General features: G+C 35.1%; 9 protein-coding genes across 10 annotated transcripts in view; 6 read left to right on the top strand and 3 right to left on the bottom strand.

Annotated features, from left to right (window-relative positions):
- The window catches only part of LOC131650008 (uncharacterized mitochondrial protein AtMg00860-like), a 5,291-nt gene extending 4,041 nt beyond the window's left edge, over positions 1-1,250 (top strand). The window contains exons 3-4 of the mRNA XM_058919749.1: positions 1,054-1,130; positions 1,214-1,250. Of these exons, the coding sequence (XP_058775732.1) occupies positions 1,054-1,130; positions 1,214-1,250 (114 nt within the window). The remainder of the gene's footprint in view (positions 1-1,053; positions 1,131-1,213) is intronic.
- Positions 1,251-5,311: 4,061 nt separating this feature from the next.
- On the bottom strand, positions 5,312-6,922 carry LOC131650007 (uncharacterized). Its single transcript, XM_058919748.1, has 2 exons — positions 6,084-6,922; positions 5,312-5,963 (listed from the first exon to the last, which is right to left on the bottom strand). Exons 1-2 carry the CDS (start codon positions 6,920-6,922, stop codon positions 5,312-5,314), a joined length of 1,491 nt encoding a protein of 496 aa, XP_058775731.1.
- A 10,969-nt stretch (positions 6,923-17,891) lies between these two features.
- LOC131646792 (uncharacterized) lies at positions 17,892-24,697 on the top strand. Its single transcript, XM_058916756.1, has 4 exons — positions 17,892-18,625; positions 24,082-24,171; positions 24,314-24,381; positions 24,501-24,697. The coding sequence occupies exons 1-4, from the start codon at positions 18,008-18,010 to the stop codon at positions 24,631-24,633; spliced, it is 909 nt and encodes a 302-aa protein (XP_058772739.1). The 5' UTR covers positions 17,892-18,007; the 3' UTR covers positions 24,634-24,697.
- Positions 22,513-23,849, top strand: LOC131646793 (uncharacterized). The gene has a single exon (XM_058916757.1). The coding sequence runs from the start codon at positions 23,011-23,013 to the stop codon at positions 23,710-23,712; it is 702 nt and encodes a 233-aa protein (XP_058772740.1). The 5' UTR covers positions 22,513-23,010; the 3' UTR covers positions 23,713-23,849.
- A 10,944-nt stretch (positions 24,698-35,641) lies between the features above and the next one.
- On the top strand, positions 35,642-37,175 carry LOC131646791 (uncharacterized). Its single transcript, XM_058916755.1, has 4 exons — positions 35,642-36,462; positions 36,591-36,680; positions 36,776-36,843; positions 36,963-37,175. Exons 1-4 carry the CDS (start codon positions 35,845-35,847, stop codon positions 37,093-37,095), a joined length of 909 nt encoding a protein of 302 aa, XP_058772738.1. The 5' UTR covers positions 35,642-35,844; the 3' UTR covers positions 37,096-37,175.
- Positions 37,176-37,178: 3 nt separating this feature from the next.
- LOC131646790 (sugar transporter ERD6-like 4) lies at positions 37,179-40,299 on the bottom strand. 2 transcript variants are annotated; one of them, XM_058916754.1, is made up of 17 exons: positions 40,035-40,299; positions 39,886-39,948; positions 39,701-39,790; positions 39,501-39,560; positions 39,284-39,349; positions 39,059-39,200; positions 38,903-38,967; positions 38,706-38,798; positions 38,513-38,593; positions 38,331-38,415; positions 38,161-38,207; positions 38,018-38,080; positions 37,886-37,945; positions 37,730-37,795; positions 37,586-37,645; positions 37,397-37,511; positions 37,179-37,314 (listed from the first exon to the last, which is right to left on the bottom strand). In XM_058916754.1, exons 1-17 carry the CDS (start codon positions 40,233-40,235, stop codon positions 37,202-37,204), a joined length of 1,470 nt encoding a protein of 489 aa, XP_058772737.1. In that variant the 5' UTR covers positions 40,236-40,299; the 3' UTR covers positions 37,179-37,201. The 2 variants fall into 2 exon arrangements, with proteins under 2 accessions (XP_058772737.1, XP_058772736.1); XM_058916753.1 differs by having other exon boundaries at positions 37,886-38,080.
- An 8,209-nt stretch (positions 40,300-48,508) lies between these two features.
- Positions 48,509-49,592, top strand: LOC131650006 (uncharacterized). The gene is made up of 5 exons (XM_058919747.1): positions 48,509-48,530; positions 48,637-48,833; positions 48,995-49,084; positions 49,205-49,272; positions 49,359-49,592. The coding sequence occupies exons 1-5, from the start codon at positions 48,509-48,511 to the stop codon at positions 49,489-49,491; spliced, it is 510 nt and encodes a 169-aa protein (XP_058775730.1). The 3' UTR covers positions 49,492-49,592.
- Positions 49,593-50,834: 1,242 nt separating this feature from the next.
- LOC131646789 (small ribosomal subunit protein eS21y) lies at positions 50,835-52,199 on the bottom strand. The gene is made up of 3 exons (XM_058916752.1): positions 52,042-52,199; positions 51,829-51,961; positions 50,835-51,061 (listed from the first exon to the last, which is right to left on the bottom strand). Exons 1-3 carry the CDS (start codon positions 52,089-52,091, stop codon positions 50,999-51,001), a joined length of 246 nt encoding a protein of 81 aa, XP_058772735.1. The 5' UTR covers positions 52,092-52,199; the 3' UTR covers positions 50,835-50,998.
- A 1,922-nt stretch (positions 52,200-54,121) lies between these two features.
- LOC131646788 (alkylbase DNA glycosidase-like protein mag2) lies at positions 54,122-55,291 on the top strand. The gene has a single exon (XM_058916751.1). The coding sequence runs from the start codon at positions 54,228-54,230 to the stop codon at positions 55,071-55,073; it is 846 nt and encodes a 281-aa protein (XP_058772734.1). The 5' UTR covers positions 54,122-54,227; the 3' UTR covers positions 55,074-55,291.
- The last annotated feature ends 15,307 nt before the right edge of the window (positions 55,292-70,598 follow it).

The raw sequence follows: 70,598 nt of genomic DNA, 5'->3' as shown, positions 1-70,598 counted from the left end.
GGATGGAGGCCCATTGGTGTTGGGAGGTGTATATTGACACACAAATGATTGGTGAGGTAAAGAAGCATTTGGGCCATAAAAAAAAACACTCGGCCCAGGAGGAAGAAGAAAAACAAAATGGAGAAACCCTAGGAACTAGTATGAGGCGCCGCTGCACCTCCTTGTTTCTCTCAACATTTTAACCCTCCTCTTTTTTCAATTGGAAAATTAAATTAAATGAAATCAGAGGAAAAAAAAAACAAGACTCTCTCTTCTCTGCTCTCACGACTTCGCTCATCTCTCACATGATATCCTTGTTTCTCTCTCGCGATTGATGTTCATGGATTTCCAGAAAGAACAAAAAAAGTTCTATTCTATTCATCGATCTCTCTCACGCTCTCTCCCTCTATCGCTCACGAGGAACTCTCAATCTCTCGTGTTTGAATCTCTCTCAGTCTTACGGTTTCGGTTCTATCGGAACAAAAACAAAAACATTCAATCAAATACCCGATTCCCACATGAACCCTAAATGCCCCAAAGTACATGCTCAGAGATTTACATGGTGATTACAAGTTATAGTTACAAGTATAAATTAGCAAGTGAATAAAGGAAAAGAAAACAGGGCGAATTCGAATCAAGGTCTACCTCAAGGTAAACACGTTCTTCCTTTCTCTTCTCTGATTCCGCTCCGTCTCTTTCTGCTTCCGCTACTTCGGTTTTGTTTTGAGTGAAGGTTACCGTGAGCAGTGGAGATTTGGGGTTGGGTGACTCGGTTTCACGGTGATGATTATTGTGGTTCAATAAGTGTTTTGAGGGGAGTGAGTTGATGTTGTTGAGGGATATTGCAGGATTCTGTGTATTGTTTTTGTGTATGGGTTTTTGGAGAGTGATTCGGGTAGAACTTTGGCAGAGGTTTTGTATGTTATTGTTCTTGGTGGCTGCCGATTCCTCTGTTGCTGAAGAATGAGGCCGTTTATATAGGGAGGCGATTAGGGTTTTTGATGAGACTTTGAGGGGGAAAACTTGGTGAATTTGAACACTTTTGATGTACTGATCTTTTGCTTTTCGCTGCAGGTTTTTTGTATGGACAAATTAGTGCAAGGTTTGGACATATGTGCTGCAGGTTTTTTGTATGGACAAATTAGTGCAAGGTTTGGACATATGTGCTGCAGAGTGGTGTTTTGGCTATTCTTGTGCAAGTTTTGGCTTGTTTTTTTTTTGACTGTGTGTGCAGGGACAGCAAGGAAGTGGAGCAGCAACAAGGTTGGTGATAGAGCAGTAACACGATGGGGACATCCCATTTTTGTCTGTAGTGCAAACTTGTTCTCTAAATTATTTTTGTTTGTATTTTGAATTCTTTTGGGATTGATGTAAACTTCAAGTGTAAGAAAATATGATATTTAAACGAAATGACTATTCTCTTTAATTTCTATTCAATTATTTAATTACGAAAATGTTTTTTTTAATAGTTAAAATATGAGATTTTAATTATCAAATAAAACAATCATTTAACCAAATAAAAGGATAGAAAATTAAGAGATGTAAAATGGATTAGAAACAAAGATGGACTATGATGTGCTTAATAAGAATCAATCCACATGATTTAAAAATTAAAAATTAAAAAAACAAAAATATAATAAATAAAAAAATGGAGCCTAAATATCGTGTACTATCCCTTAGTCTTTTGATGAATGTCCATGAGATCAGCCGTGAAAGTCATGCTATGCTTAAAAGTCAAGGTCAAAATTTGGGGTATGACAGATGCCCCTATTTAATTATCTTTAGCCAGATAGCATGAATGACTTTGGTGTTCGTGATATCGGTGGCAGAAGGTAATTAAATACAAAAAATGCCCAAATTTTGCCCCTTGATGCAATGTGATGCTATGAATGCGTGGATTCTCGTTGGGATACGAAAACAGAAAGTAAATCTCTGTGGGGATTGATAAAATGATTGTGTGAAGGAGTTATAGTGGGAAGACTTGCTGGGGGAAAGCAGAGGTGCCAAGAAGTCGTTTTCAACCAGAGGATTGAGTTTGGTTAACGAAGAGTTGATTCTCAACCAGTGGACTGAGCCTAAACAAAAGAGAAAACTGACATCAACCCGTGAATCGATAAAATATCAACTAATGAGTTGAGTCCAAAAAAGAAATTATTATCAGCCAGTGGACGGGTGAAAAGTAGACGCGTTATCCTCAACCAGTGGATTGAGTTTGAGATGAATAGGAAAAGCCATTATCAACCAGTGGATTGGTGAAGGTAAGTCAACTAGTGAATTGATTTCAAAAGACAAGATAAAACTAACATCAACCAGTGAATTGACGAAAGGTGACTCGATGTCCTCAATCAGTGGATTGAGTTCGAACAATTAAGAAAGAAGAAACACATCAACCAGTGGATTGATGGAAGTAAACAAGACATGACTAACATTAACCAGTGGATTAATGAAGGTGAAACAAATTTGTTGTCAACTAGTGAATTGACTCTATCAACCAGCGGATTGACAAAGAAAAACTGCTTTCAACCAGTGGGTTGCTTTGATCTAAGCGGAACGTAAATGATTGACTGTAACCAGCGGGTTAGCAAGATGAATGATAAATTTCAACCAGTGGGTTGGCAAAACAAGTGAGGTTCAATCAGTGGATTGACACGAAAAATGATTAATTTCAATCTGTGGGTCGACAAAACAAGTGATATCCAATCAGTGGATTGACACGAAAAAGATAAACTTCAACCAGTGAGTTGACAAAACAAGTAATATTCAATCAGTGGATTGACACGAAAAAGATAAACTTCAACCAGTGGGTTGACAAAACAAGTGATGTTCAATCGGTGTATTGACACAAAAAGGATAAACTTCAACCAGTGGGTTGACATAACAAGTGATGTTCAATCAGTGGATTGAAACGAAAAAGATAAATTTCAACCAGTGGGTTAACAAATCATGATAATAACTTTCAACCGGTGGGCTGACAGGAAGTGGGAAAACTTTCCTCAACCAATGGGTTGATAGGAAGTGAAAGATTAATCTTCTACTAATGAATTGATTCAAATGATGATAAAATGTTTGGTCCCCACTAGAGGGTTGACAAAACAAATGACTTTCAATCAGCGGACTGACAACAATTGAAAAATGCGATTCATGATTAAATTCAACCAGTGGGCTGACAAAAATGAACAGAACGGTTCTCAACCAGTAGGCTGATTCAAAAGACCAGAAGGTAAATGATTAATTTCAACCAGTGGGTTGGAAAAGATTAACAAGCATGCTCAATCATGGGATTAGCAAGAAAATAATGATTGCGGTGACATCATTAGGGATTATGAATCCATGCATGCTTTTTGCTTATGTATGAGACATCTTGGTTTTTTCTTTTGTGCAAATTGATGCACGTGTAATGATGTATGATGGTTGATCAATGCAGGTAATGAGTTTACCGGATGTGTGCCAATGGGCAATGCATTTTTTGGATGTCCATGGTGGACTGGGCTTGATTCTCAATGGAAAAGCCTGAGCAAGATTGAAATTTTGATTTGATGTTGTGGGAGGTTGCCCCGTGAATGATATGCATGATAAATGAATGCATGCAATGAATGAAATTTTCTATTTGTAATGTTTTGACATATGCCCCAGTGGAGGGTCATGATTTTTTTTGTGAAGTGAAAAGAGTCCCTTGGTAGGAGTTTTGTGCAAGCATAATTCCCGACACCAATTTTGAGTTTGTGGACTTCTTGATATGGTATAGTCTGCTTGGGCCGCTTGGAGGAAAGGTCTTGGCCTTGATTTGCCCCAGAATGCTGAGTCTATGGAGAAATTTGCTTCAACAAAGTTTTGGATTCAAACTGATGATTCTGAGATGACATGCCCCAGTCCTTGGGAACTTTGAAATGAAATGCCCCTGAATGATGGACTTCTGAAGTGATGCGACCTTGATGGTTCCACTTTAGGCTCTTCAATTGATTTCCATTGTTGGAACTTCCTTGATGTAAAGTGCTTACTTACAAATGAAACTATTCAATTCAAAATGGTAATTTTAATGCGACGTGCATGCAAGTTTTGAGAACAATCATTTATTGAAATGAAACTGTGGTATACGATGAATAAATCCCAATGAGGATGCCATGGAAGTTTGAAATTCAAGGTGTGAAAGATGATGTGATAGCATGGTATCGAAACAAATGATTAGAAAATATCCAGGAGTCAGGTTAACGCAACCTTGCTTTAGTATGCTTTCAAAAGAAACCTTGCTTCAATTAGGACTTTTGAAGGTTGTAACGTGGTCAGGTTCACGGTTTGAGAAACAAAGGATATAGGCTCAAATTTTTATTTTTATCCACCCATTCTTCGTGATGTTCTCCAGTCCTAAGTTCAGTTACATGTATTCAACTTCCAAGAGAATTTACAGATGATGTTTGAGAACCAATGAGTTCTAAGGTGGAAGTCACCTTATTCTTCTTTGCAATTCACACAAGTTTGTTCTTGCTTTTCTTCTTTCGATAATGATCTTCTGATCTCTTTTATTTTGACTTTTGTATCCCTAAATTTTTTTTTGCCTAAGTCTCCTTTTTAGGTCTTGACTTAGCGGGCTTTTCTTTTGAATGATTTTTTTTTTTGAACAACTTGTGTGACAATTGTTCAATGATTAGAGAGGAGTATGACTGCCCCACCGATGGTTCAGGAAAGACAACCGTTATGAGTTTTGAATATTCATTACTTCTTCGACATAGTGTACGAAGAGAGGATACGGTTGAACCTTTGGTCGAGAATGGTTCCCATGAAATGATTCTCTTGGAAATCATATGCATTAGTCATTTTAACTGAACAACTACCCTGCCCCAGGTTTTGATTAAGGGTTTCAATTGCGTGCAGAAAGAAAACACCTGCTTCTAAGGCTCAAAGGGGTTAACGAGGGATTATCATCCTTATATCTCCAGTGTTTGGGGATTTGAAAGAATGCCTGTACATCATCAACAAAGTTTTATTTGAAAGCACACTGATGCAAATTGGGTATTTTGTTTATCGTCATCCTCCAATACTTGCTTAAACAAAAGTATGGTAGAGAAAAGGAAATAGGAGAAACATAAACATAATTTTTTTCATTTTTTTTTTAGGAAACAAAATAAAATAAAAGGAAGAAAGAGTGAATACGAATGGACCAATTCAAAACTTGCATGCTCATTTCATTAATATTACCATTAAAGTTAACAATGTTCAAAAGCAAATAAACACTTAGCAAACAAGCGAAGAAACGTAAATGCAAGTGATAAAAAGTGGCTCAATGATCTGCTTTGACCCATTGGTTTTAGGAATGTTCTTGGTGTCTCAGCACTGATCATGGCATAGGACCAATATCCTTGAAAGAGAGTATCTTTTTGTCAACCAGATCTTGAACTTTTTCCTTCAGGACATTGCAATCTTCAATGGAGTGACCTGATATCCCATCGTGAAAATCACACTTGACATTTGGATTGTATTCCTTGGGAAATGGAAACTTTGCAGGTCGGGTTGGTCTGGGAGCTATTGCTTTACTCTCGATTAGATATGGCCATAGCTGAGCGTAGGTCATTGGAATTGGGTCAATGCGGCGATCCTCCTTCTGATGGTTCCTTTGAGGTTTATTCTGATTCCGTTGACGATTTTGATTCTGAGCTGCATTCTGAGGAGCATTTTGTGAAGAATTATGAGGAGGAGATGCCCAAGGCTGTCGGTATGGTTGCTTGAATTGTGCGGCCGCAACATATGGATACTGATCGTACGGTATGAATGGTGCTTGTTGATAAGCTAAGGGTTGGCGGGAATGTGAGTTCTGAGGCTCGCCATCAATTGCAAAAGCAATAGTTTCATCTTCCCACTTCTTCTGAAAGTTGTTTCCATATCTCTTGGTTCCAATCGACGATCCAGATTCCATAATCAATCGTCCTTCTCGTACGCCTTCCTCTAGTCGCATTCCCATATTCACCATTTCAGTGAAGTCGGTTGGAGCACTTGCAACCATCTTTTCATAGTAAAATGAGCTTAGGGTCTTTAAAAACATTTTGGTCATCTCTTTTTCTTCCATAGGAGGAGAGATTTGGGCGGCAACCTCACGCCATCTTTGTGCATACTCTTTGAAAGACTCTTTCTCCTTTTGTGCCATGGCTCGAAGTTGGTCTCTATCAGGAGCCATGTCGACATTATACTTGTATTGTCGAATGAACGCTTCTACAAGGTCATCAAAAGAACTGATATGAGTATTATCCAATCCCATGTACCATTTCAAAGCAGCACCAGTTAGACTATCTTGAAAATAGTGGATCAATAACTTATCATCATCAGTATGAGTGGCCATCTTTCTGCAGTACATGGTCAAATGGCTCTGAGGACATGAACTCCCTTTATACTTTTCAAAATCAGGCACTTTAAACTTGGCAGGTATTTTCACATTTGGCACAAGACACATATCATAAGCATTCTTTCCAAATGAATTCTTCCCTTTGAGGGCCTTAATCTCCTTTCGCATCTCTTGGAATTGATCTTGGAAATCATCATAAACTTCACCTCTTTCATTGGGCTCAACTTGGTAAATGAGTTCCTCAGCTTGTGGCACGGTATGTACCGAGGGGGGAATCACGGTCATTATAGGAGTAGTTTGAGCAGCTCCAGTAACAGGATGGTATCCCTCTGGCACAAAGTTGTAAGACATGCCCCCAGGGTAGCCATTAGGCATCTGATAGTGAGAGAGACCAGTGATAGGAGCCATAGAAACAGTAGCAGTAGAAACTTCGCAGATCGTAGTAGTCTGGACTTCAGTTTGTGTTTGAGTGGCACGAGGAGATGAAGGAGGTGATGGTTGATTCCGAGCAGCCACTAAGCTTTCCACCAAAGCAGTCAATCTTTCCACCCCAACTCGAAGAGTAGTTACTTCATCACGAAATTCATGATTCTCTTGTTCAAGGTCTTCCATCTTTATGTCGAGTAAGACTTCGCGTCTGATAAGGATGCCTGGGAATCAGCTTGACGATTGATGGTGACTGGATGAAAGAGACAGTTGGAATGAGGTACAAGGACAACATGGATGTATGCATGATGCAAATGATATGTCATGCAATGTTGGATGCAAAGCAAGGTAATAGAACAACCTACCGGAAGGCTCCTTAAGTTAGGATAGTTCTAAGTTCTTTACCCAAAAATCCCCTCACAAGGTTAGCTCTAGAGTTTTTGGATATAACGGTTCCTAGAGGCATCCGAGCATGATCAGAATTTCATCATGCGACAGGTGAACCATCTTATAACGAATTTCATGAGTATGCAACCTCTAGGCGAAGTTATTGTACCCATCATACAAGGAGTGCACCTTGGGGATCGATACATAACTTCTTCAGATGAAACGGGTTCTAAAGGTCCTTGGAGTTAACGACGAAATCAGATTTTCGCCATGCGACGGGTGAACCATCTTATGACAAATCTCATGAATAAGTCTCCTCCAAGTGGGGTTTTCGTATTAGCCATTCAAGGTGTTCACCTTGGGGACTAGCACTACACAACCACCTCCTAACTTATGTTTTTCTCTTGTTTTTCAAAGCTCGGGTTGAGAGCTTCACTCAAATATCATTCCCATACCCACAATTGAGTAAATACAGAAATAAAATAAAAGCGATAAAGCAAGAGTAAAGAAACATAAATAGCACAGGAGTAAACATAAAGAACATAAGAATAAGAATAAAGAATACAAGAATAAACATAAAGAACACAAGAGTAAACAAACAAAGGCAAACACTTAAACATAAAACAAACTAAACTAGGGTTGACTCTCTTAAGATTTTTTTTATCATATCCCCAGCAGAGTCGCCAATTCTGTAGCGCTAAAAAATACTCGAGGTGTTTACACACTCGAAAAAAAACAGAGTCGCCACCGATCTTTATTTATCCCAAAAATGGAAAGGGAAAATGTCGAATAAAACCCATGAATAAAAATAAATGGATAAGATGGTCATCGCAACCAAATTAGGGTTCGGGAGTCGGTTAAGCAAGGGGAAGGTATTAGCACCCCTCACCTCCATCGTACTCGATGGGACCCATTTAGTTAGTTTTATGAATGAGTGTTTGCGTAATGTTTGCGTTCTTTAATTTATTAATCAAAAGAAAAAGGATTTTTATTTTTTATTATTGTGAAGGAAAAGGAAAGTTTTTTTTTATTATTATGCTCGCCAAGACGTTTGTATCTTGTGCCTACGTATTCCCTCGTGCAATGGGAAAGTCAGAGCGATCGTAGTTCGAATAAAAAACTACGAGTTTGTTGGTTAATTTTATGAAGGATGTTTAGTGTTTGGTTCAAAGGATCAAAGGTATTCAAGAGGTGTACACCCCTTGTCACTTAATCACTTTGATTTAATTAAGAAAGATGTTTATTCAAAGGATCAAAGGTATTCAAGAGGTGTGCACCCCTTGTCACTTAATCACTTTGATTTAATTAAGAAAGATTTTTATTCAAAGGATCAAAGGTATTCAAGAGGTGTGCACCCCTTGTCACTTAATCACTTTGATTTAATTAAGAAAGATGTTTATTCAAAGGATCAAAGGTATTCAAGAGGTGTGCACCCCTTGTCACTTAATCACTTTGATTTAATTAAAAAAGATTTTTATTCAAAGGATCAAAGGTATTCAAGAGGTGTGCACCCCTTGTCACTTAATCACTTTGATTTAATTAAGAAATATTTTTAATATTTGATTCAAAGGATCAAAGGTATTCAAGAGGTGTGCACCCCTTGTCACTTAATCACTTTGATTTAATTAAGAAAGATTTTTAATATTTGATTCAAAGGATCAAAGGTATTCAAGAGGTGTGCACCCCTTGTCACTTAATCACTTTGATTTAATTAAGAAAGATTTTTAATATTTGATTCAAAGGATCAAAGGTATTCAAGAGGTGTGCACCCCTTGTCACTTAATCACTTTGATTTAATTAAAAAAGATTTTTGTTCAAAGGATCAAAGGTATTCAAGAGGTGTGCACCCCTTGTCACTTAATCACTCTGATTTAATTAAGAAAGATGTTTATTCAAAGGATCAAAGGTATTCAAGAGGTGTGCACCCCTTGTCACTTAATCACTTTGATTTAAAAAGGACGATTAACAACTTGACGTTGGATAAAGCGTTTTAGGGTTTACGAAATGGGTCTAATCGCACTTGGGCGGAAAAGACAATTTTTGAAATGAAACTCGCACTTGGGCGAGATTTGCACTTGGGCAAAGAAAGGCTTCGCGCTTGGGCGAAAAAAAGAAGTAATGAGTTTAATTTATTTTTGAAGTTTTTGTGAGAAGTTTTGAAATGGACCCGACGTTAAATCGAGTGTTTTATTGAATGAAAATTTATTGTAAAAAGAATTGATTTTATTATGGTAATCAACTAATGAGAAGTGTCTAGTCAATTAACTAAATTAACTATGGATTAACTAACATGATCAATTAAATTAAAACCAATTTAATTCAATTAATTAATATAGTCAAAGTTTTAGTTAATAGATTTAATTAACAAAACAAAAAATACTATGTCTTGATAATAAAAATAAAAATAAAATGTTGAGACAAGAATAAGTGGGCTGAAAGGATGGAGGCCCATTGGTGTTGGAGGTGTATATTGACACACAAATGATTGGTGAGGTAAAGAAGCATTTGGGCCATAAAAAAAAACACTCGGCCCAGGAGGAAGAAGAAAAACAAAATGGAGAAACCCTAGGAACTAGTATGAGGCGCCGCTGCACCTCCTTGTTTCTCTCAACATTTTAACCCTCCTCTTTTTTCAATTGGAAAATTAAATTAAATGAAATCAGAGGAAAAAAAAAAACAAGACTCTCTCTTCTCTGCTCTCACGACTTCGCTCATCTCTCACATGATATCCTTGTTTCTCTCTCGCGATTGATGTTCATGGATTTCCAGAAAGAACAAAAAAAGTTCTATTCTATTCATCGATCTCTCTCACGCTCTCTCCCTCTATCGCTCACGAGGAACTCTCAATCTCTCGTGTTTAAATCTCTCTCAGTCTTACGGTTTCGGTTCTATCGGAACAAAAACAAAAACATTCAATCAAATACCCGATTCCCACATGAACCCTAAATGCCCCAAAGTACATGCTCAGAGATTTACATGGTGATTACAAGTTATAGTTACAAGTATAAATTAGCAAGTGAATAAAGGAAAAGAAAACAGGGCGAATTCGAATCAAGGTCTACCTCAAGGTAAACACGTTCTTCCTTTCTCTTCTCTGATTCCGCTCCGTCTCTTTCTGCTTCCGCTACTTCGGTTTTGTTTTGAGTGAAGGTTACCGTGAGCAGTGGAGATTTGGGGTTGGGTGACTCGGTTTCACGGTGATGATTATTGTGGTTCAATAAGTGTTTTGAGGGGAGTGAGTTGATGTTGTTGAGGGATATTGCAGGATTCTGTGTATTGTTTTTGTGTATGGGTTTTTGGAGAGTGATTCGGGTAGAACTTTGGCAGAGGTTTTGTATGTTATTGTTCTTGGTGGCTGCCGATTCCCCTGTTGCTGAAGAATGAGGCCGTTTATATAGGGAGGCGATTAGGGTTTTTGATGAGACTTTGAGGGGGAAAACTTGGTGAATTTGAACACTTTTGATGTACTGATCTTTTGCTTTTCGCTGCAGGTTTTTTGTATGGACAAATTAGTGCAAGGTTTGGACATATGTGCTGCAGGTTTTTTGTATGGACAAATTAGTGCAAGGTTTGGACATATGTGCTGCAGAGTGGTGTTTTGGCTATTCTGGTGCAAGTTTTGGCTTGTTTTTTTTTTGACTATGTGTGCAGGGACAGCAAGGAAGTGGAGCAGCAACAAGGTTGGTGATAGAGCAGTAACACGATGGGGACATCCCATTTTTGTCTGTAGTGCAAACTTGTTCTCTAAATTATTTTTGTTTGTATTTTGAATTCTTTTGGGATTGATGTAAACTTCAAGTGTAAGAAAATATGATATTTAAACGAAATGACTATTCTCTTTAATTTCTATTCAATTATTTAATTACGAAAATGTTTTTTTTAATAGTTAAAATATGAGATTTTAATTATCAAATAAAACAATCATTTAACCAAATAAAAGGATAGAAAATTAAGAGATGTAAAATGGATTAGAAACAAAGATGGACTATGATGTGCTTAATAAGAATCAATCCACATGATTTAAAAATTAAAAATTAAAAAAACAAAAATATAATAAATAAAAAAATGGAGCCTAAATATCGTGTACTATCCCTTAGTCTTTTGATGAATGTCCATGAGATCAGCCGTGAAAGTCATGCTATGCTTAAAAGTCAAGGTCAAAATTTGGGGTATGACATACTCCTCGAAATATTATGGTCATATCACACCACCATTCACGCTACTACCAAGTATACTCCATTTTCCATGGTGTATGAAGCTGACACTATTTTGCCCGTAGAGATTGACACATCTTCATGGCGAAGCTCTCAATTTAGTGAAGAGGTAAGCAAGGTAGGATTAGAATGTGTGACGGACTTGGTTAATAAATTGAGAGAACTCACCCATATTCGAGAATTAGCCGTCAAGCATAGAGCCGTTAGAAGGCACAACTCCAAAGTCTGGCTAAGGGAGATGCAAATAGGCGACCTTGGTCTTAAAGAAAGTGGTTCTTCATGCACAAATAGGAAAACTACAACCCAACTGGCAGGGAACATATTGCATATTCCAGAAGCTCCCCCACAGGGCATACAAGTTGCATGAATTAGACAGACAACTCCTGTCCAAAACTTGGAATGCTCTCCATCTTAAATATTATTATAGTTAGATTATAGTAATTCCTTAAGAGACATAATCATTTACATATGAACAATTTCTTGAATGTTTATGAGCATCTAGAATATTTTCTTATTTTTTGGATGTTGGACTTAATTGTGAAGATCCTTGCCACCTCTTAAAGCAAAATTTTATATGACAGAATTCATTGCAAAGATCCTTACCGCTTATTAAGAAAATATTTTATTTGTTGAACTTCATTGAGAAAATCCTTGCTGCCTCTCAAGGCAATATTTTATTTACTAGACTTCATGGTGAGATCCTTGTCGCCTCTTAAGTCAATATTTGTATGCTCGACTTCATGACGAAGATCTTGCCACCCCTTAAGACAATATTTTATATGCTTCACTTTATTGCGAAGATCCTTGCTGAATCTTAAGGCAATATTTATATGGTGGACTTCATGGAGAAGATTCTTGCCTCCTCTTGAGACAATATTTTGTATGCTGGACTTCATTGCAAAGATCCTTGTCGCCTTTTAAGGTAATATTTTATATGGTGGACTTCATGGCGAAAATTCTTGCCTCATCTTATGACAATATTTTGTATGCTGAACTTCATGGCGAATTATTGCCACCTATTAAAACTTATTTCATGTGATCAATACATTTCTATGTCATTTAAACTCCAAACTAAAACATTTATCATATTTAAATTATCAATTGTCTTGATAAAATAAATAAGAGAGTAAATAACAAAAATATAAAGCATTGAAATCCATTTTCTGTCACTAATTCTCCTACCTGAATGAGAACCAACACTTTTTCTCATACTGTTGTGACGCTACTAAATGGATACAACTGTTGCTAAAACTATCACTACTAATAGAGATAGAAATGCTATGCATTTTCTTCTTGATCAATGAAGAAGATAACTTCTTGAATTTGGTTACACAATTACAAGAGTATTGTTAATCAACTGATTCAGTTAGAAGTTAACTATATACCTTAACCTAAAACTGAAAATTTGTTTAACCAGTGGGCTCAACTAAAAGCTATTGGGTTAAGCCCATTACATTTTATTACATCATAGGCCCAATAGTAAACTATACATTCTAATACTCCCCCTCAAGCTCATGGTGGTGAGTCAGGTACAACTTTGAGCTTGCTGCGCAAATCCTTGAACACTGCACTTGAGACCGGTTTTGTCATAATATCAGCCAGTTGTGCTGAAGTTGGAACGTGTTGAACCTTGAGTTTGTGAGCTGCTACTCTTTCCCTTACAAAGTGAATGTCAAGCTCAATGTGTTTAGTGCGAGCATGGAGTATGGGATTGTGACTTAACATAACTGCACTTAAATTGTCACACAAAAGAACAGGAGATAAACATTTAACTTTTAACTCAGCTAAAAGTGATTGTAACCATAGGAGCTCAGAGGTAGTGTGTGCAAGTGCTTGATACTCGGCCTCTGCAGTGGATCGGGCCACCAGTGTCTATTTCTTAGAACTTCAGGAGATGAGATTAGGACCAATGAAAATACACGTACCAGATGTAGAGCGCCGGTCATCAGGATCATTGGCCCAATCAGAATCACTATAGGCACGTATAGATAGATACTGATTGAGTTTTGCTGGAGATAACATAAGGCCAAATTCAGCCGTGCCACTGAGATAACGTAAGATGCGTTTGACCATGCTCCAATGGCTGTCAAGAGGATTGGACATAAATTGGCAAGCTTTGTTTACAGCATAGTCTATGCCAGGTCGTGTGTGGGTGATATATTGAAGAGCACCTACAATAGAACGATACAACAGTGGATCCTTCATAGTGTCAGTGCCAAACTTACTAGGTTTACAGTGACTAAACATAGGAGCAGCTACACCATTGGCATCTTCCATATTAACTTTGTTAAGGAGATCTATGATGTATTTAGTCTGTGTTAGAACTAGAGAACCATTGGCTTGATATTTCACTTCCAATCCCAGAAAGTATCCTGGTTTTCCTAGTTGTTTCATTGCAAACTGATTATGGAGCTTAGAAATCAGCTTGTGAATGAATGTGGAAGATGAGCCTGTAATAAGTATGTCATCTACATATACTAAGGTATAGAGAGAGATACCTTGATGGTTATCGAGGGGCCTGTTTGAGGCCATAGAGTGATCTGTTCAACTTACATACCAGGTGCTTATCTGCAGTTTCAATCCCTGGTGGTTGAGTCATATAGACTTCCTCTTCAAGAGAACCATTTAAGAAGGCATTGTTGATGTCAACTTGTTGTACTTCCCACTGATATGTTAGAGCTAGAGTGATGAGCACTTTAATTGTGGCTGGTTTGACTACAGGAGAGAAGGTTTCATGATAGTCAAACCCATACTGCTGATTAAAACCTTTTGCCACAAGTCTGGCTTTGTACTTGTTGAGAGAGCCATCAGAATTTTCTTTTACTTTGAATACCCATTTGCAGCCTATGGCCTTTCTATGGGATGGAATAGGTGTGAGTGTCCAAGTGTTCTTGGCAATCAGGGCATTGTATTCAAGTTGCATAGCTTCAAACTAGTGTGGTTGTGCTAGGGCTTGTTTGGCTGTGGTGGGGGTTGTATGAGCTAAAAATGCCTTAGGTTTCAAGTTCTCTGTTTTGCCTCTTGTTACCATGGGATGGCAGTTGAGTACAGAAGATGGTTTAGGAATATTGGCGGGAATAGAAGAAGTAGGAGAGGTGGGAAGTGAGGAAGGAATCTCAGGACTGTGAGGTAAAGAAGAGGGCTGTGGCTCAGTAGGTTCATTTTGACTAATAGTGTTATGGAAGTCAAAACTAGTGGTGGTATCAGGATGAGTAAAAGGGACATCTAAACTTGGTTGTGGAGAATTATTAGGTAAGGAATCCTGGATATTAGCAGAAGCAGTAGTGAAAGTAGATGTACCTAAAGCTAAGTTGTTGCCAGATTGATTGACAATGTTGGCAGTTTGTGTAGGCTGAGCAGAATTAGGGTGTGCAGTCTGTATACTGTCATGACTGGGACAGTTCTCTGAGCTATTCTGAAGTAGCATCATTCTAGGTGTAGAAAGAGAACTATAGGAGCTGGAACCAATGTCTGCAGCTGTGGTGCCTGTGAAAGACTGAAAGGGAAATTTGAATTCATCAAAAACAACATCTTTTGAAATAAAGATTTTCCCTTCTCTACTAAGGCATTTGTGGCCTTTGTGATGAGGGGAGATGCCCAAATAGACACACTCAGAGCTCCTAAATTGTAGTTTGTGTTTATTGAATGGTCTGAGGTGAGGAAAGCATAAGCAACCAAATGTACTAATGTGTTTGTAGTCAGGAAGAGTATTAAATAGAGCATGATAGAGTGAGGTGAATTGTGAGAAATTTGAGGTGGGTAGTCTATTCAACAAATATACAGCAAATGAAAACCCATGATCCCAAAATTCAACTGGTATTTTAGCATGAGCTAAGAGGGTTAGGCCCATTTCTACTATGCTTCTATGCTTCCTTTCTACTATACCATTTTGGTGTGAAGTGTGTGGACAGGTTAATCTATGTATCACCCCTAATTCACTTAAGAATTTTGTAAAAGTCCTAAATTCACCACCAAAGTCAGATTGAACAGCTTTGACCTGGAATTTGAATTGTGTTTGCACATATGTCATAAATTGTTTAAAAACACTTAAAGATTCAAACTTTTGTTTTAATAGGTACAGCCATGTGTATTTTGTGTAAGTGTCAACAACAGCCATATAGTAGTAATAACCTTGACTAGACACATTGGGGGAGGGTCCCCATAGATCAACATGAACAAGTTCAAAAGGACTAGAATACACAGTTTGTGATAAAGGGGCATGTAATCTATGTGACTTTCCACTACAACAGGAACTACAAACTTCAACACAATCTTTATTTGAAAAAGAAATATTACAAAGTTTTAACACAGATTTAAGGGAAACAACATTGGTGTGGCCTAGCCTATTATGCTAAAGAGCCAGATTATTTGAAGAAAAAGCAGAAGAATCTTAGGACTTTTCTTGAGAAGACACTGCTGCAGTGTTGGCTGCAAGATGAGTAGAAGATCCCACTTGCAATGGTGAGAAACAATACAGTCTACTGGTATCCAGGAATCCTTCTAAAAGAACCTCCTTAGATACCTGAGATTTGACAAAGTAATTATTAGCATGGAACTCAAAAAACACATCATTATCTTTGGAAAATTTGGAAACAGACATAAGATTCCTAGTAATACTAGGCACATGAAGTAAGTGTTTAAGAGCTAAGGTGGTGTGAGGTGCTAAATGAGACTTGATTTCTTCTAGGCCTATGGAGTGGATATCAAGGCCTTGTCCATTACCAACAAGTACCTGATTTGTGCCCTTGTATTTTTGTGTGTGTTGAATAATAGAATTATGAGGAGTTAAGTGGTGAGAGGCACCTGAGTCAGCAAACCAAGCTTGAGATTCAAGATTTGTTGGGATTTGAAGATCATCCTGATGAGCTAGAAAGGCTGAAGCTTGAATTGAGTTGGACTCCTGATCTTTCTTCTCACTCTTTGATTGATCCTGTTGATTGGAAGTGTTGTTCTTTGATGCAACTGGCTCAAAATTCTTATCATATCTCTGCCATCAATCCATGGCATCGTGGTCATACTTGCCACATAGCTGACATGTTGGCCTATTGCCAGTTGTGGAGCTTGTGCGAGCTCTGCCACGACCACGAGCTCTGAAATTACCTCTTCCTCTAAGCTGATGAGAACCACCTCTGGTGGATTTGGGATTGTAGTTGTCTTCAGAGTGAGCAAGATTTGCAGTGGCATTTGCAAGAGTTGGCTCTTGACGATATTTGTCAAGCTGAGCTTCTTGCACATATAATAGGGCTTCAATTTCGTATAGCGTTGGTGGCTCCAATTTGCCATATACCATCATGATAAACGAATTGTACACCTCTGGTAATCCTTGGAGAATGGCATCAATTTGATCTCTTTCAGAGATTGGCTCACCAACAGCAAGTAAGGCATCTGCTATAGCACGAATCCTGAGCACAAATTCAGATATTGAACGATTGGATTTCTTCGTAATTTTCAGTTCAGCCTTGAGTTGATGCACCTTGGCCTTCATCACTGCAGTGAAGTATTTGTGGATTTGCTCCCAGATCTGGTAAGAATGTTTGCAAGAAAGCACGCGAGGGAGCACGACTTCAGAAATTGTTGAAAGAAGCCATGTGAAAAGAGCCTGATCTTGAACTATCCACGCTTCGTATTCCTCAGATCTGATGTTGGCACGACGATCTTCGTCGTTCTTGAACATAGCAGGAATTTGAGGACTAACTACAAATCGGTGAAGTTTGTGTGCAAGAATGATACCTTCAACTTGCTGATTCCATAAGAGGAAGTTCTTCTCTTGGAGTTTGATTGAGAGTTTTGGTCCAAACACTGTGTGATTGGAGGAGTTGGCAAACGGCGATCCTTGTGTCACCGTGTGTTGTGGTTGCGAATCGGAATTTTCCGGTGAGGCAGCCATGGATGAAGCTTCTCTGAAGCTTTGATGTTACCAAGAACGAGTTGCAACTGTGTAAATCGCGAAAGGGACTGAAAACGGTGGGTGAGCTTTGCTGAGAGGCAATAGCTCAGAGAGTGAAAAAGAATGGCGGAAGGTGTTGAGGATCTAGGCGATTGATACCATAATAGATATAGAAATGCTCTGCATTTTCTTATTGATCAATGAAGAAGATACCTTTTTGAATTTGGTTACACAGTTACACGAGTATTGTTAATCAACTTATTCAGTTAGAAGTTAACTATATACCTTAACCTAAAACTGAAAATATGTTTAACTAGTGGGCTCAACTAAAAGCTATTGGGTTAAGCCCATTACATTTTATTACATCATAGGCCCAATAGTAAACTATACATTCTAATAACTATTGACTACACAATATATTGTATTAAATTAAATGAAAAGGTTTAATGTATATTGAATGGTAAATCTTAATGGTCCCTCCAAAAGATTTTATGTGCTGCGCTGACAATAAATATAGCTGTAAGAATTAATTTCGACTGGGATACGTTTTTACATGATGAGCTTAACAACAGTGACTGACACATGCATGCCTCTTAGATATGGGGTCCCTTACTATCTCATCCATGGATTTCTTTTATCAAAAACAAGTTATGTACGTCAATACTGTTATGAGTAATTGAACTAGCTGATGAGTTTCATATATTTTAGCTATACTATAGTAAAGCAAATCACGAGCATATAGCCCATATACATTGCTTGGAATACTGCAAACAGAAAAACAATATGGTGAACATGGTGACTGTTGCTTGGTCATTGATAAGTTGGACAATGAAAAAGGCTCGTGTTTTGGAGCTTTGCACAGTGGAGATAGAGCAAGGTACAGTTATGAGATTCTGGGTTCCATCTCAAACTGTTTCAAAACCCACCAAGCCAGTAGTTGTTCTACTCCACGCCTTCTGTGCCGACGGACTTGCAAACTGGGTGTTCCAAATCATCAGTTTAGCCAAAAACTATGATGTTTACGTGCCCGACTTAATTTTCTTCGGCGGCTCCACAACGGATAAACCGGATCGGTCACTGACTTTTCAAGCGGAGTGTTTGGCGAAGGGGTTAAAGAGACTCGGAGTGGAGAAATGCGCTGTGGTTGGAGTCAGTTATGGTGGAATGGTTGGGTTAAAAATGGCTGAGTTGTATAGCGAGCTGGTTCAAGCAGTGGTTATATCTGGCGCAGTTTTGGCTATAGAAGAGTCTATGGTTAGTAGCTCAATGGAAAATATTGGATTTTCTTCTTGTTCGGAACTGTTGTTACCATCTTCTAATGAGGGGTTGAGAATACTTCTATCAGTTGGTATATACAGAAACATTTCGTTTCCCAACCGTATGCTCAGCGACTTTCTTCAGGTTTGCATACTACTTATAGCATTATGTTTCATAGACATTCTAGAAAAACCATTAACCATGCATCCATTTGACTATCCTTAGTCAAACTTTCCCATATTCACACTATCAAGACGATATTGACAATTTGATTTCAATTGCATGGTTCTGAAAATCCAAATTTGATTTTTTTTTAAATTACTCCATCCGTCCCATTATGAGTGATCCATTTGGAATGAAATGATGTCCCAAAATAAATGATCCATTTCAATTTCTAATGCATTTTTTCCAATTCTACTCTCTAATTAATAAAAATTTCACAATTTCCAATACATGATAGGGGTAGTATAATAAAAACAACATTCTCTTTCTTACTTTTATACTCTTTTCTTAATCTGTGTGAAATGGTGTGCTGGGTCACTCATTGTGGGACGGAGGGAGTAATTTTTAATTAGAGTCGTCCTATCTTGATCGGATCGTCAAATACACTTACATGCGTGAATATGTGGTTTCTCAACTCCATCAACCACGACATGGTGTGTTTTAATTGTGTTTACGTATTTGACATAACTTGCTTTACATACAAATTAAAGAGATAAACAAACTCAGGACTAAGAGCTGAATTATCTTAGGAGAGATTTCTATTTGAATGAATTGTGCTTGAATTATATATATATTCTCTCTCTTGATGAATCCAATGGTTGATATTCATTCCTCTCATCTCTCATTATAAAATGCTCTCACTTGATATGCTCCCTATATATATATATATATATATATATATATATATATATATATATATATATATATATATATATATATATATATATATATATATATATATATATATATATATATATATATATATATATATATATATATATATATATATATATATATATATATATATATATATATATATATATGAGATTAATTACTATGCACTGTCAGTGTAAATTTTTTTACACAATCAGTGCATCACAACCATTCATAAATATTATTTTATAAATAATTAAAATAAAAATAAAAATTCAATAAACATTTAACGGTCACGATTCACTGACGGTGTAAAACTGCTTTACACTGTCAGTGCATACCAATTAAATTATATATATATATATATATATATATATATATATATATATATATATATATATATATATATATATATATATATATATATATATATATATATATATATATATATATATATATATATATATATATATATATACTTGAGTAAATTACATCCATAAATATCCCATCCTAATTCATATCTACTTGTTTTTTTTTCAAATCTTGTTCTATTCTTATGTTTGGTAAATATGTTTGCAAATGAGAATTCACTTTTTCATTATTTTAATCCACTTCATCTCTCACGAAACTTTTTTTCAATATGTTTATCCCACATGGTTTATTTGATGATTATTCAAATTAATTTGTTTTCCACCAACAATTTAATCTATACTGGTGTAATATGTCTTAAAACCTCAAATAAAAAAAGAGAAAGAAAAGAGAAATATTTCAGTACTGACAATTTTAGACTTGATTGAGGATTCATTTATTAACGAGTCATATCTTTAGCCCGTTAATATTTTGTTAGTTATAAATATGTGTTTTCTCTTATTTGTTAGGAAAAAGTTGCATAAGGTAGAAATCATATTGAGAAAGCAAACATAGAAATTGGGAGCCTTTTGGGGTTATCATAGAGATGGGAAAATACGTCTAAAATCTTGAATTTGAGTGACTCGTATATTAAGAGTTGGAGAGATTGGGAAACACTAGGGTAGAAAATAGAGATTTGTTCTTAGGAGCCTTCAGGATTTGTTCTTGGGAACTCTGAATGCAAAGTCTATTTTCTTGTAACTTATATGCAATCTATTGCAACAACTTTCTGAATATAGTGAATTGAGAGATGCTCTCTCCCAAGATGTAGATCATTTGATCGAACTGGATAAACAATTTTCTTGTCTTCTTGCCTACTATTATTTTTATTGCTTGAGGTCATTCGGTTAGTTTCCATTTTTCTTTGCCCCCACATATCAAAAGTTTTTTTCGAGATTGAACCAGGTTATTATCACAACAATTGGCGTCCACCGTGGGGAAAAAGGGTTAAGTCTACAAGTGAGCATCATGGGTTCCAAATGGGACATCGATAAGTTTTTCAGAGACAACGATTTCGAATTGTGGAAGGTGAATATGCAAGCAATACTAATTCAACAAAAGTGTGTAGAAGCATTAAAGGGAGAGACAATGATGCATGCAACTCTTACACAAGCTTAGAAGACTAAGATGGTGGATCAAACTGCGAGGGAGAAGACTGCGGCTGAGATGTGGATCAAACTTGAATCATTATATATGAGAAAGTCATTGGCTCGCAAATTATGTCTAAAACGACAATTTTATTCTTTTCATATGGTGGAGAATAAATCTATTGTGGAGCAGATGGCACAATTTCACAAGATCATTGATGATTTGGAAAATATATATGTGAAAATTGAAGATGGGGACAAGGCTATACTCTTGCTAAGCTCATTACCCAGATCTTTTGAGCACTTTAAGGACGCCCTTCTTTTTTGTAAGGAATGAACTATCACTTTGGATAATGTCCGGAAAACTGTAAGATCAAAGGAGTTATCAAAGTTGAAATATTTGAAGGTTGACGGTAGTAGTGAAGGCTTAAGTGTCTCAAGAGGAAGGAGTGAGAGTAGAGAAAATCAAAAAGGAAATAGATTCACATCAAATTCCAAGTCCAAGGTTTTTGATAAGTAAAAGATTAAATGCTCCACTTGTCACAAAACTAATCACTTCAAGAAGGATTGTCCTGAAAGAGGAAACAAGGGTGATTTTGTTCAGATTGCAATTGCCTCAGACAAAAATGGTTATGAAAGTGTTGGCGTACTAGTGGTAACAAGTTTGGAAACAAAAAATACTTTGGTTATAGACTCAAGTTGCTCTTACCACATGTGTCTAACGAAAGAATATTTTGAAACTTTGAAACTGAAATAAGGTGGAGTTGTTCGACTTGGAATCAGTAAGGCTTGAAAAGTTCATGGTATTGGTACCGTCAAACTGAAAATGTTCGATGACTGGAGTTCCTTTTACGCAATGTAAGGTATGTTCCGGAACTTAAACGAACTTTACTATCCATAAGCATGTTTGTGGATCTAGGTTACTTCACTAGAATTGAACATAGGGTGTTGAGAATTGCGCATGGTGCATTTATAATGGTTAAAGGATCCCAAATATGTGGGCTGTATATTTTAGATGGTTCCACTGCTATTGGTCATACATCAGTAGCTAGTCAAGACCTTCTTGATAAATCTAAGTCGTGGCATTTAAGATTAGGGCATGTCAGTGAAAGAGGTTTAGTTGAACTTGCTAAACAAGGTTTGATAGGGAGTGAGAAATTAAATAAACTAGAATTTTGTGATAATTGTATTCTAGGAAAACAACACAGGGTGAGGTTTAGGAGTGGTGTGCATAATTCTAGTAGATCTTTTGAGTATGTTCACGCAGATCTACAGGGTTCGCTAAGGGTGGCAACTCGTGGGGTGAATTCTATTTTCTCTCTATTATTAATGATTTCTCTAGAAGAGTATGAGTTTACATTTTGAAAAGTAAAAATGACACTTTTGAAAAGTTTAATGAATGGTATACTCATGTAGAAAATCAATTAAAAACTAAACCGAGTGCATTAATAACTGACAATGGCCTGGAGTTTGTTTTAGAGCAATTTAACGAGTTTTGCAGGAAACATGGTATCAAGAGACATAGAACCGTGGCTAGAACACACCAACAAAATGACTTAACATAACGCATGAATAGAATCATTTTGGAGAGAGTGAGTTGTATGTTGATGGGATTGGGTTACCAAAGAATTTATGGGGTGAAGTATTTGCTATAGCATCCTACTTGATCATGGGATGTCCATCTAAAAAAGAAAAGACAAAACAACTACTTTGCTCATTGACGAGAAGATATAGTCACTGCCAATCACTTTGCTCATTGGATAATCCATTTTCTGTCACTAATCATCCTACCTGAATGAGAACCAACACTTAAAATTGAAGGAAAATTTTCATGGTCCTTCAATAAAATTTGATGTGCTGCGCCAACAAAATATAGTTGTAACAATTAATTTCGATTGCGATACGTTTTATCATGGTGAGCCACTAAACAATAGAGACGACACATGCATGCCTATTAGATATAGGTTCCCACATACTAACTCATCCATCATCCATGCCTTTCTTTTAGCAAAAAGTCAAGTTAGGTGTTAATAGTGTTATGAGTCATTGGACTCGTTGATAAGGTTCATATATTTAGTTATCCTATATAGTAAATCAACTCACGAGCATAGAGTTCATATAGCACATTGCTTAGAATATTGCAAACACAAAAACAATATGGTGAACATGGTGACTGTTGCTTGGTCATTGATCAGTTGGACAATGAAAAAGGTTGGTCTTGTGGAGCCTTGCACAGTGGAGATAGAGGCAGGTACAGTTATGAGATTCTGGATTCCATCTCAAACTGTTTCAAAACCCACCAAGCCAGTAGTTGTTCTCCTCCACCCCTTCTGCGCCGACGGACTTATAAACTGGATGTTCCAAATCAGCAGTTTATCCAAAAACTATGCTGTTTATGTGCCCGACTTTATTTTCTTCGGCGGCTCCACAACGGATAAGCCGGATCGATCACCGACTTTTCAAGCCGAGTATTTGGCGAAGGGGTTAAAGAAACTCGGAGTGGAGAAATGCGCTGTGGTTGGAGTCAGTTATGGCAGAATGGTGGCGTTTAAAATGGTAGAGTTGTACAATGAGCTGGTTCAAGCAGTGGTTATATCAGGCTCAGTTTTGGCTATAGAAGAGTGTATGGTTAGTAGGGCAGTGGAAGGTATTGGATTTTCTTCTTGTTCGGAAATGTTATTACCATCTTCTAATGATGGGTTGAGAACACTTCTTTTTGTTGGTGTATACAGAAATATTCGGTTTCCTAACTGTATGCTCAGTGACTTTCTTCAGGTTTGCATTCTAGTTTTAGCATTATGTTTCATAGATATTCTAGAAAAACCATACATCCGTTTGACTATCTACCATCAACCATGACATGACATGGTGAGTGTTAATTGGGTTACCATATTTGGGATAACTTGCCTTGCAAGGTAATGAAACACAAATTAAAGAATATGAACTGAATTGTGTTAGCTGTGATTTCTATTGAATGAATTGTACTTGAATTACAGTCTAATATATATGGGAAGTGGGAACAATGTTAGACAATGTCATGATATCTTGGCACGAGCTCCAGATTACCAGGGTTCCATTTTCTTGGAACACTTGGAACCAAAGTGTGAACGAAAAAAAAGTGGTTTGATGAAAAGAGTGTCCTTACTCGGGATGGAATCACTGTTAAATTTTTTCTCTTGTTAGAATTTTATGATGTGACTTCTCTGAGCATTATATAATCATTTGCAGGTGATGTTCTCTAATAGAAAGGAGCGAAGTGAGCTCTTAGAGGCTTTAGTCATTAGCTACAAAGGCATCAACGTTCCAAAATTTTCGCAAGTAAATTATTTTCATAATTTCGATTTTAACACTCATTTTTGTAGAGATATTAAAACTCCTGTTATGTACCATATATTTCCTACTTACAAACCTAAGTTTTTTCTACATGAACTAATAATATTCACACAATTTATGTTTGCAGCCAATACATCTTTTATGGGGAGAGAAAGATAAAATTTTCAAACCGGAGATCGCACACAAAATAAAAGAGTAAGAAATCTTGATCACATAATTATAATTATTCGTTTCAAATCATTCTTAAGGTTTACCAAGTTTCTTAAACTATATCTTGATGAAGTAATAATCATTATCACTGATGAATATTACAGGAGGCTAGGAAATAACACAACAGTTGAAGTAATAAAGAAAGCTGGCCACTTAGTTAATTTGGAAAGACCATGTGTTTATAATAAGTGTCTAAACAAGTTTCTTTCTTCTGTTATGATTGATGGAAAAAAATAATCAGATTCACATGTATGAATATTTCAAGATTGTGTTTGAGAAGTACTTATTAAATTAGTTATTATTGTGCAAGACAAGCCAACTCATGTGATTTTCCATTAATATCTATTGTTTCCGGTTTTGAAAATTAAAGTTTGTCAGTGACGAAATTATCGGGACGAGTCGTGTACTAGGTCGTTTTTTTTAAGATGTTTCGCCGTACTGCCAATTAATATACAAATCAGTCGAGTTTCGACGACGTCTTTAGGATAAAACAGTCAATTCAAAAATTACGATTATTACTTACACGGTAATGAATCGTTCAAGAGATACATCTTTCTGATGGTGCTTAAACCTCACAGTATATGGAATTAATCTAGTCTAAAGAATAAAAAAAAATTGTAGATGAAGATATAAAGAGAGGAAGAAGAGAGATTTCTGAAAAATTCAGAAATCTGAAGCAACGTTCAAATGAAACGGTTGAACACTTTTCATATGAGGAACAATTTAATCAAGGGGAGAGAATTTCGTGTAGAAAGTGGTTAAGAAAATATTGGAAGTGGGAGAAGAAATAATCGTGCCGTTACTGTATTTCAGCGCACAAAGTCCATGGTGACCGCCATGAGTGCAATCGTGACCATTGAATGTGTCATAGCGAGCGCCATGACCCTGTGGCGAGCGCCACCTATAACGGCACCCAGGGACGGATCCAGACATTACATAATGGTGTGGCTAAACATGAAAGAAATATGAATTAATTTTTTTTTTAAATTGGACTAAAATATCATCAATGTTAATTGTTTAAAGAACATCTCATTTTATAAAAGTTATAAGACAGTTATTTAATCACTAATCACTCATTTTGTTGCATAGATTAGATTAAAATTTGAATTAAAATTGAAATCAGTCTCAATTATTTACAAATTCAAATCACCTTTATTTATATCAATAAACACACAATTCACAATTCTTTTTTTAATAGTATTTTAAATTAATGTTTTATGATAAATAAATTAGTTATTAAAACTGCATTTATTTATCTATAGTTTAAAATTTTCAAACTATTTGACCCTCTTCTCAATTCTTTGCACTGAAATATAAGAACTAATTTCTTGAATGAGATAAATTAAGTGGTTAAAATTGTAATTAAATTTAAATAATTTAAATATTAAAATAAGTGTAGTAATTTAATTATTTAAATTCATTAATTTATTCGTAACTTAAATAATTTCAAAGTCATATGAAATTCAAATATTAAACTATTATAAGTTTAACAATATAATTATTTAATGCATCTATAATTTAAATAGTTTTAAACAATTTAAAAATAAATAACATTATTAGCAAAATATTGATCATATTTTTCAAATATAATTTTATAATAGTTAAATTATATATAATTTTAAAATTATTTAAAATTATAGATAAATTAATAAAGTTTAAATAATTAAATACTTCAAGATCTAGTCAATGACATTTTATTTTGAAATGTTCGCTTAAAATATACTAGTATAAGATACAAAGTTATGTAGTGATATATTAAGAGTTAAACTAAAAATATATTTAACATGAAATATTAATCTCAAATATTATTATCAAAAGAAAATTGATAATGGTGTATTTATGGTTATAAATAAAGATGATTTGGATTGTAAATAGTTTTAATTTTTATTTAAGTTTTTATTATAGTTTTAATGTGCTGTCAATCCGTATTGAGTGATACTACAAATACTCATGCTGCAATTAAGTTATTTTATCACTAAGGTGGTGGTATATAAAAACAAATATTCTGGTGTGGCTATAATGCCACTACATACATCCGCCCATGTCGGCACCTTATTTTCCTCCTTTTACTTGGTCAACAATTTAGAAAAGTCAAACTCATTTAATATTGAGTGACACATCTTTAATTAATAAATAATTAATGTACAAAATTAATTTAATTAATAACTAATTATATTTCACCATATCAGATTTTTAAATAAAAATCAATTCATTTAGACCGAACCGAGCAGACCGGTCGGACGGACGGCACGTCAGTGTGTGTCAAGATGACTTGGTGGTGTGTACTCACTCAGTTATAAAATAGAATACTCCTTGGGGCCCAACCCATTTGGCCAAGTTGAAAATATATATATATATATATATATATATATATATATATATATATATATATATATATATATATATATATATATATATATATATATATATATATATATATATATATATATATATATATATATATATATATATATATATATATATATACACACTACTGATATTTGTGTTTCCTCCAATGTGGGACTAAAATAAATTCTTTCAATTTCACTTCCATATTAGTTCTTACTTGTTTTGTTGTATTGTCCACCTAAGGTCAATACATCATTCCAAGTCTCACTTTAAGTTGTCATCATACTAAGATTTCCAACAACCCCCACTTGAATTTACAAGATGAATCTTAGAAATAACGTCAAACGTTTCTAAGATTGTGCATAAGCGAAGGTGTCTACGACTTGAACCTTAACGTAGCAAGTAGGATTCCGATTCAAAAATTGTGACACTAATGTCTTGAACTCTATCTCATACACAAAAAACAAACACAACCTTTTCTTAAGGTGTATTCTAATAGCCCATGCTTTAATAGCCATGCACGCGTATCCCGGTTTAGTGAAGGCTCTAGGAATTCTGCCTTAAAATTCCATAGGAATCGGCCTAAGTTCCACAGTCCCATAGGTGAGTCTATCAAGAGTACTCATGTAGCCTAGGTACTCCCTCATACAAAGTATAGATCTCATTAAGAGTTTCTATTATCTCATCCTCTTATTACTCCAGGATTCATGCTTCACTTGCATGATTGCTAAAGCGGTAAAACGGCAAGCAATAAAAGGTTTGGAAAATTTTATCCGATAAATTATCGTCTCCACAGGAATTAGTGATTATCGAATTTTCGTTCGATAAGTATCATGTTCTTGCGTTTAGGTTTGAATGGTTTTAAAATAAAATCATAAAAGTAAATATGAACAAGAAAATAAATGTATACTTTGGAGAGGAGAAACTTATCAGGCATGAATTTAAACTACCTGTCACAAACTTAAACCTATCGACGAATTATACTCAACCTACAATGCTCGTCATTATTATCACATATCTCTCGCATCATCGTTCATCTCTGAAGTACCAACGAGACATATCTCAACAGAGGTTATCTCTAACGCAAAGTTGTGGGAACATCTGTATTCTCGCATCGGCAATCTCTCGCGCAACACCAACAACACGGAGGCATTAAGCTACGATACCCACTGTGATTATTAGCTTTAATCTATATCTAAAATCTAGAAACTAATAGATATTCATCCCTAATCAAGATTTGTGAGCTATATGTCTATAACAACCCAAATCCAAACATTAAGCAAAAAGATTAAGTAAGACAACAATAATGATTTGTAAAGCAAGTTTTATAAAACGCCATGAGCGATAAACCAAAATCTCATGAGTTGTCGGCTCCGATTGATGAGAAATTCACCTCCGATCATCCATATGCAAACCTAATGTTGTTTTTTAAGCTAAACTATCAAAGAATGTTGGGTGATGGAGTGGGAGCAAAAAATACCCAAATCATACACTAAAAATATGTGTTTTTTTCCTTTTAATGAGTTTCAAAACCGTCCAGATCGCGCTTAGCAGACTAAGCTCGCTTAACAGAAACTTGAAATCTTATTTTGGCCATAACTTGAGAACTGTAACTCCGATTTGCACCTGGTTCGAAGCGTTGGAAAGATTATTCAATGCTCTATCTAAAAATGAATGAATATTAATGAAATTTATTATTTCTTCTTATTTTATTTGAGCATTATTCTTTGATGAATTGCTCAAAATCGTGTATTTGATGCGGTGCCTTCGGCTCTTATTACTCGATGCTCCAATCATGAATGAATACCTACAAAATAAGTGAAAAACTATCAAACGATACAATATTTACACAAAAACACAATTATACTTCTTGCACCCCAAAACTTGCTCTCCTAATTTCATTTCTAACTGGCTTAAACTTTGTATTCATGTGCATCTTTCCATTAGGATATTAACATAAATCATTAATCATTTACCAATAACTTGGCACGGGGATCAGGAGCCTGAATAACAGTTTGTATGTCCTTATGCTCGAGTTTGGCAGAAATGCTTCAAATAAGGTTGACGGTAACTAGGGTCTAGCCCTGCAACTATCATGGGTCTCTTTCTCTTGAGATGTTTGTGACTTGGAGCGCAAGTTACCTTACTGAAGTTCATTCATAGGCTTGGTATTGTACATGGATTTTCTTATGGACCGTGATGTGAGAATCGTCATATTTGTGCTTATAATTGGGGTTTATTTCATTAGTTGTTGCAATGAGCAAAATTATTCTCTTGAAAAATAATCTCCATCAAGGTTTTATCCGAGTTCCTTTTATCTTAAGGATTTGACTCGTTTCCTAAGAGTTCCTTTATCTTAAGGATTTGACTCATTTCCTAAGCCATAAACATCTTATCTTATTTGAGTCTTATTATGAGGGTATCGTTCATGAGATAGGTCGAAGAGAGAGCAAAGCATTCTTAAGTGTGAAATTAGGGATATTAATTCAAGTGACTACTTGGAAATCAAAAGATGAAGCGCAAAATCCAAGTTACAATCTAAAGAAAACGTAAAAAGTGGGAATTCAAATGCAATATGGAAGAAGATTACTCTGAATAGTTGAAAACTTATCATTTGAATTCACACGCCTGCAAAGTGATCATATACCATGTCCATTACAACTTTAATCCAATTCACTGCGGAAAATTCATTGTACAAAATCATTCAAAAATACAAAGGTCCATACATTCTTTCAAAACCGATACAACTCAAATAAAACCCTCAAATAAACTCATTACAAAATTACAACAAAACAAAAATTCTGCAGTGGAAGAAAGTTCAATGAAAAATCATGTATTACAAAATTTCAATACAAGTCATCCAAGAGAAGCATACCAAATCTCTAGACCTATCCTAATCTCCAATCTCCAACCCAAGTCCGATAGGCCTTTGCCACTTCTTCTTCAAATGATGCTAAGTGTAACACTCCTTTTCTAAACCCCAAATTATAATTAAACATTCACAGAGTATTAACATGCAAAAAATAAAAAGGGTGTCACATGTTGTTTTCATCATAGTGAAAACCCAAAACAAAATACAAACATGCACTGATCACCTTATAACACAATTTGAAACTTTATTGTTTCAAACATTATGCGTATTGCACGCAAAATAATAAATCTCAAGTTATTTCAATGAATATATCCCATACTATATCCATCTACCATATCATATAATATAATCAACTCATATATGTACATGTCATATGAATTCAACAACTAGGCAACATAGCCTTCAACTTCGAGAATCCAAAATATCATATCAAATACCATAAAGATAACTATATCCAAATATTAAAACACGAGTTCAAATAAACCCCCAATTGTTACATGATCAGAGCATTTGACTCACTATCTAATTGAAATGATAAATCAAAAAGCTCCTCGGCTAAATCCTCGGAAAAGCTCACTACTCGTCGGAACCTGCACGATGTCACAATGAACATCATTCAAACAGAAGGGTGAGAATTCACATCATAATGAATACATAATATATGTACAGTGAACATAACATACAATAGCATTATCATTTCCTCACACTTCATAATTTGAATAAGTTCCACATTTATTGCACAAAACACAATTTCCAATTATCGCACATTAATTCACATCAACTCAAGCAATCACATAACACATAATGCGACTCTAATGCAATTAATTTGACTCATGTGGTACCATGTGAGTATCAAGCTCACCACTCCCGATTATAAACTAGAGCCACGCTTCCAATTCGGACAAGATTAAAGCCCTCAAAATATGAATCTTTAGCTCACCGCTTCTGAGTCCACAAAGGAGACAAAGTCACGTCTATGTTTCTACACAAGGATCAAAGCCACCCGCTTTTGTTTCCACACAAGGATCAAAACCACCATGAATGCATGTACAATCATCACAAAACATATGCAATTAAGATCATCCATACAATCTTAACATATCGCATACCATAATAATTCACGCAATGAATTATCCACCAATTGTACAAAACATACTTATCATATAACAATCACAACGATGCACAACAATTAACATATATTCATTCACACTCAACATGAATATCGTACCACATTTATCATGCCAACAATTGTTATCCACAATTCACTAATTCATTACGCACATAAAGATAATCATATGTTATTCACACAACAACATCATAATTAATTCATCAAGTGCTAACCAATTATTTCCTATCATATAGATAATTACATTAGCTTCCTAATGCTTCGAACGAATGTTGGAGCGCTAAAGCGGCAAGCATCAAAAGTTTTGGAAATATTTATCCGGGAATTTATCGTCTCCACAGGGACTAGTGCATTTAACTACCGTTCAACAGTTTCTAAAGTTATGAGTTTGGTTTTGAGTGAATTTAAATATGAAAACAGAAAAGTAAATATTAACAAAAAAGAATTCATTCTTCGGAAAGAAGAGACTTATCAAGCCTGGTATATAATCTACTTCTCACAAACTTACACTTATCGACCAGTTACACTCAACCTACAATACTCGTCAATGTCATCCAGTATCGCTCACACTCTAAGTCATTTCTAACCCAAAGTAGAGAGAACTACTATATCATCTCGGCAACGATCTCTCAGCACACCTCAATAACACAGCAAACATCCATATCAATCGTATCGACGATCTCTCAACCGACACAAACAACACAGAGGCATTAAGTTTCGACACCCATAAAGATTGTTAGCTCTAAATCTATCTCTAAAATCCAGACACTAACAGATAATCATCCTATATAAGGAATCAAGAAGTCTATCTCTAAAACAACCAAAATCCCTAGCATAGAGCAAAAATCTAAGACAACAATTAACAAAGATTTGTAAAGCAAACTTTATATAACATCATGATCAACAAATATACACGAGTTCAAAGTAAAATCATATACAAAACCCAAACAAGGAGAAATACACAAAGAAGAAGAGAAATGAACCGAAAATCTCCCGGTTTGTCAGCTCCAATTGATGATCAATCCACCTCCGATCATCCAAATGCAAGCTCCATAGTTGTTTTCTAAGCTATTCTACCTAAAAAATGTTTGGTGATGGAGTGAGAGCAAAAAATACCCAAACCATAACCTAAAAAATGTGTTTTTGGCCCTTAAACGTGTTTCTGTCAATACCACTTCGCCCGGCGGCAAAACAACTTTGCCCGACAGAACACACCAGAAACAGCAAAAATTTATGCATTGTTTCGGTCATAACTTGAGAACCGTAACTCCGATTTGCGCCCGTTTCAAAAGGTTGGAAAGCTTATTCAATGCTCTATCTAAAAATGAAAAAATGGAAACCAAATTTATGATTTTTATAATCCTTATTTTGATCCTTATTCTTTGGCGAGTTGGTTTCGTTCCTCAAAATCGCGCGTTTGAAGTCGTGTCTTCGACACTTTATTGCTCATGCTCCAAATATGCCTCAATACATATAAAATGAATAGAAAACTATCAAAAGGTATATAAATGAATCAAAAATATAAGTATACACAAACTAAACGTATTTACACAAAAGTTGGGTTTATTCAACCGAAATTAACAACAAAGAGTCAATAAGTGCACTAAAAAGTATATGCAAAAATAGCTATAATTTGCACTTATCAAACTCACCCCCCCCCCCCAAATTGAACTTGTTTGTCCCAAAACAAGAATAAACTAACTCAAGGAAACAAAAGTGATATCCAAACAATTACGCAATAACAAGTTTTGAAAAACGAAAACAAATGCATGGCTCAAATGAACAACAATACACACAAAGAAACATACTTACCACTAACTACGACGAGAACATAAACATGTTACAAGTGCTAAATACAAAGAATATGTCAAATATTCTAAAACAATACTAGTTCAAAAATGAATCACACCTAGCACACAATCATCGGTAGATGAAAAACACAAAAGTGGGGTATTTTCACTCATCCAACAATCTTGCAAACAAAAGACTAAATTATGCAACCATCCAAAAATCATATTGAAAACACAAAGACAATAATCACAAGGACTTTTCAAGGTTGTAATGTGGCTTGGTTAACAAACAAGGGATAATTCCTAAGGCTAATCGGAACAAAAACTTGCCCAAACCTAAGGGAGTGATCAACTCGCAAAAGTTCAAACACAAAATTTGAATCAAACTTCTTCATAATCCCAAATTTATCAAACTAATCACATACTTATTAACACAACATTATTCCACACTCTTTTGTTTTTCTTTTTCAAAACTTTTTCTCTCTTTTTCTTTTCACTTCTTTTTCACAGTTTTTTCTTTTCCTTTCACAACCTCATAATCAATCAACCCAAAAGCAAGTAAACATTCTCTCCCCAACTTGAATTCAACCATATTATCAAAGTGTGAATATCCCTACTTTCTTAGGCAGGGTAAAAATTCAAACCAAAAATCATGGTTGAGGGTTCAAGAAAACAAAGAATCAACATCCATACAAAAATGAGAACTAAACACTCATAGACAAGCATTTAGCAAAAACAACATGGACATTGACAAAAAGGCTCAAAATGGATACTAATGATCACACACTCTCAAGGTGAAATTAATATTTGGCCAAGGTAGTTGTGCTCAAAATAGAACAAAAATGCCTTGATCACTTTCATGTATCATATAATGAACACAAACAAAATATTAAGCATAATAAAATCCAGTTAGAACAAGAATTGTGGTCTCCAGCATATGTTAACGATGGAAAGCTACCTCACAAAAAGGGTAGGAACTAAAGTGATTCACAAACGAACAAGTATACAAAAGAATTAATGGCATAGAAGTTGTCAAAAGCCTAAGTAACATGAATATGCTATAGTATAGAAAGCGATAAACACATACCTTGAACGTGTACAAAACTTTAACAAAATCACTACCATACACTTGCAAGTCGAAAGATCAAACTTGGAAAATCACCTCAAATTCCTCGAGCTATTCAAAACAAGCTCAAAGGCAAACACACAACTATTAATATACACTAACTAAAAGACCAAATGAAATCGTCTAAACAAATTTAAAAGTGAAGATTTAAAATTTAAGAACTGGTCTGATCTAAATTTGTTTAGACAATTGCATTACACTACCTAAACTAAACAAAAACTAAAAAGTAATTTTATATGGACTAAAAATTAATATATTTTTTTTACAAGGACTAAAAGTCATTTTTGATAATTTTTTAGGGATTAAAAATATATTTAACCCTTTTATTTTTGTCTATTTTTATTTATTTATTTATTTTTACCATTTTAACTTATTAAATAGCTTAGTAACTAAAATTCACTCTTTAAAAATGAATGAGTGAGATGTTGCATGCTCAAACTCACTCATTTTATTTGATGTGTTTATTTAATTACTAATTGAGTTGTCTTAATGTGACCCGTGAAATTATCCACAAGATTTGAGGAGTTAAATCAATATTTTCATCTCAATCACCGCCCATAAACTCGTCCCACATTTCCAAATTTCATTGACGAGGAGATAGATAATCCTAGGAGTGTTCGCGGTGTGGTTTGAGTGGTTTTGATGCTTAAAGTCATCTGAATCGCAAGAGAAAAAGACGTGCGGTTTGGTTTGGTTAACTTAAAAAAAAAATCGAACCAAACCAAGCAAATGCAATTTGGTTCGGTTCGGTTGGTTTTGTTTTTTACAAATATTTTATTGAGTCATACATACACATATAGATGACAACATAACTTTATATTTAGTCATTCATACACTACCAAATAACAACAAAAACTCATCATATTTGGACAACAACTTCCTATTTAATATGTATAAATTAGATTAGACAAAAGTGAAATAATAAACATAAAATAATAGCATAAAACAGTATCAAAAATATTATAATGAAACCAAAAAATAGAAGAGATAAGACATTAGTGAATATGAAAATGAAAGAACATAAGAGATGAGAGATTATAGAAGAAGATATGTGATAAAAATGAAATTGAAAGATAAAACATTTGCATAAAAATGAGAAAATGAAAAAGAAAAAATATAAGATAGTAAAGATTAGAGAAGAAGAGGTAAGATGTATGTGGGGAAGATGGCGCAATAATTCTAAGAGAGATTTGAGAAGACTAAAACTGAAACCATAAACGTAAGGATGAGAAAGTTTTTTGTAATCATAAGGCTAATGTAAATAGGTTTAGGTTTGGTTCGAATGTGAGTTAAGTAAAATTTAGGTTGCAAAATATAAACCGCAAACTGAACTGAACCATGCGATTTTATTAAAAGATGATCCAAACAAATCCGAATCAAATGTAATTTTTTGCGGTTTCAGTCTGATTTGGTTTAATTTACAGTTTTCTATTGTGCTGGTTTGGTTTTGAACACCCCTAAATAATCCATTAATTTGTTCATTGCTCATTAAATCGTCGAGAAATACTATCTGAATAAGTTGCCAAAAGTTTTGTCTTCATGTATCACACAAGAGAATTGTTATTCTAACAGCAAAGTTCTTACACCATATTGCTACACTACTAAAATACCGCCTGGAATGTGATCATTTGCATTGGAAAAAGTGAAAAATAATTGTTAAATATGATTAAAAAAATCAAACCGTATGAAAATACGTAGTTGTAACATTTATCATTCCTCATCAACAAACCAACAAACTTGAGAAAAAAAATAGATAATCCATTTTCTGTCGCTAGAGATTCTTCGTAAATTGATACAATTGTTGCCAAAGTTATCACCACAATATATTGTATTAAATTAAATGATAACGTTTAATATATAAAGAAGCTAGATTTTTATGGTCCCTAATAAAATTTGATGTGCTGCGCCGAATATATAGTTGTAATTATTAAATTTTGATCGAGATACGTTTTTTTCATGATGATCTAATGTGCTGCACATGTATGCCTCTTTAGATATGGGGTCCCAAACTATCTCATCCATGGCTTTCTTTTAGCAAAAAAAAAAAAAAGTTAGGTGTTAATACTGTTAAGAGTAATTGGATTCGTTGATCAGTTTCATATATTTAGCTACATATAGTAAAGAAAATCACGAGCATAGACTTCATATAGTATATTGCTAGGAATACTGCAAACAGAAAAACAATATGGTGAACATTGTGACTGTTGCTTGGTCATTGATCAGTTGGACAATGAAGATGGCTGGTGTAGTGAAGCCTTGCACAGTGGAGATAGAGGCAGGTACAGTTATGAGATTCTGGGTTCCATCTCAAACCATTCCAAAACCTACCAAGCCAGTAGTTGTTCTCCTCCACGCCTTCTGCGCCGACGGACTTGCAAATTGGATGTTCCAAATTAACAGTTTATCTAAAAACTATGCTGTATATGTGCCCGACTTTATTTTCTTCGGCGGCTCTATAACGGATAAGCCGGATCGGTCACTGATTTTTCAAGCGGAGTGTTTGGCGAAGGGGTTAAAGAAACTCGGAGTGGAGAAATGCGCTGTGGTTGGATTGAGTTATGGTGGAATGGTGGCGTTTAAGATGGCGGAATTGTATAGTGAACTAGTTCAAGCAGTGGTTATATCAAGCTCGGTTTTGGCTATACAAGAGTCTATGGTTAATCGGGCAGTGGAAGATATTGGATTTTCTTCTTGTTCGGAAATGTTATTACCGTCTTCTACGGAGGGGTTGAGAATACTTCTTGCAGTTGTTGTATACCGAAATATTTGGTTTCCTAACTGTATGTTCAATGACTTTCTTCAGGTTTGCAATCTACTTTTAGCATTATGTTTCATAGATATTCTAGAAAAACCATACATGGTGAGTGTTAATTTGGTTTACATATTTGGGATAGCTTGCTTTGCAAGGTAATGTTATTGCATCATTTGCAGGTGATGTTCTCTAATAGGAAGGAGCGAAGTGAGCTATTAGAGGCATTAGTCATCAGCTACAAAGACATCCACGTTCCAAAATTTTCGCAAGTAAATTATTTTCATAATTTCGATTTTAACACTTTTTTAGAGATACTACAAGTCCTGTTATGAACTAATAATATTCACATAATTTCTGTTTGCAGCCAATACATCTTTTATGGGGTGAGAAAGATAAAATTTTCAAACAGGAGATCGCACACAAAATAAAAGAGTAAGAAATCCTGATCACATAATCATAATTATTCGTTTCAAACCATTCTTAAGGTTTACCAAGTTTCTTAAACTATATCTTGATCATGTAATAACCATTATCACTGATGAATATTACAGGAGGCTAGGAAATAACACAACAGTTGAAGTAATAAAGAAAGCCGGCCACTTAGTTAATTTGGAACGACCATGTGTTTATAATAAGTGTCTAAACAAGTTTCTTTCTTCTGTTATGTTTGATGAAAAAAAATAATCCAGTTCACATATATGAATGTTTCAAAAGTGTGTTTGATAAGTACTTATTTAATAAGTTACTATTGCGCAACTGTATCTGAACACATCTGATTTTCCATTATTATCTATTTAAAGGAGAGTTGTATTTCTTCCAATGTTCTTCCTTTTGTCTCAGGAACCCAAATTGCTGCAAAAACAACAGTGAATGCAGCTACCACTGTGTACATTAAGAATGTTCCTGTCGAAAATACAACATTAACACGATATACATAAGATCATGCATGAATTAATGTAATTGAAGAAAAATACACATTACATACCTCCACTGCTCCAAGTCAATAGCAAGTTTGCAGTCATTGTGATTATCCATGATGTTAACCAACTTGTTAAAGTGGCTATGCTTCCGGCAAGACCCTTTATATTCATCGGAAGTATCTGAAAAACAAGATTCATAAGTTCGAGGTTCCTTATGTTCAAAAAACATCGATTACATTTGCTTTTTGAGGTACCTCAGACATTATAAGCCAAGGAATTGGTCCAATTCCAAGAGAGTATCCAATCACCATAGTCTAATAAAACAGATTATCGAATTGATAAGTACTTAAATTCTTGAATTTGCGAATGTTTGTAAGAATTAGTCCAATATAACTTACCACAAGGCCGATAACAGAAAGTATTCCTAAAAAACTGTATAGAGTAGAATCCTTCTCTGTGATTTTCTGGTATACAATACAGTGAACGAGTTAATTAACGTAGTAAATGTTATGATTATTGAATTAAGCTTGAAAAATCGCGTAACGTTAACTAACCTCGAGATAGAATGCTATAGAAACAAGAAAAAGGCTCAATGTCATTATAGATGAAGATACCTGCATAAGTAATAACACATTATAGATTACTTTTTCTTGAAAATGTTTATGTAGATTTTGCATAATGCTTACTATTAGAAGTAGTCTTCTTCCACTTTTGTCCACCAACCAAGTAGTGATTCCGGTAACTATGACCTAGAAGAAAATATCGGATTATGAGAATCTAAATTTATATTTTTGATTTTTTTGAAGAAAGAATGTGGATGATATTCAACCTGAATAACACCGAGTCCAACTGTAGCAACATTGCTAGATGAAACTCCTGTTACAAAACAGAAGTCAAGACCAAAATGGAATCAGAATCTTGCAATACAAGTCACACGTATAGTAAGATATCGATTATCATGTAACGATGTTTAACAACTGATACGTATGATCTAATAACCTGCATTTAGAAAGATTGTACTTGAATAAAACAACACTCCATTGGTTCCACTCAATTGCTGGAGTACAAGTAATCCAATCCCTACCTGCAAGATCTCAGCCAATCGGTTTTTTTTCTATTTTCTGCCATGAAAAATGTGCAACCTTAGTATATAATTGGAACCAATTTTTTTTATAGCTTACCATTAAAGGAAACCAGTACTTTTTCATCTTAAGATCTGCAAACTGAATTGTAACACCTTTTCCCATTGATTCGACCGAGCTCTAAGCGCAAACGAAAAATGAAAAAAATAAAAAATAATAATGATTAGTATATATGAGCATATGACTTGTGTGATAACTGAAATTCATAAACTCTTAGCTATAAGCTAAATACCTTAATTTCATGTACTTCAAGTGATATATCAGTATTAAATCCTCGTAATACTTGCAAAGAAGACTCAAACTCTTCAGTCATTCTGATCTTCGCCTAATTGCCATCCAACCCAAGAAGAGATTGAAAATACTAATCACATAAAGAAAGAAAAGTAAACAAATTATTTAGTATTCTAATGCAGAACAAGTGAACCATACCAACCATCTTGGTGATTCCGGTATGAAAAATAATCCAGGTATTAATATTAAACATGGCAAAGTTCCTGAAAATGAAACATCACACATGTTTATGTTATTACTTGATTGGATGCAGAAACTAAGTAAAGCTATAGTAATCCGTGGAAATTATATTACCTAAAACTGCAAGTACTCTCCAGTTAACGAAAAAGCCTAACAAATAAGCCAACAATATTCCAATTGTGATAGATAACTGGTTAACTGATCCAAGTGTACCTCTCATATTTTGAGGTGAAATCTCAGCTATATAAACAGGCACCTAAACAGAAGAAAAAACATAATCAACTAAACTATCCAATATATAACTTATCATCAAACACAATCAAGTTTAAGATTACCAACCACGTAAGAGATTATTCCAACGCCAAAACCTTCCAAAAACCTCCCCATAAACAAAAATGCCGAGTCCTACATCCGCTAACAAAATTATTACATGTAACATTAAAAACAATATCTAACTGTCCGTAACGTCTAGCTCAACTGACAATACCAATATTATTTGGTTGAACATCATCGGCCGAGTTCAACTACATATGTCAAAAAAAATTCTAAAGCTTACTTTGGCAAAGGAGATGGCCAACCATCCTATTATGTTGGGGATTGCAGCAATCATCAATGACTGCATTTTCATTTTTATCAACATAGCAAAAAAATATATTATCAACTTAATAGAAAAAGAAAAAAAACAGTAATAATATTACATTGAATTTGAAAATGATTAAGAAAGCAATATACAAGAATAAAAAGTTACTAAAATACCCCTTTGCGCCCTATGTATTCTGCCATTTGACCACTAACAATGGCTCCCACCATGGCTCCCACATTGGATAAAGATCCGAAAAGAGAAAACTGTGCCCAACACAGTATACTGTAACTATATATAAACAAATAAAACTCATCCTTCAAAGAAAAGAACCAATGAAAAAACAAAGTCAGATCAAAACCTCGGAAAGTGAGAGCTTTAGATCACTGATTATACTTTCTTGTGTTGGAGAAGTATAACCACACTACATAGAAACAAATAATATAGTTAGTTTGTTTTTGATGAGTTCATTGTCAATAAAAACATACACTACTAATGTGAAGTACGCACCGTGAAGCCGAATTGAAGAGGACCTAATGCGACAATGAGGACACAGAAGAGAACAGAAACAGATGAATCTCGAATGACATATTGAGTTGAAGAGTTTAACAAGTTTGATTGTTTTGATCCCATTTTGTACCAGCTACCAGTGTAGAGGAAAGGCTTCTTAAGGTTGTTTCCATCTTCACAATCTTCCCTACTCAAGCTCATTGCAGCTTCAAACAAAACTCCAAAGCTGAAGTAAGTGAAGTAAGTGTCTTTGTTGTGACTTGTGAAGTTGTTGAGACAAAGAGATTCCTTGATTCATTGTGTGATGAATAAGCTAAAAGACAAACTAGAGTTTGGCAGATTTGTTGTCGTTTGGATTAATACAAGACATGAACCACCATGAGGTCAGTGTTAATTCATTTTATTAAGACAACATGGATTATGTCATGTTGGTTGGTTGGTTTTTCTATTTTTGCATATATTATAGTACTGTGGTAGCAACTACCGATCTAAATATGTTGTTTTCTTCTTGCTACTCAGCTCGGTATGTGAAGAAACTTTAGTATAGGACATAATCCTCGAAACAATATATACTGTTATAAAATTACAACTTGTTTTTATTTATGGGATAACATCGAGTTTAACAATAAATTATACTATCATTATATTGAATATACATTAATAATGTTTAATTGAAAATTTTCTTGTGAGGATGCATCAGCATTCTTCTCTTTACTGTCTGTCTGAGATTGGCTGCATTGAATAATTTGCCGGAGTCACGAAGTCACCTCACATACTTAAAGTGTCTAAATTTCTTTTTAATATTTTTTATTTTCAAAAAAAGTTAAAATTATAATAAAATATGCTTAGCTAATATACCAGAAATATTTTTGGCAAATTTTTTAGGGTTTGGCTAGTTCGCCAATTTTAGGGTTTATTTATTTTTGTAAATATTTAATTTTTATTTTTATTCATTTATTTATTTATTTCACCTTTTACATCAATTAAATAAATACATGTTTATTTAAATAATATCTGTTTATTTAAATATTTGTTGTGTATTGCATTTTAAATTGTAAGCAGCCGGAGTTCAAGGACAGTAAAAGTACGATGAGTAATTTGAGGTGTGGATTGGAGACAGATAGTATTTCAAATCTGAAATGGGATGCCTTTTATATAAATGATGATTATAGACGTTTTCTGGCATTTCGGCGTGGAATGTGGGAGATCTTCTGATGACATCTAACAGTAAGTTGCAGCCCATAGTGTGGATCTACTGTGGAGTTTAAGAGCAGGATTGCACTGTACATTAGTCGCTTTGGTGGAGTGATTGGACTTCCTCCTTTTAGGGCAATGACCCGACATAGAACAGTTGTCCACAAGGCTTGTCGAGGTATAACAATGGAAAGTCTTTGAGAAAATTGGGTCAGACTTACCATGCTGGGACCATTTCTTGGAGAAGTGGAAAAGGTTTGGGAGTCGGTGTGAGTGACCTTGACGTTATTCTTTCATATCTTCAACATGACACACAGTTCAGCTAGTGAAGATCAGGGACATGGGTTGCTCTCACTTCTCCAGCCGTTGAAGATGTTTGACATCTACCTTGAGAGTTTGAAAACTTCAAGTATCATTATTTTTGGTGATCCCCAAAGTCAAGAGGCCTACCCTTCCTTTTACATTCCTCTAAAATACATTTTGTATATTCTAATATTCTTAAGGGTTAATAGTCGTTTACCCCCTGCCATATAGGCGAGTTTTGATTTACCCCCTTTAAAAAAAAAGTTTTGGATTACTGATAGCGGCCCCAGCACTAACAGGCCCAAGCGCTGCACACACAAGCCTTTTTGGATGAAGGATTATATTCCTAAGTGAATTCTAGTATTGCTTTATTAAAGATACTTTTATTATTATTATTATTTCCCTAAATTGGGCCTAGCCCATTAGCTGATCCAGCAACTCAGTGGTGTATTTAAACTCCTCTTAATTTTCTAAAGGAGGCAGAAAAATCTATTCAGTAAATTTTATTCTTGTTTTGTGTTTTCCTCTAATGTTTAACCCTAGTATAGAGAATAGCTGCTAAACCCTAAATATCATTGGTGCTTTCATCTTGAATCCATGGCCCCTCCCAAACCCAGTCAACCCTCTCACCATGAAATTGTTGACCAAGCTGTCCAAACAGCACAACTCCACCTAAATAATGCAATGCAAGACAACCAACAGCAATTGGATGAAAGATTCCTAAAAGTTCATTCAGATCTGGATGCTACCCAGCAGAATCTGGGAAAAATCAACACAAGGTTGGACAATAACGAACGTCTAGCAGATTCCCGTTACGAGAACCTCATGTCTGCGCTGAACAAGGTTCTTAATCAGAAGGAACAGCAAGGCAGTTCCGCTACTGTTCACGGAACTACTGTTCCGGGCGCTACTGTTCCGGGCGCTACCTTCCTTGGCTCCGGCGTTACTGTTCTCGCAGGCCCTTCACACTCAGGTATCTCACAACACTCCCTAACTCTACCTACACCTACTGCACATTTCACCTCCCCCCTTCACACACCTCAGCGACAGCCCTCATCCAACCCCTTAACCACTCCTCAAACAATCCTTTCCTCCACTTTCCGTACATCTACTTTACCACCTTTTCCCCTTCAGTCAACCACTTTTAACCCTAACCAGACTTTCTACCCACCCTTTTCCCAACAGATCCCATACACAACTTTTTCCCCAGCCCCACAAATACCCTCTTTTCGCACCCCCAAGTTGGAATTAGCCATGTTTGATGGAACTAATCCCCTTGAATGGTTGTTTCAAGCGGATCAGTTTTTTAATATTTATCAACTTCCCGCGGAGACAAGATTATCTATGATGTCATTTTACATGAAGGGCGATGCTCTACGTTGGTTTAAATGGTTACATCATAATCAATTACTAACAGATTGGCCTTCCTTTACCCACACACTTGAATTACGTTTTGGGCCTTCCACCTATGAAAACCATCAAGCGGAACTATTTAAACTCAAACAGACTGGTTCTGTTGTTGATTATCAAGCATCTTTTGAAAAGTTGGGCAACCAAGTTATTGGCTTATCTCATGAGGCTATTTTGAACTGCTTCATTTCTGGCCTAATTCCAGAAATCCAGAATGAACTTGCAATCCACAAACCAGTTTCAATTTCGCAAGCAATCGGGTTAGCAAAATTGATTGAATCAAAAATTCACGACACCAAACCAAAAACCTATAAAACCTACCCTAACCATTTTAACCGTCCTTTTTCATCAACAAACCCAGCAGCCCAGCCCACTCGCATTCCTAAACCAGCCCTCAATCATCAAACCTCTAAACTACCCATTCGGCGCCTCTCTAACGCCCAACTCCAAGAACGTCGAGCACAAGGCTTGTGCTTCAATTGCGACGAAAAGTTCATTACCGGACACAAATGTTCAGCGGGAAAATTTCTCCTATTACTAATAGATGATGAAGAACCAATCTCGAATTTAACCATCGAACCTACGGATGTTGAGGCAGTAATTGCACCTACCGAGGATACATACTTCCAACTCTCCCCCCAAGCAATTAGTGGGCAATTTTCTCCCAAAACTCTCAAGTTTAAAGGCCTTATTAATGGGCTTGGTGTCACAATTCTGATTGACACTGGCAGTACTCATAACATACTCCAGCCTAGGATTGCTCAACATCTTAAAATTCCTACAAAGCCCATTCCCAATTTTTCCGTCATGGTGGGTAACGGTTCAAAACTCATTTGTTCTGGTTTATGTCCCCAAGTTCCTATCACGTTACAAAATAACCTTTTTTTTATATCCTTCCACCTCATTCCCATAGAGGGGGCAGATGTTGTGCTCGGCGTGGAATGGTTACGTACCTTAGGACCACTCATGGCTGACTTTTCCATTCCTAAGATCTCTTTTACCCACAACAGCAATGAAATTACAATTACTGGCGACTCAAATTCCCTTCCATCCCCCTCAACCTACAATGATTTTTGCCACCTTCTCCACACTGATTCCATTGCCTCCATTCACCTATTGTTATACCAGCCTTCACTAGATAATGACCAGAACTCTGCCACCCCAACAAACCCTACCCTTGACTCTGTTTCCAAAAACCTTCCAACCCCAATTTCAAAAGTATTACAAACCTATGCTGCCATCTTCAACCACCCAAAAGGCTTACCACCTTCAAGGGACCATGACCACCAAATTCCCCTCCTACCCAATACAGCCCCCATTAATGTGAAACCATACTGCTACCCTCATTCACAAAAGGATGCCATGACTACAATCATACATGATATGCTACAGGAAGGCATAATTAAACCCAGCACTAGCCCTTACTCTTCCCCCGTGTTATTGGTGAGAAAAAAAGATGGCTCTTGGCGTTTTTGTGTTGACTATAGAGCCCTAAATGCAGTGACTGTCCGCGACCGTTTTCCCATCCCAACCATCGATGAGCTATTTGATGAACTGGGTTCAGCATCTATTTTCTCTAAGATCGACTTACGATCTGGTTACCACCAAATCAGGGTTAAACCGGAGGACACACACAAAACAGCTTTTCGTACCTTTGATGGACATTATGAGTTCTTAGTGATGCCTTTTGGTCTCACTAACGCTCCTAGTTCATTTCAGTCTGCCATGAACGACTTACTACGCCCTTACCTACGTCGGTTTGTTTTAGTTTTTTTTATGACATTTTAATTTATAGTTCTACCATTTCTGATCACGCCCATCATTTACATTTAGTTCTTGATTTACTTTTATCCCATCAGTTTTATGCCAAATTATCAAAATGTGTTTTTTCTGTCCCTAGTGTTGATTATCTAGGTCATATCATTTCATGTGATGGTGTTATTCCTGACCCCTCAAAGATTCAAGCAATAGTAGATTGGCCGAAGCCACGCTCACTCACGACACTCAGGGGATTTTTAGGACTCACCGGTTTTTATCGACGCTTTGTGCGCCATTACGCCGCTCTCGCCGCTCCACTCACCGATTTACTACGTTCCACTACTTTTACATGGAGTACATCTGCTGATGCAGCTTTTACAAGTTTAAAACAAAAGATGACAGAAACTCCTATTCTATGCCTCCCAGATTTCTCCAAAACTTTTGTACTCGAGACCGATGCTTCTGCTATCGCCGTTGGCGCTGTTCTGTCCCAACAAGGGCATCCCTTGGCTTTCTTCAGCAAAAAGTTATGCAACAGACTCCAGGCTTCTTCAGTTTACGTAAGAGAGATGTATGCCATTACAGAATCTGTAAAAAAATGGCGTCAGTACTTGATTGGAAGACATTTTCACATCTACACGGATCAAAAAAGTTTACGAAATTTGCTTGTTCAGACTATCCAAACCCCAGAACAACAAAAGTGGGCCGCTAAGCTACAAGGTTTTAGTTTCGAAATATTTTACAAACCTGGAAAGAATAATCAAGTTGCAGACGCCTTGAGACGTATTCAGCATGAGGATGATGCCATCATTTTGTCCATCTCTTCACCAGTACCATTCCTTCTCTCGCAATTGGCAGATTACTACAAATCGAACAAAGATGGCAAGGACCTCGTAGAGAAGATACAATCAGATGTTACGATGCAGACAGTGTACCAAGTTAAAAACGACATCATCTACTACAAAGAGAAAATTTTCATACCTCCGGTGACTGAGCTGCGTAACGCCATCATCCATGAATACCATTCCACACCTATAGCAGGTCATTCCAGCCTTCAACCCACCCTTGCTCGTCTGGGAGCCTCCTTCATGTGGCCGGGCATCTATCAGGACACAGAACACTTCATCAAACACTGCCAAACCTGTCAACATAACAAATACATTCCAAAGAAGAAACAGGGGTTATTGCAGCCTCTAGAAATTCCTACCAAGGTTCGGGATGAACTTTCAATGGATTTTATTACTCACCTTCCTTCATCTTTCGGACACACGGTTATCTGGGTCATTTGTGACCGCTTAACAAAATACGTACACCTCCTTGCTCTGCCCACCAGTTTTACAGCCAAAGATCTTGCACGACGGTTTTCCACAGAGATCTGTCGTTTGCACGGTATTTCGCAATCCATTGTATCTGATAGAGACCCTCTCTTCTTGAGCTCTTTTTGGCGAGAACTTTTTCGTGTCCAAGGTACCACTCTCAAGTTTAGCTCTGCATATCACCCTGAAACAGACGGTCAAACTGAGGTTATGAACAGATGTTTAGAAGCGTATCTTCGATGTTTTACGAGTGAAAACCCTAGACAATGGTATAAGTTCTTACACCTTGCTGAATACTGGCACAACACAGCTTATCACTCTGCCACGAAGATGTCGCCATTTGAAGCGCTTTATAGTCGAGAACCACCATCTTTTCCCCAATATCAGCATGGCCTTACTTCCATTCCGGATCTGGACCTTAACCTGCAACAAAGACAACAACTCCTTCAACTTTTGAAACAAAACCTTGAACGAGCAAGACAACAGATGGTGACTCAGAACAATAAAAAAAGACGAGACTGCACCTTTGAAGTAGGAGATCTGGTGCTACTTCGTCTTCAACCCTACAGACAAACCACCGTCCAACGTCGTAGCTCCCAAAAACTCTCCAAACGCTATTTCGGACCCTTCAAAGTACTTCGCCGCATCGGACCAGTGGCTTATGATCTGGAACTTCCACCATCATCAAAGATCCATTCGATTATTCATGTTTCTCAACTGCGAGCGTATCACGGCGACAACCCAGCAACCCATTTTCGCCCTCTTCCACAAGATGATGAACCGTCCGGTGTGACTCCATCGACGGATACGTTTGTACACAAGAAGGTTTTTGAAGGAACAAAATTTAAGAAAGTTTCAAATGATTTTTCTGATGAAGTGAGAAGAGAGAGTAATGTATTGGAAAGAGGAAAGAAGAGTGCAAGCAATGCAATTGACAGAATCCATAAGACTTTTAAGTCTTTACCTCTCACGCGTTCTACTTTACCAAGTACAGTTGGTACTTTCAAAAAGAATCCAATGCCATCGGTGAAATCTGGTCCATTGATTCCCTCACTTTCCCCCACAACATCATCCCCACCGCCCATTACCACACCTACCCCAACAAACACATCACGTGAACCTTGCACAATCTCCCAAGCCAGCTGTAGTCCACTTCCAACGACTACCTGCAGTTTCCCAAACACGCACGTTTCCCCATTACAGCTGTCCCCCACGCCTTGCCCATTCATTCACTCTTCCGATCCAGCTGTCCACACTCCTTCTGATTCTCTTTGGGCTTCGGATGTTTCTGGCCCACATGCAACACATAAACACAACCTTGAGGACAAGGTCATTCTTGGGCAGCAGAGTAGTGATAGCGGGCCCAGCACTAACAGGCCCAAGCGCTGCACACACAAGCCTTTTTGGATGAAGGATTATATTCCTAAGTGAATTCTAGTATTGCTTTATTAAAGATACTTTTATTATTATTATTTCCCTAAATTGGTCCTAGCCCATTAGCTGATCCAGCAACTCAGTGGTGTATTTAAACTCCTCTTAGTTTTCTAAAGGAGGCAGAAAAATCTATTCAGTAAATTTTATTCTTGTTTTGTGTTTTCCTCTAATGTTTAACCCTAGTATAGAGAATAGCTGCTAAACCCTAAATATCAATTACCCCCTATAATTTTAAAATTTTAAAATTCTAAGTCTTTTGCTCCCTAAGAGGAAAAATTATTCCCCCTGTAAAATGAATTTTTTTGATTTACCCTCCTGGTTTTTACACGTTTAGGGGGTGCCCAAAAATTATAGGGTGTAATCCAAAACTTTTTTTTTAAAGGTGGTAAATCAAAACTCGCCTATATGGCAGGGGCCAGGGGGTAAACGACTATTAACCCTATTCTTAAAGATGATTTGAAAGTCGGATGAGGAGCATATGTTCAAGTCGGGATCACAGGCAAGGGTGTGGTATGTAGGATCGGGATCGGGATGTGAGGTCCGACACCGAGAATGAACTTACTCGGAGCCAGAACATGAAGCCGGGTGAAAGGAGGAATACCCTAAGCCCGTGGCCGATGAGCAAAGTCGGAGAGAACGAAGTGCATGTCTAGTCGGAGGGTTAAATGCCAAGCCGGCGTGATGGTTACGGTAGTTCAAAAGGTGCATGGAGGTTACAAAAATTAAAGAGGGGAGCGTTATGCGTTATGCCTCCATGATTGCAACGGAAAACTTAGGAAAGCACTTTTAATAGTGTATCCGAAGGGTTGATGCCCGATGAATGCAGGAGGAGAGAGTTAAGACTTAAGTATAAAAGGCGAATCTCTCATGGAAGATAGGACAAACAATACGAAGAGCATAGAAAAACATCCAATAGCTTCGAAAGCAAAGAACAGCTACAGCCTTGTCTGATTTGCTTCAGGAAGATTATCTAAAAGTGTTTATCAAGAACATTTGGCGCCCATTGTGGAGTTCTGGTAAAACTTTTCTAGGCCACACATCAATTCTACCACTTTAACAATGTCTAGATCACCACCCACCAGTTTCATTAATCTTTCAAAGATATTGAAGCTTGTATTTTGCTTTAGTATTTAATATTATAAATACAATACATACTATTTGACATTTGTATTTTTTTTTTCTTGCAGTAGTAAATGAATTTGTTAAGAATGCTCTAATTTGTTATGAAGAGTGTATGGTTAGTAGTCTAGTGAAAGATTTTGGATTTTCTTCTTGTTCGGAAATGTTATTACCATCTTCTAATGAGGAACTGAGGACACTTCTTTCTGTTTGTGTATACAAAAACATTCAGTTTCCCAATCGTATGTTCAATGACTTTCTTAAGGTTTGCATTCTTAGTTGGATCGGAATGTCTTTACATTTCTTGTTCTTAATTTTAGGGGTTTTTACAGTTTCTCAAGGGGTTGGAAAAGGTAAGAAAACTCGTCTATAAAAATATAAGAGAGATATGTTAACATAATGTTTCAATCATATCGTTAATTGTAGGTGATGTTCTCCAATAGAGAAGAGAAAAATGAGCTTTTAGAGGCTTTAGTCATTAGCTACAAAGATATCCACATTCCAAAATTCTCACAGGTAAATAATTTTCATAATTTGGATTTCAACACTCTTTTATGGAAGATACTAAAACTCCTGCTATGAAACTACCATATATTTTTTCAAACATTTCAAACGTCACACAACTTCTGTTTACAGCCAATACATCTTTTATGGGGTGGAGAAGATATCATTTTCAAACCGGAGGTTGCACACAAAATAAAAGAGTAGGAAATCTTGATCCCATAATTATGATTACTTTAAGCTATTTTTAAGGTTTACCATAATTATCTTCTAATAATTATAATTACAGGAGGCTAGGAAATAATGCAACAATTGAAATAATAAAGAAGGCTGGCCACATGGTTAATGTAGAGCGACCATGTATTTACAATAGGTGCCTAAAGAAGTTTCTCTCTTCTGTTATGATTGATCAGAGAAAATAATCCTAGCCACATCTATGAATATGTCAAGAGTGTGTTTGATAAGTACTTAATTAATAAGTTATTTTAGGGACTCTAATAAGCTCAAGTTGTTATTTTGCAACAATTACCATTATGACAAATATAATTTTTTGGCTTAATTACAACTTTGGTCCCCTTATTTTGTCTTTTTCTTGATTTTGATCCCTCCATTTTAAAAACCATTATTTTAGTCCCCTTTTGAATTTTCTGTTGAAAAAGAGACTAAAATAGGGACTAAAATTGCAGAAAAAACCAGAATAGATGGATGAAAATTGCACAAAACACTTAATAAGGGGACTAAAATAGTGATTTATAAAATAGAGAGATCAAAATCAAGAAAAAGACAAAACATGAAGACCGAAGTTGCAATTAAGCCTAATTTTTTTTATGCAATATTGACTATTTTTTTATATTGTATCCGAAACATGGATGTATTATCGGTATGATACTAAATGTCATTGATTTTTGTTGAAATTAAAAATACCACTTGACAAAAGACATAACCCATTGACTATAAATTTTGATTCAGCCATAAATAATTACAGAATTAGATATTGTCCATATTTTAGAGTAGAGTATTTTGTGTTACAAATATTTTTTATGAAAAAATTGTTTGATCGTAAATGTTTTTATTTGTTATACGGTATTCAAAATCAATCAAATATTGTCCATATTTTATAGTAGATGATAAGAAATTTTATCTATACATTCACAAATATTGTTTTGAATAAAATTTTGTTGCATTTCTTTATAAATTAGTATATGGGGTGCACTCTAGAAGGATGTTTTCAGAGTGGAAAAACATTCTCAATTTTTTGATGAATATGGAAGGAGATACTTTTACCTTCTTGAAAGATCTCTCCAGAACCTTATACCCTACATGACCTTCAGGAGTTTGAACTCATGGTGTCTTTTGGTCAAAAAGAGATGCAAAAATCCCAAGGTGTCTAACCCTTTTGCTTTTTCACATGTCCACTTAATTTCTAAACTGATTATCCCTCTTAACCATAGAGGTCACTATTTCCCCTAGCATGCTATACTGATTCAACAAAGATTTACTTACAAACAACTTAGCATTCACATTATTTCGTAATTGATCCATGTCATATCTATTTCGTAATTGATCCATGTCATATCAAAGATACTCGACAAAGTTTTAGTTTTACATTAGTTGTCAACTACCCTTACACAACTTTGTTGAAAATGTGAGTGAATGCATTGAAGGTTAGTAAATTCAAAATTTTCCAATAGTGAATGGGGGCATGAAAGACCGTTCTTCTTCCCTTTGAAAGTAACAAATTAGGATTGCAATACATATGTCAAAATAATGACAATACATAGATCTTTAATATGAATAACAACTTTTTTAAAAAGGATTGCACTACATAGATCAAAATAATTCAATATCTCTCTAGGTCTTAAGGAAAGATGGAACTAAACAACATAAAATCTATCAAAAAGAAACACAACATAGATGAGATCATGTCATCTACTGTTTAAGCTCGGTTTTCTTTTTCTGCCATAGCCGATCAATTCCACTGTCAGCATCTCCCTGACAAAAATAAAAAGCATGTTAAGATTAGAGACGAGTCAATATGTTTCTTAAGAAACAAAACTTGTGTAACACACCATGTTTCAGTAGATAGTGTTATTTAACAAAAGTTTAATCATAGTTACTTTCACTTTTAAATTTTAAAAGCTAAAGAAATATCAGTAAGAATAAGTTGTGTATCAATTAGGCTATATTAGGATATCAGGAAATGGATGACACACAATGGAAAAGAGCGGAATAGAATGAAGATTTCATTCCGAATCAAAAGGAAGAAATATGATGGAATGAAATGAAATCCATACTATTCTATTCCGTCATTTTGTACCATTCTATTCCGCTTAATTCCATCAATCCAACCATACCTTAGTTATTCACTCTAAGTTCTTGCAATGAAATTTCTGTCCATTTTCACAGCCATTCCATTCTTCATTTTAATTTTTGACACATTGTAAATTTTTAGAAAGGAAACATCTATCTCTAAACACATTAAAAACATGATAATTTCTGAAAAATACAAATTTAACTACAAGAAAACACAAACAAATAGATAACTAAACAAATAAACCAATTCATGACAAAAAAAATATTCAACACTAAAATAAAGTTAAACAAAACAGCTTAATTATCAATAGTATAAACATAATCAATCATTGAAAATGAGCATAATTAAATCTACATAATCAAAACAATGGGGTATACCATACAAAAACCCTAATTAGTAAACTCTAACAATAATGAAAATCCAAAATAAATAAATAGAGTAAAACCTGTGCGCGAGTGAATCCACATAGGGCAAAAGTGGAGAAGTGACCATTGTAGACACCACTCTCATCCAAGTGCCCTACGTTAATCTGAACCGAAGCATGATCCTTAGCTGTAATCAATCTGTTTGTGGCAGAACTGAAACAGATCCATACAATCAAAACCCTAATTTTTCAAAACAATCAACAAAAAGTTATTGTTAAAGTTTATATTCATACCACTTCCTAGGAATGTAGAGCTCGGTGATTTGTCCTTCTTCGTTCTGCATATTGAGGTTTGATGTGAAATTGCCTAGAAATGGATTTTGATTTTGGAAAAGGAGAGGAGGCAGGAATGAGAAGACGATGCAATGCTACTTTAAATCCCAAACCCTTGAAATCTTTTATTGTGGACCGGGTTTTCAGATCTGGCCCAATTAGTGTCGTTATATAGGCTAGCTAGCGTAAACTGGTTTAGTAAAAAATAACATATGTTACTTACACCTCCTTTTATTTTGGTTTTCTTAACCGCAAGCTTATGATTTCTTTGGGTCTGTTTGGTAAAAATAGCGGTTGACTAATAAGTTAGCTGATAGCTTATAGCTTATGACTGATGGCTGATGACGGATGACTTATAGCTTATAGCGGATGGTTGAGACTGATAGCTTATAAGCTCATTAAAGTGTTTGGTAAAATTAGCGGTTCAATTAACTTATAAATGTAAAATGACATAAAAGATATTTATTATATAATTATTTTATTTTAAATTAAAATAAATTATAAGGGTTAAAAATGGATTTTAATTGAAATAATAAGGATAAAAAAGGAAGAAAAAGTAATAAGCTATAAGACATAAGCTAAAACGCTATTTGAAATAGCGTCTGGAAAATAAGCTATAAGCTAGTAAAATAAGTTATAAGCTCGTGATGAAAAGACCGTTACCAAACGGGTCTAAATTATCATATGAGCTTATAAGACATAAGACATAAGACATAAGCTATAAGCTCGAAAAATTGTTTTACCAAACAGAGCCTTTGTATTATTTTGTCATGGTTAATAATAACCGTCAGAATAAGGGGTGTTCGACAAATTCAAATCAAATTATAATATTTTGGTCGGGTATCTTTTTAATTTGAACAAAAACCAAAGTAACCCAATAAAATTTGATGTTAATTGGCTCCAGCAACAGATTTTCAAAACTTTAGCTGCGGACCCGTCTATCTGAACTAACCATAATAAATTTGTATAATTTATATTATTATTGTTATGAAAACTAGTATAATCTCAACTTTAAGAAGAAAAAAAAAAGAAACACTTGTTACATTCACAACTTGTATGGAGAAAAAAATTAGGATTTAATATATTATGGAAAATTAATTTGATGTAAATTAAATATTTTTTAAAATACTTTTTCACATTTGTTTTTAATGTATGAACTCAATCCAACTCAAATCAATACATTTCATTTTGTTTGATTTTGTTTGGGCAAAATATGAAAATCAAATCAAAACCAATTCATATATTTTTTCTTCATCGATTTGGACATTAAATTCTTTTAAAACAATTTGGATGATTGGGCAGATTAATTATTTTTAAAACAATGAATGATGTGCTTTCCGCCAAATTATACTGATATTTTCAAACAATTTGAACGATTTTGGTAGAGTAATTATTTTTTTATTAAACGACCGTTTCTTTACACTTATAAATATACATGATAAATAAAATAAAATAAAAATACCCATAATCAATTTCCTTCAAACTGAAATGTCTCAATGCACATAATTTAATTTTCCATTTTTTTATGTTACTATTATATAAATATTGAAAACCTTCAATTAAGATTAAAACAAAAATTAGCATTAAGGATCATCTCTATTTTATTTTATTTTTAAAGTATGTTTATTATCTATTTTAAAAGTGTAAAATGATTTTAATTGTTAATTGTTAAACGTGTACTCCCTCTGGCCTTTATTATAAGCAAATATTCTCTTTTAAATTGATTGAAGAATGAATGTATCTGGTATTTTATGTAGACCAGATATATTCATTGCTCAATGAACCTAAAAAGTAAATATTTGCTTATCATTCAGATACTTTTCACCTTTATAAATAAATAATATATATTTATACATATTTTTAAAACTAATTACATATTTATACACTTAAAAATATAATGATGAAATCTTCCATTTTTTGAGAGGTGGAGAGATTCGTTAATACTAGTCCATCTTAAAATCCACCATAAATATTGAGTTTTTTTATTTTTAACGGGAAAGTTGTGTGCATGTGTATTCTAGAGCACGCTATGTTTATTTAGTTTATTTATGCTATAGTTTCTTCACATGTTTTTCAATAATCGTGTTCATTCTAAGATTAACCAATCTTCATTATTTTTCACCACCAATTTTGACTCTTGAACAACCATGAAACGAACTCGATCTCAAACCAAATCCATTCTCACCCCCAACCACGACCCAAAACCCCCAATCAAAACCCTAATCTCTTCCAAAATCCCATTCCCCGTTAAAAAAATCCCCAAACTCACCATCAAAAACAAACAACCAAATTTTCCTCTCCCCACAACACCACCACCACCACCACCAACAATTGCAAAACCATTATCATCCCACGGTGAACTCGAATCCGCCCTCAACCACCTCCGCTCCGCCGACCCACTCCTCTCAACCATCATCAACACCCTCCCTTCCCCCCAATTCTCAACCAACACCACCCCTTTCCTTTCTCTCATCAAAACCCTAATCTCCCAACAAATCTCCACCAAATCCGCATCGTCAATCGAAAACCGTTTCATCTCCCTCTTTCAAAACCAATCCTCAATCCTCCCCGACGCCGTTTTAGCCCTCTCCCCAACCCACCTTCGTCAGATAGGAATCTCGGGACCCAAAGCAACCTACATTCACGACCTTTCCAGCAAATACGCTAATGGGTTTCTCTCTGACTCATCGATTATCGAAATGGACGATGAAACACTGTACGAGAAACTAACCTCGGTTAAGGGAATTGGACCTTGGTCGGTTCACATGTTTATGATTTTCACACTTCATCGTCCTGATGTTTTGCCTGTTGGGGATCTTGGTGTGAGGAAAGGTGTGCAAAAGTTGTATGGGCTTAAGGGTTTGCCTTCACCTTCGCAAATGGAGGTTTTGTGTCAGAAATGGAAGCCTTATAGGTCGGTTGGAACTTGGTATATGTATAAGTTGGTGGAAGCTAAAGAGGTTTTGCCAAATCCTAGTACCATCTTGTGTTAACCATTTGTTAGTCTAGTTAATCTTAGTGTTTTTGTAAGCAATGCTGGTTTCAAGTTCTAACTAACATCTGCTTTTTGGTTTTTCATTTTTTGCTGTGTTACTTTTGTTAGTATTTGAACTTGTGTCTGGTTTGTAATAGAATTGATTAATGCTGTGTATTTGATGTTTAGTGAAAAATTGATCATCAATTGGGTGGGAAAATCTGGTTGAAGCCTAAACGAATGATATGGTTGGATTTGCAACTAGTTTGTGGTGCTTTGAACCTTTGATTGAACTTGGATGTGAGACTATTGTGGTGTTTATTGTATAAACGAAAAGAGAAAGAGAGAGAGAGGCTATTCTGGTCTTGATGAAACTGCGGAAAAACATTTATTTGATGCCTGGTTAAGAGAATAAACATGATCATATAATAATGGAATGGCCACAATCAAAATTTTAATGTCTATGTAAAAAAAAATTGTCGTCCTAGGTTTAAATAAAATTCCATTTTTATACCAATGGTGAAACTATTTAAGACTTGATATTGCTTAAAATAGAAGGCTTTACTAAGTTTTTGGATGATAAACATATAGCAAAGGCGAGGAATTCTAAAATGCTCCTATAAATATTATTTTGTTTGGATGGATTGTCTTGATTGTCGCCTCGTTGAAGTGGGCGAGGTATGTCCTATAAGATTCAAAGGGGTTGGAGGAACCTGCAACAACCATTTTTCCATATTTGTTTGTGCAAACTAGTGGATTAGTTTTTTCACTAAGTCCTAATAGCTAGTGATGGAGAGTCAAGGCAGACCTATATACAACCTCAATGTTGCATCTCTGAAAGTGTCAAAGAGAAGCTTGCATTTCAAGGAGTCAAGGGCTTTAATGATGGTTATCTACATGTTGATGGAAGTAACGTGTTCATATGAGTCGTTTCGTCCATTAAATTTAGTCAATGAGTGATGCTAAAAATTCTCTAAAACAGGTGTCTCTCATATCTCATCTAAGAGGGGTTGGGGTTTAGCATCTACACCTCGTTTATAAGGTCTACCCTTGCTAGCGCTGCTGGATATGGAATACGTTATCCTCCAAAGTTTGGTTCTAGCGACGTAGATCGTCTATAAAAGCACACATCTTTGTTATGGTGTTGCTCTCGTCTTGTGATTCTTCGCTTGCAAGAGTAGTTAGCTTTTTCTTCACCATGATGGTCAGAGAGGTTGAATACGAAGACGAATTCGACATCGTGTTGTTATAGTGACCTCGTGTTGGTACGGTGACCCAGGTCAGTTTTATCAGCGTTCCGCAGTGGGTGCCGATTGTACTTGCTAAGAGCACTATATGTGACAATCTCTAGTGATTAAGGGCTGTGAGAGGCTTTGGAGTATGTTGTAGGGTTGAGAGTTAGCTTGCGTAGAGGGGTGAGAAGCTCCATGTATGTAGTTTTTTATGTGAGTATGAGATTATCCTCTCAACCTAAAAGTTGAGGTATTTATAATTATCCTGGGCTTGGACCTTAGGTTCCTTGGAAATAAAAACCAACGTTGAGAGAATGCGGGAGTGGATAGTTATTCTTATGTTAATTAGAAGAACGTGGTTAACTTCCTTATGACTTCTTCCACATCGTAGGCGATCATGGACATATCACTTCCCCCATTCTCCTATTTTAGGTGGGTTATTTCTAAAATACGTGACATATTTAATAAAGGGGCAACGCATCTAATAAATAGGTGATCGAACTCGTAAATGGGTGATCGTAAGGCTTTATGGCGAGACGATGCAACATTCGCCTTCCCCATCGCCCCCGCGGGCCCCTTACAAATATACCAACACAACAATATTCTATCTAGTTTTCGATCAATTAATTGTAAATGAAATAAGAGTCTTGAGGTACTAAGACAAATCACACATATAAAATATTTTCAAACCTCTCATCTATTTGATGAAACTTCTTAAAATTAATTCAAACAAGTGCTTAAAAGACTAAGTGTAAACCAAGTTATGGATCTATGCGCTTGCAAGTATGAAAACTACAACAACTTGTTGATTTGATTTTAAAGTTGACAACGCTCTTAAGAGAAATCTTCACCAGTCTTTCTATTCATGGCCTAATGGTTCAAGTAATATCATCTGATATGTTGATCAAGTGATGGTGCTTAACAAGTTGTTGTTCAAGTGATGGTGCTTGATATGGGGATCAAGTGATGGTGCTTGATATGGGGATCAAGTGATGGTGCTTGATATGTTGATCAAGTGATGGTGTTTGATATATTGATGATCAAGTGACAATGCTTGATATGTCGGTCAAGTAGTGGTACTTGACATATTGAACAAGTGATGGTGCTTGAAGATCAAGATGTGTTGATCAAAATGTGTTGATCAAGATGAAACATGAAGATCATCTGATGCAGTGATCAAGTAGATGTGCTTGAATATCAAGTTTTATTAATCAAATTTGTGTTGATCAAGTTGTTGTGATCAAAATTGTGTTGCTTGGAGATTTAGTCATTTGAGTCTATCCTTCGAAGACAACACCTTATGTCAAGTGGTGTTCGGTGAAGTCGGCAAAGATTCTTTATCAAGCAGTTTTTCTGATGATGGAACCAGAAAAAGATTTACCTCAAGCCTCATCATAAGAAGATTTAAGGTTCCAGTTAAGTGCTAAAGTCAAAGAAAATGTGGCAAGGAATGAGAAGCTTCAGAGTTGTGAAATAGAGAAAATGTGTAAGCTCGCCAAGTCTATTTCGAATGATCTGTGTCTGTTAAGGTATAAGACTAATCTCGATTCTACAAAGATAAATCACACATAAATACACACACACATTTAAACCACCCGAAAAGCCTATCTTGATTTTATAAAATTATCTTAAAATATTTTAAAAGTCTAGCCAATTGATTAGAGAACTATTGGATCAATTAAGAACATGTTTTACAAATGAATAATTGATTGAGTATAAAGTATAGTCGATTATATCACTTTGTCACACCTAAAATAGATTGGAGAAGTCCCTTAATGATCGACAATAACTAGGAATCAAAACCTTCCATTTTTGGGTACCATAATCGATTATGAACTTGAGATAATCTATTATCAACATTGAAAAGCATGGATTATTTCCATATTTAAGCCATCTTTTGTCTTATAAATAGAGGGATCATTTCTCATTTCTAACACATCCAGAAACGTGTTTGAGATACCTTTCTCTCACCCCTCTCTCTCGTATTTATTTTCTCACATACACCTTAGTGCTTTTAAGAGTGAAATATTTATATGTGTGAGGTAGTTTGGTCTGGTGTAAGGCCATAATTTCAATTTCTCATTGAGGGAAAATTATTTGGGTTGTGTGTTAAACCAAGTGAAAATCTCTTGCTTGGTTGTTGAGGTAAACCAAGTAAAACTTAATTTTGGTTGGGGAGGTCTCCGTACTTAAAATTCCCAGTCGGTTTGTTAGTTTAGCTTGTTGTTAAGAAGCTCTCTGTTGGTTGGTGAAGTCTTCGTACTTAAAATTCCCACTCGGTTCGTGAGCTTAGCCTGCTGTTAAAAGATCTCAATTAGTTTGGAGGTCTCCGTATTTAAAACTTCATTTTGGTTGAGAAGTTAGCCATTGAAAAAAACTTTAACTCTTGTATAAAAACGTTCGTGGAAGAGGATTAGGAAGAAACCTCTGTAATTCTAGTGTGTTTATATTATCCCATAGTTCTTAAATTTCCATTCATTTACTTCTGATGCAATTCGATTTTCTTAATTCTATTGCTTTTATTTTGTTTGTTTTACAAAAGAGTTTTGACTATGACTTTGTAAAATGTTTTGTTTAGAAAAATGGATTTTTAATCCCACACAATTCACCCCTTTTGTGTTTTGAGTCTCATGTCCAACAAGTGGAATTAGAATTTAGAGCCTAACTCATATTTAAAGATTAATCGTCTCAGGAAGAACATGATAACTACAAACACTTATGCTTTTAACAAGAATATTTTCATGAATACACTTTCTCCATATGATGGTGATAGGTTTGACTTATGAAAAACAATCTTTGAAACTTTTTATCAAAGCTAATGATTTTGAAATGTGGGTTATTTTAAATAATGGTCTGTTTATTCTTAACTTCTCCTTTAATGATGATGTAGTAAATAAACTTAATTTTGATTGGACTGAAGGGGATTTGAGCTTGATCCGTTGTCTTTTGGAAAAAATAAGGCTTTCATATTGGTACTAACAATGCAAGACAATAGGGTAAAGAAATCTTTTCTTCTCCAAGAGTGAGTGGATTTATGGATGTATTCATGGAAGACAATGCTTGTCTACCTCCAGAAAAAAGAAGTGGAGTTTCATATAGATTTGGACCTCTGAATTGGACCTGCTTCCATTTCACCATATAGGATGTCTCTGATAGAATTGAAAGCTAACTTGGAAAATTTGTTGGAGAAACACTTCATCCGACCAAGTGTGTTTCCAAAGGGTACTCTAGTATAGTTGGTGAAGAAAAATGATGATGGTTGTCGCACGCTCGCGAAAAATGAACAGAGTCGCCACCAATATATTTATCCCAAAAGGGAAAGGAATATCAGAAAACCTCACAAAGGAAGGAACAAGGTCTTGCGACCAGAGAATCTAGGTACGGGAGCCAGTTACGCGAGGGGAAGGTACTAGCTGTAACAGCCCGAATTTTGTTATTTGACTAATTAAATTAAATAAGGATTTATTTACTTAATTTGGACGAAGTTTGATAATTAATTGGATCGTCGGTGTTATTGAGAAACGTGTTCGGATTATTAAGTGAAGTTGGAATTTATTCGGTTAATCGAAGAATTAATAAAGTGGAATATGTAGAGAAATAATATTAGAAATAATATTATTATTGGATTTTATTTATTTGAGATAAAGTCGGATTTAATTGGATTAATTGGAAAATAATATTACGGATAATAATATTATTTTTTTGGAGCATATTATTTATTGGATTATTCTATTTTATCGAATTGGGCCTAATTAGTTAGAATGTGGAATTTGATGAGTTAAGCCCAATAAGAATAAAGATAGTAAGGGTTGGAGAAGAGAAAAATCATTTTTTCATTTGTTCTTTGGCAAGAGTAGAAAAAGAGGAGAAGAGGAGCAAAAAAGGGGAAGAACAACAAGGGGCAAAAGCTAGGGTTTGAAGCACATTGAAGAGGTAAGGGGGAGAATCCTTATCATTATGGGTTAGTATGGTTGGGTCAATGGGTAGATTAACATGATTAGGTTTGTTGTTGGTTGAAATCCATAAAATAAAATTGATGTTAGAAATATATTTTGATATTAGTAATTGATACATTGGTGAAATTAGGGGTTGATTGAGAATCACTAATTAACATATATTGATTCTATAACAATATAGATACTGTAGCGAGAGAGTAAATGCTCATTACGGAGCTGCGTTTTATGTTCATTCACGGTAGTTGTGCTTTATGTTCAATTTCTATAGCCATGTATTGTTTTTCATATATTGTAGCACATATTATGAAGAAATGAATACCATGTATTTGTTTTTCACTTACTTACTGTAGCGATACAACAATGGTATGCGGCTTGTTTATTATATCCACTTCTCTGTAGCTTTTTTTTTTTATACTGTAGCGTGGAAATTGAAAACAGAGTATGAGATATTTGTTTTCCTTCTAGTCACTGTAGCGGTATATAAATAAATGAAAATTGAAACATATTTTAGGAATGAAATAAAATACAAAACAGTCCCGTTTGATCAAATAGCCGAATTAAATGGTTTATTTAGTTGTCCGGAATTTGATGAAAATTTACGTGGTAGCTAAGTTTCATTAGTAGATTAACGTGGTGATGTTATTTTGTTGAAATTGTGATTTTCACGAATCGACCGAAATTGTGTCTTGTTTAAATATTCTTTATAAATAAATTTTAACAATTTAATAGAGTTGTCAATAGAGTTATTAAAGTTGTCAATAGAGTTGTTAGAGTTGACAATAAAGTTGTTAGAGTTGTTTTGAATTATTAAGAGTCATACTTTTGTTGTTTCGAGTAATTCTGACATGTTTAGAGTTGTCAGTGTATAATGTCGGTGTTTGCTTTTCATTGGAACTTTAACAATTAATATATTTTGAACCGTAACTCCGTTTGAGTCTCCGTTCGAAGCGTTAGAAAGCTAGCGCGATATCCTTTTCAATAAAAAAATGGTCTTGAGCAATAGAATGCTATAAATTGGAAATGGAGTAGAAATATAAGTGAATTAAATTAATATAGTGTGATTATTAATTGGTTGATTAAATTAATAGTTGAATTAATTTCAATGTATTTAATTGATTAGAATATAATTTGGAATTAGATTAACTATTTGGTTTGTCGATAAATTACGATATTTTGAGAATTTATCCGTAATTGTGTTTTGATTGAATATGTATGTTGAGAAATATATATTATTATGTCAATGATGTTGTTTTGATATTGATTCTCTGTGGGTAGTTGGATAGCATTAATTTTAATGATTAATTGCTTGATTTTAAATGTGTATATTCATATATAATTGGCAAAATGAGAATTAACATGAGATAGTATGGTTACTAGTGTTAATTGGATTTTGTGAATCGTAATTAATTAATTGACCTTTTATATGTGAATGATATGTATGTGTTGTGAATGTTGTGTACAATTGGTGGATAATTCATCGAGTTGAATTATTGTGATATGCTAAATATTAAGATGGTAGAGATGATCTTAATTGCATATGTTTGATTAACATTGTACATACATTCATATCATGGATGCCTTGAAACAAAGGTGGTTTGCTTTGAAACATAAGCGAGGCTTAGATTCTAAAGTGAATCGGAAGCGGTAAACTATATGTTTACATTTGGTGGCTTTGATCTTGTCCGGATCTGAAGCGTGGCTAGATTCTATATGAATCGGAAGCGGTGGAACTTTGGGTCCATATTGGGTACCACATGCATAGAGTCACATGTCTTACATTGAGTCACATTGGAGTTATGTGATATTTGAATATATGCAATTATGTGATTATGTGATTGTTATGTGTGCATGAGATGTGATAATTAAATTTGGTGATGTTTGATACATGATTTTGGTGATATATGTGAATGTGTGATAATGATGGTTCGTGTGTATATTTGGAAACATAGTATTGAATCAATTTGAGTATTATATTAATGAACTTGGTTGTATACTTGAATATGTGAAATATATTTGATAGTATGATTTATATGGTTATATAAGGTGTGATGAATTCCTTTAATTGTTGATTTAATCATTGTGCTTTATTATACTTTCTTCATAATGATTTGAATTCTCACCCTTCTGTTTTAATGTTGCCCTCGTTTGGCGACATGCAGGTTCTGGCGTTAGTAGCTCGCGTGTGATCTTAGTCGGAGTTTCTTCCGAGTTATTTGGAGATTAGGTAGTGAGTCAATGCTCTGGTCATGTAACATTGGGTAGACTAGTTATTTGAACTCATGTTTCTATTCGGTTATGTATTACGTTTGATTTGAGAACTTGTTATGTTACTACTTGTTGTTTGATAAGCTCTTAAGCCAAATATTCTGAATTATGTTTTAATTTATGTTGATGTGACTATTGAAACTTGATCATGGTATGGGACATGGATCATTTTATGAAACACATGAGCATTTAGTAGTTCCGCTGTGAATGCATATTCTAGATAAAGTATGATTAATTGAGGAGTGTTATTTGAAATGACCAGGTGTATCATATATTGTAAGTAAATGTTTTCGGTTTTTAAAGTCTTTTAGTTTTTGAAAACATCGATGTGACGCCCTTTTGTTATATGCATGCTTATTCTCTGATTATATGCTTATTTATTTTGGGGTATAAAAGGGGTGTTACATTAGTGGTATCAGAGCATGGTCGACCAGTTGGTCAAGGTTATTAATGTCTTTTATCCTGTTGTATTTGATTCGTGTATCTGACACGATCGATACTGTTTTGTCTGGTTGTTTGGTTGTTTAGGACGATGGCTGCAGGAAGGAATGTTGACGTTAATGTTGAGACAATGATGAGGTGGACTGGTGCGATTGGACAAGCGCCGCAAGAGAATGTCGGTTATGGAGGAAATGATGAGTTCCGTGCTTTTGGAGACTTTCAAAGGTGCAACCCGCCGATCTTTGAAAGATGGTATGGACCGGACAAAGCGCATGTATGGATGAGAGAAATTGAGAAGATCTTTCAAGTCGTGAGTTGTACTGATGTACATAAGGTACAGTTTGGTACTCACATACTGACAAAAGAAGCTGACGTTTGGTGGATTAATACTGTGCGGAGATTTGAAATAGAAGGTATTGAAGTTACTTGGACTCTTTTCCGTGATGCATTTTTTGGAAACTATTTTCCAGAAGATGTGCGTGGAAAGAAAGAAGTGGGGTTTCTACAGCTGGAACGAGGGGGAGAACAGTTCCGTGAGAAATCGTATGATGACATGAGGGAACAATCTGGTCTTGGCAATAAGCCAAGTGGGGGAGGAGCTTCTACTCGGATTAAGTGCTACAGGTGTGGCGAGACGGGTCACAAAACTGCTGATTGTGGAGTTGGCTCGAGTAGGATTTGCTATAGTTGTGGTGAGAAAGGACACAATTGTGCCATGTGCGATAAGCCAGAGAAGGATCAAGCGAAAGGAAAAGCATTTGCATTGTCTGGTGCTGAGACTACTTCTAAGGATAAGTTAATCTGAGGTACGTGCTTTATAATTGATAATGGTGCAACGTATTATTTCATTCTTTGGATTGTGTTATAAGATTGAATCTTGTTTTATCTGTTATGCATAGAAGTATAGTTATTGATACAACTATTGTGACTTTGTTTCTACTTCTTTTACGTGTTTGAATTATTCGTTGATCATCTTTGGTAGAGATTTTGAGAATTGATGTAATTTGTTTTCCGTTAGACCAAGTTGATGAATTTTGGTGTGAATTGTTTGGAGTTGAACTAAGTAATTGTAACTGTAAGAGAGATTGTGGATCTCGGTGTTGTAAGTGATTTCGAGCGCAAGTCCTGAAGGAACACTATTATGGTTTCGTAACGATGGTTTATGTTTCATTATGATTGTCGATTGTCTATTGACAAATTGAGGACTTGATCACCCTTAATCTATTGTTGATAGGAGACGATATCGTATTGAACGAGATAGACTTGTCTTACTAACTTAGTAGCGTGTAAATCGACTAAGGAGAAGTTGAAGAGTAGATTTGAGGAATTGTTTGAGAAGAGGTTCATTGTATGAGTGTATGGTCGTAGAGTTACGCATGTTTGTCGAGTAAGAAGAAAGAAGGTTCTATGAGGTAATGTTTCTTGAAGATATTTGATTCTAAGAGCGACGATGATCATGTTTAACATTTGAGGATTGTGTTATCGATGCTGAAAGAGAAGAAGGTTATGTAAAGCTTTCTGAATATGAGTTTTGGTTGGAAGAAGTGAATTTTCTTGGATATGGGATTTCGAGTTGAGGTGTGCTGATGCAGATATTGATAAGTGGTAGCTTATGCTTCAAGGTAACTTAAAGTATGAAGAGGAATGTATCGAAATTGTGTATTTGAGTTAGATTTGTTAGGAACCGTTTCGTTTGGTGCAACCGTTATCTATTTTCGAGTGGAAGTGAGATAGTATCTCTATGGACTTTGTTTCGAGATTGACGAGGCATCGAGTAATTGTGAAGTGAGTTAGATTAGTGTGGATAGTTGACGAAATGTGCTCGTTTTATTCCGATGAAGATGGATTATTTGATGAAGAGACTTGCTAAGTTGTACATCGAAAGGATTGTGTGTTTGCATATGGTATTTTCTTCGGATATTGGAATGACATCTTTTGAAGCTTTGTGTGGTCGTAAGTGTAGAACGTTTTGTATCAGTATGAATCGAGAGAGAGTGGACGTGGTTTTGGTGTTGAGATGGTTATGTCAACTGAATTTTCGAGGACGAAAATATTTTAAGCGGGGGAGAGTTGTAACAGCCCGAATTTTGTTATTTGACTAATTAAATTAAATAAGGATTTATTTACTTAATTTGGACGAAGTTTGATAATTAATTGGATCGTCGGTGTTATTGAGAAACGTGTTCGGATTATTAAGTGAAGTTGAAATTTATTCGGTTAATCGAAGAATTAATAAAGTTGAATATGTAGAGAAATAATATTAGAAATAATATTATTATTGGATTTTATTTATTTGAGATAAAGTCGGATTTAATTGGATTAATTGGAAAATAATATTACGGATAATAATATTATTTTTTTGGAGCATATTATTTATTGGATTATTCTATTTTATCGAATTGGGCCTAATTAGTTAGAATGTGGAATTTGATGAGTTAAGCCCAATAAGAATAAAGATAGTAAGGGTTGGAGAAGAGAAAAATCATTTTTTCATTTGTTCTTTGGCAAGAGTAGAAAAAGAGGAGAAGAGGAGCAAAAAAGGGGAAGAACAACAAGGGGCAAAAGCTAGGGTTTGAAGCACATTGAAGAGGTAAGGGGGAGAATCCTTATCATTATGGGTTAGTATGGTTGGGTCAATGGGTAGATTAACATGATTAGGTTTGTTGTTGGTTGAAATCCATAAAATAAAATTGATGTTAGAAATATATTTTGATATTAGTAATTGATACATTGGTGAAATTAGGGGTTGATTGAGAATCACTAATTAACATATATTGATTCTATAACAATATAGATACTGTAGCGAGAGAGTAAATGCTCATTACGGAGCTGCGTTTTATGTTCATTCACGGTAGTTGTGCTTTATGTTCAATTTCTATAGCCATGTATTGTTTTTCATATATTGTAGCACATATTATGAAGAAATGAATACCATGTATTTGTTTTTCACTTACTTACTGTAGCGATACAACAATGGTATGCGGCTTGTTTATTATATCCACTTCTCTGTAGCTTGTTTTTTTTTATACTGTAGCGTGGAAATTGAAAACAGAGTATGAGATATTTGTTTTCCTTCTAGTCACTGTAGCGGTATATAAATAAATGAAAATTGAAACATATTTTAGGAATGAAATAAAATACAAAACAGTCCCGTTTGATCAAATAGCCGAATTAAATGGTTTATTTAGTTGTCCGGAATTTGATGAAAATTTACGTGGTAGCTAAGTTTCATTAGTAGATTAACGTGGTGATGTTATTTTGTTGAAATTGTGATTTTCACGAATCGACCGAAATTGTGTCTTGTTTAAATATTCTTTATAAATAAATTTTAACAATTTAATAGAGTTGTCAATAGAGTTATTAAAGTTGTCAATAGAGTTGTTAGAGTTGACAATAAAGTTGTTAGAGTTGTTTTGAATTATTAAGAGTCATACTTTTGTTGTTTCGAGTAATTCTGACATGTTTAGAGTTGTCAGTGTATAATGTCGGTGTTTGCTTTTCATTGGAACTTTAACAATTAATATATTTTGAACCGTAACTCCGTTTGAGTCTCCGTTCGAAGCGTTAGAAAGCTAGCGCGATATCCTTTTCAATAAAAAAATGGTCTTGAGCAATAGAATGCTATAAATTGGAAATGGAGTAGAAATATAAGTGAATTAAATTAATATAGTGTGATTATTAATTGGTTGATTAAATTAATAGTTGAATTAATTTCAATGTATTTAATTGATTAGAATATAATTTGGAATTAGATTAACTATTTGGTTTGTCGATAAATTACGATATTTTGAGAATTTATCCGTAATTGTGTTTTGATTGAATATGTATGTTGAGAAATATATATTATTATGTCAATGATGTTGTTTTGATATTGATTCTCTGTGGGTAGTTGGATAGCATTAATTTTAATGATTAATTGCTTGATTTTAAATGTGTATATTCATATATAATTGGCAAAATGAGAATTAACATGAGATAGTATGGTTACTAGTGTTAATTGGATTTTGTGAATCGTAATTAATTAATTGACCTTTTATATGTGAATGATATGTATGTGTTGTGAATGTTGTGTACAATTGGTGGATAATTCATCGAGTTGAATTATTGTGATATGCTAAATATTAAGATGGTAGAGATGATCTTAATTGCATATGTTTGATTAACATTGTACATACATTCATATCATGGATGCCTTGAAACAAAGGTGGTTTGCTTTGAAACATAAGCGAGGCTTAGATTCTAAAGTGAATCGGAAGCGGTAAACTATATGTTTACATTTGGTGGCTTTGATCTTGTCCGGATCTGAAGCGTGGCTAGATTCTATATGAATCGGAAGCGGTGGAACTTTGGGTCCATATTGGGTACCACATGCATAGAGTCACATGTCTTACATTGAGTCACATTGGAGTTATGTGATATTTGAATATATGCAATTATGTGATTATGTGATTGTTATGTGTGCATGAGATGTGATAATTAAATTTGGTGATGTTTGATACATGATTTTGGTGATATATGTGAATGTGTGATAATGATGGTTCGTGTGTATATTTGGAAACATAGTATTGAATCAATTTGAGTATTATATTAATGAACTTGGTTGTATACTTGAATATGTGAAATATATTTGATAGTATGATTTATATGGTTATATAAGGTGTGATGAATTCCTTTAATTGTTGATTTAATCATTGTGCTTTATTATACTTTCTTCATAATGATTTGAATTCTCACCCTTCTGTTTTAATGTTGCCCTCGTTTGGCGACATGCAGGTTCTGGCGTTAGTAGCTCGCGTGTGATCTTAGTCGGAGTTTCTTCCGAGTTATTTGGAGATTAGGTAGTGAGTCAATGCTCTGGTCATGTAACATTGGGTAGACTAGTTATTTGAACTCATGTTTCTATTCGGTTATGTATTACGTTTGATTTGAGAACTTGTTATGTTACTACTTGTTGTTTGATAAGCTCTTAAGCCAAATATTCTGAATTATGTTTTAATTTATGTTGATGTGACTATTGAAACTTGATCATGGTATGGGACATGGATCATTTTATGAAACACATGAGCATTTAGTAGTTCCGCTGTGAATGCATATTCTAGATAAAGTATGATTAATTGAGGAGTGTTATTTGAAATGACCAGGTGTATCATATATTGTAAGTAAATGTTTTCGGTTTTTAAAGTCTTTTAGTTTTTGAAAACATCGATGTGACGCCCTTTTGTTATATGCATGCTTATTCTCTGATTATATGCTTATTTATTTTGGGGTATAAAAGGGGTGTTACATTAGTGGTATCAGAGCATGGTCGACCAGTTGGTCAAGGTTATTAATGTCTTTTATCCTGTTGTATTTGATTCGTGTATCTGACACGATCGATACTGTTTTGTCTGGTTGTTTGGTTGTTTAGGACGATGGCTGCAGGAAGGAATGTTGACGTTAATGTTGAGACAATGATGAGGTGGACTGGTGCGATTGGACAAGCGCCGCAAGAGAATGTCGGTTATGGAGGAAATGATGAGTTCCGTGCTTTTGGAGACTTTCAAAGGTGCAACCCGCCGATCTTTGAAAGATGGTATGGACCGGACAAAGCGCATGTATGGATGAGAGAAATTGAGAAGATCTTTCAAGTCGTGAGTTGTACTGATGTACATAAGGTACAGTTTGGTACTCACATACTGACAAAAGAAGCTGACGTTTGGTGGATTAATACTGTGCGGAGATTTGAAATAGAAGGTATTGAAGTTACTTGGACTCTTTTCCGTGATGCATTTTTTGGAAACTATTTTCCAGAAGATGTGCGTGGAAAGAAAGAAGTGGGGTTTCTACAGCTGGAACGAGGGGGAGAACAGTTCCGTGAGAAATCGTATGATGACATGAGGGAACAATCTGGTCTTGGCAATAAGCCAAGTGGGGGAGGAGCTTCTACTCGGATTAAGTGCTACAGGTGTGGCGAGACGGGTCACAAAACTGCTGATTGTGGAGTTGGCTCGAGTAGGATTTGCTATAGTTGTGGTGAGAAAGGACACAATTGTGCCATGTGCGATAAGCCAGAGAAGGATCAAGCGAAAGGAAAAGCATTTGCATTGTCTGGTGCTGAGACTACTTCTAAGGATAAGTTAATCTGAGGTACGTGCTTTATAATTGATAATGGTGCAACGTATTATTTCATTCTTTGGATTGTGTTATAAGATTGAATCTTGTTTTATCTGTTATGCATAGAAGTATAGTTATTGATACAACTATTGTGACTTTGTTTCTACTTCTTTTACGTGTTTGAATTATTCGTTGATCATCTTTGGTAGAGATTTTGAGAATTGATGTAATTTGTTTTCCGTTAGACCAAGTTGATGAATTTTGGTGTGAATTGTTTGGAGTTGAACTAAGTAATTGTAACTGTAAGAGAGATTGTGGATCTCGGTGTTGTAAGTGATTTCGAGCGCAAGTCCTGAAGGAACACTATTATGGTTTCGTAACGATGGTTTATGTTTCATTATGATTGTCGATTGTCTATTGACAAATTGAGGACTTGATCACCCTTAATCTATTGTTGATAGGAGACGATATCGTATTGAACGAGATAGACTTGTCTTACTAACTTAGTAGCGTGTAAATCGACTAAGGAGAAGTTGAAGAGTAGATTTGAGGAATTGTTTGAGAAGAGGTTCATTGTATGAGTGTATGGTCGTAGAGTTACGCATGTTTGTCGAGTAAGAAGAAAGAAGGTTCTATGAGGTAATGTTTCTTGAAGATATTTGATTCTAAGAGCGACGATGATCATGTTTAACATTTGAGGATTGTGTTATCGATGCTGAAAGAGAAGAAGGTTATGTAAAGCTTTCTGAATATGAGTTTTGGTTGGAAGAAGTGAATTTTCTTGGATATGGGATTTCGAGTTGAGGTGTGCTGATGCAGATATTGATAAGTGGTAGCTTATGCTTCAAGGTAACTTAAAGTATGAAGAGGAATGTATCGAAATTGTGTATTTGAGTTAGATTTGTTAGGAACCGTTTCGTTTGGTGCAACCGTTATCTATTTTCGAGTGGAAGTGAGATAGTATCTCTATGGACTTTGTTTCGAGATTGACGAGGCATCGAGTAATTGTGAAGTGAGTTAGATTAGTGTGGATAGTTGACGAAATGTGCTCGTTTTATTCCGATGAAGATGGATTATTTGATGAAGAGACTTGCTAAGTTGTACATCGAAAGGATTGTGTGTTTGCATATGGTATTTTCTTCGGATATTGGAATGACATCTTTTGAAGCTTTGTGTGGTCGTAAGTGTAGAACGTTTTGTATCAGTATGAATCGAGAGAGAGAGTGGACGTGGTTTTGGTGTTGAGATGGTTATGTCAACTGAATTTTCGAGGACGAAAATATTTTAAGTGGGGGAGAGTTGTAACAGCCCGAATTTTGTTATTTGACTAATTAAATTAAATAAGGATTTATTTACTTAATTTGGACGAAGTTTGATAATTAATTGGATCGTCGGTGTTATTGAGAAACGTGTTCGGATTATTAAGTGAAGTTGAAATTTATTCGGTTAATCGAAGAATTAATAAAGTTGAATATGTAGAGAAATAATATTAGAAATAATATTATTATTGGATTTTATTTATTTGAGATAAAGTCGGATTTAATTGGATTAATTGGA

The sequence above is a fragment of the Vicia villosa genome, linkage group LG2, assembly GCF_029867415.1.
Source record: "Vicia villosa cultivar HV-30 ecotype Madison, WI linkage group LG2, Vvil1.0, whole genome shotgun sequence".
Classification (NCBI taxonomy): Eukaryota; Viridiplantae; Streptophyta; class Magnoliopsida; order Fabales; family Fabaceae; genus Vicia; species Vicia villosa.
Note: the sequence above shows the minus strand (reverse complement) of the source record. Positions and strands in the feature narration are given on the sequence as shown.

What these genes read in the sequence shown, in the direction of transcription:
- LOC131650007 (XM_058919748.1), bottom strand. Translation starts at nt 6,922, where the DNA reads ATGGAAGACCTTGAACAAGAGAATCATGAATTTCGTGATGAAGTAACT. An exon ending in GAGAAAGAGTCTTTCAAAGA is followed by an intron (nt 5,964 to 6,083) that starts GTATGCACAAAG and finishes GATGGTTGCAAG; the next exon opens with TGCTCCAACCGACTTCACTG.
- LOC131646791 (XM_058916755.1), top strand. Translation starts at nt 35,845, where the DNA reads ATGGTGAACATTGTGACTGTTGCTTGGTCATTGATCAGTTGGACAATG. An exon ending in TGTTCAATGACTTTCTTCAG is followed by an intron (nt 36,463 to 36,590) that starts GTTTGCAATCTA and finishes CATCATTTGCAG; the next exon opens with GTGATGTTCTCTAATAGGAA. An exon ending in ACGTTCCAAAATTTTCGCAA is followed by an intron (nt 36,681 to 36,775) that starts GTAAATTATTTT and finishes TTCTGTTTGCAG; the next exon opens with CCAATACATCTTTTATGGGG.
- LOC131646793 (XM_058916757.1), top strand. Translation starts at nt 23,011, where the DNA reads ATGGTGAACATGGTGACTGTTGCTTGGTCATTGATCAGTTGGACAATG.
- LOC131646789 (XM_058916752.1), bottom strand. Translation starts at nt 52,091, where the DNA reads ATGCAGAACGAAGAAGGACAAATCACCGAGCTCTACATTCCTAGGAAG. An exon ending in CTCTACATTCCTAGGAAGTG is followed by an intron (nt 51,962 to 52,041) that starts GTATGAATATAA and finishes GATCTGTTTCAG; the next exon opens with TTCTGCCACAAACAGATTGA. An exon ending in GTGGATTCACTCGCGCACAG is followed by an intron (nt 51,062 to 51,828) that starts GTTTTACTCTAT and finishes TATTTTTGTCAG; the next exon opens with GGAGATGCTGACAGTGGAAT.
- LOC131646790 (XM_058916753.1), bottom strand. Translation starts at nt 40,235, where the DNA reads ATGAGCTTGAGTAGGGAAGATTGTGAAGATGGAAACAACCTTAAGAAG. An exon ending in CTCTTCAATTCGGCTTCACG is followed by an intron (nt 39,949 to 40,034) that starts GTGCGTACTTCA and finishes GTTTCTATGTAG; the next exon opens with TGTGGTTATACTTCTCCAAC. An exon ending in TTGAAGTACATGAAATTAAG is followed by an intron (nt 38,594 to 38,705) that starts GTATTTAGCTTA and finishes GTTTGCGCTTAG; the next exon opens with AGCTCGGTCGAATCAATGGG.
- LOC131646792 (XM_058916756.1), top strand. Translation starts at nt 18,008, where the DNA reads ATGGTGAACATGGTGACTGTTGCTTGGTCATTGATAAGTTGGACAATG. An exon ending in ACGTTCCAAAATTTTCGCAA is followed by an intron (nt 24,172 to 24,313) that starts GTAAATTATTTT and finishes TTATGTTTGCAG; the next exon opens with CCAATACATCTTTTATGGGG. An exon ending in ATCGCACACAAAATAAAAGA is followed by an intron (nt 24,382 to 24,500) that starts GTAAGAAATCTT and finishes TGAATATTACAG; the next exon opens with GAGGCTAGGAAATAACACAA.
- LOC131646788 (XM_058916751.1), top strand. Translation starts at nt 54,228, where the DNA reads ATGAAACGAACTCGATCTCAAACCAAATCCATTCTCACCCCCAACCAC.
- LOC131650006 (XM_058919747.1), top strand. Translation starts at nt 48,509, where the DNA reads ATGTCTAGATCACCACCCACCA. An exon ending in GTCTAGATCACCACCCACCA is followed by an intron (nt 48,531 to 48,636) that starts GTTTCATTAATC and finishes TTTTTCTTGCAG; the next exon opens with TAGTAAATGAATTTGTTAAG. An exon ending in ACATTCCAAAATTCTCACAG is followed by an intron (nt 49,085 to 49,204) that starts GTAAATAATTTT and finishes TTCTGTTTACAG; the next exon opens with CCAATACATCTTTTATGGGG.